General features: G+C 38.9%; 2 protein-coding genes and 1 long non-coding RNA gene across 3 annotated transcripts; all 3 read left to right on the plus strand.

Moving 5' to 3' along the window:
- Positions 1 to 2,985: 2,985 nt before the first annotated feature.
- emp2.S (epithelial membrane protein 2 S homeolog) lies at positions 2,986 to 32,392 on the plus strand. Its single transcript, XM_018239075.2, has 5 exons — positions 2,986 to 3,311; positions 24,952 to 25,067; positions 27,151 to 27,250; positions 29,855 to 30,001; positions 32,109 to 32,392. Exons 2-5 carry the CDS (start codon positions 24,990 to 24,992, stop codon positions 32,279 to 32,281), a joined length of 498 nt encoding a protein of 165 aa, XP_018094564.1. The 5' UTR covers positions 2,986 to 3,311; positions 24,952 to 24,989; the 3' UTR covers positions 32,282 to 32,392.
- A 20,094-nt stretch (positions 32,393 to 52,486) lies between these two features.
- Positions 52,487 to 53,800, plus strand: LOC121399161. The gene is made up of 3 exons (XR_005964786.1): positions 52,487 to 52,618; positions 53,552 to 53,618; positions 53,716 to 53,800. It is a non-coding gene; the product is annotated as an uncharacterized LOC121399161 (long non-coding RNA).
- A 2,486-nt stretch (positions 53,801 to 56,286) lies between these two features.
- LOC121399072 (serine/threonine-protein kinase N2-like) lies at positions 56,287 to 58,276 on the plus strand. Its single transcript, XM_041578898.1, has 3 exons — positions 56,287 to 56,390; positions 57,119 to 57,196; positions 57,434 to 58,276. The coding sequence occupies exons 1-3, from the start codon at positions 56,298 to 56,300 to the stop codon at positions 57,644 to 57,646; spliced, it is 384 nt and encodes a 127-aa protein (XP_041434832.1). The 5' UTR covers positions 56,287 to 56,297; the 3' UTR covers positions 57,647 to 58,276.
- The last annotated feature ends 13,813 nt before the right edge of the window (positions 58,277 to 72,089 follow it).

The raw sequence follows: 72,089 nt of genomic DNA on the forward strand, positions 1-72,089 counted from the left end.
ATGACCCAAAAACTCTAAAATATCAATATTGAAGACCAATTGCAAAGTTGCTATGAATTGGACATTATATAACATGCTAAAAGTTAACTCAAAGGTGAACCACTCCTTTAAGCTGCCGACTCCGTCGCTTCATACCAAGTCTGAGAATTGTCCAAATATCTATTGGGAAGAATTAAAAATCCCATTGGTTGAGAACCAAATCAATGCATTGATGCCTCTCTCTACAGCCTGCAGTGGCATCAAACTAGCAACTCTTAGGTTGTTTGCCCACCTTAAAGGGGTGGTTCACCTTTCAGTTAACCTTTATTTTGTTAGAGTGGCCAATTCTAAGGAATGTTTCAATTGGTCTTCATTATTTTATAGTTTTTTTTTAATTACTTCCTCTCTCTTCTGATTCTTTCCGGCTTTCTAATGGGGGTCACTGACCCCATATAAAAACAAATGCTCTGTAAGACTACAAATGTATTGTTATTGATACTTTTTATTCCTCATCTTTCTATTTAGGTCCTCTCCTATTCATATTCCAGTCTCCAATTTAAATCAGTGTATGGTTGCTAGGATAATATAGACTCTAGCAACCAGATTGCTTAAATTACAAACTGCAGAGCTGCTGAATAAAATGTTAAATAAGGCAAGAACCACAAATGTTGTTCCTGGTATCTTTAAGAGACAAATTTCCAGTAAATTCCATTCTTCTAGGGTAGAGTGCACAATTGTGCTTCTCTGATCTAGCGTGTGGACCAATCCAGTTAAAAAGAAAAGTTAAAACTGAAGGGGGGGGGTGGCAGTAGCAAGCAGTCTCAGTCTTCACCCCCTCGTAGCTTTAATTACATCTACAAGGAGTTTATAGTTCACCCCAAAAGTTTTCTCCCATTCTCCCATATAGAAGTTAATTGGCTCCTGATAAAACTAACCATAGTGTGTATGACCTTTGATAGATGTTAAGACCCAATGGGGTAAGGACTGCTTAACCCGCAGTCCCGGATTGTTACTGAAATGTCCCAGCTTTCTCTTTGATCTTCTGCACTGAACAGCCAGAAAAGGATACAATGTTTCTAAAACCTAATTGGCTTTTGGCAGAGGGCCCAGAATATGTGGCAGATGCACGTAGATACATTTGTTACAATTTAAGATAAACAAAGAAATATTTGTAACCATTTAAGATAAGCAAGTCTCTTGTGGATCTTTGACTTGCAGCTTTAGGCTACGGGCACACATGCATATTTACTGAGCGGTTAACCTGGCCATAGACGCAAAGATCCGATCGTGCGAATCATCGTAGGATCGGACTTTCCCATCTCCTGACCTGCCATCAACCATATTTTACCCGTAGCCGACAGAAATCTTTTAACCTGTCCGATCGACCAAACGAACGATCTCCGCCGGACCAAAAATTTCCGGACTCTCCACACACGGTCCGGAAATCGTACGAATCCTCGATTCGTAATAACACAAATTTTGTAAAATTAACATGGAAATTAGGGGGTGTGGCCATAGTCAAAAATGTTGCCGCGATCTGCGCGTCAAATCTATTTTCAAAATGTTGGGAGGTATGAAATAACCCATGGCAATATGTTATACTCAACTCCTAGACAGTGCCGAAGCCGGGCGGCCATTTCCCGAAGCGGCGAAAAGACCCGAAAACACAAAAAACAGCTGAAATTGAAGTCCTGAAGCGGCGAAAAGACCCGCAGTCACATAAAGAGGCAAAGTTGAAGTCCTGAAGCCATGAGTTCAATTCTACTGAACACCAATTAGTGTTTTTTTATTTTTTAAATCCCCTGGCCACCAATGTATTATTTAAATACTCTAAAGGCCCCTGCCACTAATGTTTTTTAAAAAAATATTCTCTGGGGGCCCAATTTTTTTTAACTTGTTAGGGGGGCCCTGGCGCAATCTTTTTTTTTTTTTTTTTTTAAATATTCTTTGAGGCCCCAACTTTTTTAAACTTGTAAGGGGGGCCCTGTTGCCAATGTTTTTTTTTAAAAAAAATATTTTTTGGGGACCCAATTATTTTTAACTTGTTAGAGGGCCCTGGTGCCAATGGTATTTTTTTAAAAAAACTATTCTATGGGGTCCCAATTTTTTTTTAACTTGTAAGGGGGACCCTGGCGGCAATGTTTTTTTATAAAAATATTTTGCCCACATTTTTTTTAACTTGTAAGGGGGGCCCTGGCTCCAATGTTTGTTTTTTTAACTTATAGGGGGGCCCTGGTCACCAATTATTTAAAAAAACTTTGAAGGGGGGCCCTGGCACCACAGTCATAAGGGGGCCCTGACCATCAAAAGTTTTTATAACTTGTGTGTGTGTGGGGGGGGGTTATTTTTTTTTTAGCACTGATGTCTGTGTGGTCTTTTAACTGTTGTGTGAAGTGGGCGGGATCTGGGGTGGGTGGGGGTCCCGCTGCCACCCGCTGATAATTTTGTTGTTTCTAATGGTGGCCAGAAAAAGTCCCGGTGGGCCCAGGTGTCAGTGGGCCCTCATGCTGCTAAACATTTGGCCTATTTCATGGCCATTCCCTATTTCTGAGAACATAGAGGCTAAATAGATGGAAAAATAGATTATAGTATGTAAAGAATAGAGACGAGGAGAACAGATGTTGAGTGAGGAGAGGGAGAAAATTAGTACTGAGAGTGGGCCCCTGGCCTAAGATTAATTGGTGGGCCCCTGGTCTAGGGTGTTTGGGTGGGCCCCTGGTGTCCCAGTCTGACACTGCAGGTTACAATTTATAATTAAACTAAAAAGGTTTGTGAATGAAAACCTGGGCAGAAGCAACAGCTAACTAAAGACCTAAAGATCATGGGAAGCAAAGGGAAAGTATGGCAACCCTATAATGCAGGAGCAGTTCCCCTTCAGATGAGCATGCCCTTCAATCTCAGCTCCCAAATCCTTACGTTTGTGGACTGTGTGCTGGAATAAAAAGAAAACAGGAGAAGTCAGGAGTTGGAGAGTGGGTGGAGCTTGGCATCAGGGCTGGGTACTAACCCCACATTACACACACTTATAAAAAGTCAGTGCATTTTTCGAATTCGAAAAGTGTTTTGGGGGTGGGAAAGCTCCCCTTTCAAATGTGTGTGTGTTTTTACTTGATTTGTATAGACAGAGTGGATTCTATTTCAGTCCCCACCCAGACTGCTTGTGACTCCTATGAGAGAAGGGGAGGGCACTGGAGTGCTGTGAGACTGCTCCAAAACAAGTGGCAGCTTGATAGCGCGCAGGCACACACACTTGCACCCAAACTGCTACACCTCCCTCTACTCATCTGCTTCTCTGCCCCTCGGCCTGGATCAGACCCTGCCTTCAAAATCATGTAAGTACCGCTTCCCTCATTGCTTTGCCTTGTGAGGGGGGAAAGATGCACTGAGGGCTTCCCACCTTGTGCCACCCACGCTGTGTTACAGGGAAATAGGTAGCGGTGTCGTTGTGGAAAGCAGTTGCTGCACGATGCTGGTGGGATGCAGCAGGCGCGCCTAAAAACTTGGCAATGGGAAAGTTTTGCTGCGCACATGCATATTATCTACTACACAACACACACAGATGTCCCTCCGCTTCTGTACTCTTTTGGTTGGCTGTAGTGCGGCGGCCGTGCCACTGTGAGGTACTTGGGTAGAGCCTGGGTATGAGCTAAAGCGCGCCATTCCACATAAACGATTTCTTTTGGCATCAGGAGTTTGTTTATATGTTTTTTTGGGATTATTCCAGGCATTATTTCCATAGGGATGCTAAAGCTAGTACGTGTGCACGCTTACCTACCTTCTAACCCCCCCCCCCCCTGCTAAGGGAGTGGTGTTTCCCTTGTGCGGAATGTGCCTCGGGATGCTTGGCCACTGCGCCTCAAACCCGGGGAGCCGAACTACATTCTTCCCTCTCATTAACCCATTCAGCCCCGGGCTGCCATCTGAGTCAAGAGTCCAGAGAGTTGTGACTCAGATAATGTACCAGCTGGTGGTCTCTTGTTGGTTTCAGTGATGCGCAACGCCCATTCAGTGCTAAATGCGACATTGTTTATAGAAAACTGCAAATGTTGACAGTAGTCACGCATTGTTTATCTATCAGATCATATGTGTTAGCACGCAGACAAACGTCAAATTCAAGTTTCAGTAAACACTTGCACTTTGTCCTACCTTTGGTTTTTTGCTATATACAGTAGAACCCCCATCTTACATTCCCTCATTTTAAGTTTCCCCTCATTTTACATTGTTGTTTTTTAGTCCCCCCTATACATTATGCATAATACACTTCCTCTGATTTCACATTTTTCCTGGACTTTACGCCAATTCTGGTCCCCTGAAAAAAAGTAAAATGGGGGTTCTACTGTAAATAAAAGGATAATAATAATGGCTGCTGAATACTTAGAGCTGCCATTAGGGGTTCCAAACAACCGTCATAGAACCGTGCAGTGCAAAGCAGCAGTTATTACAATGGTTAGAAACCCCCTAACACTACACAAAGTTGCCAACGGACTGTAGAAGCCGAGCAACAGGAGCTCCAGTAGTAGCACTGGGCTTGTGTGTTCTGTTGAGAAGGACCCACTTTGCCTCTTTCAGTTGTAATCTGTATGTTGCATCTATACATTCTTCTGTTGTACATCCCTGCCGAATATGTCCGTGCTTTATAGATTCGTGTTAGGGCAATAACACACAGTGCTACTTATCAGATGAAATTTTATAGTGGCTACACAATACTGAAAACACTTAAATCACATAATCTCTCACAAATGCTAATGAAGGAAGGCTTTTTTGAGCAATTGTGAGAATGTGAGTGTTTTAGCTGGGGCAATAATCAGTATATAATACACAAAAACCATGAATATCCTGTAAATTTTATCCTTATAAACAGCGACTAGTCATTTTTGTCACATGACGCACTAAAAATTGTGTATTATAATAAATAAAGTACCCCTTGTTGGAAAATATGAGATCATTAGAAGTTCCATGACCTGTATAAAAGCACTTGGCCTATGGCCTCGTTTTCATATGGTCCTGAAACTCCTCTGTGACTTATAATATCCTTATATTTTACAATATGGGGTACTTTATTCACTATATAATAATGGGAATAATAGCACAGCAGTACCTGTAGTATCAGCAGGGATGGTAGCAAAGCCATACCTGTAGTAGTACTGGGGATAATAGCACAGCAGTACCTATAGTAGCAGAAGAGTAGGGACTAGCCTATGGCTTGAAACTGCAAATGTGAGGTAGCAGGTAAAGTTACAGTAGGGCAAAATTGGTAATACAATTTTACCTATTTGAACTTTTCTATAATGTTGGTAAAGCTGTCCCACCCAGTGCTGTATTTCAGTTCAGTGCCACCATAGGTACCAGACTTTTAACAGCCTGCAAGAGCGGTGCATATGCAGTACAGTTTGGATTTAGTCAAGCGTCTTCTGGCTTTCAAGGGAAATAGTGTTATATAGATACTATATTGGCTCTGAGAATCTCATCATGCAGGGGTGGAAAAGTAAATGGAGAAGATAGTAATGAGGTGATAGGATTCAACAGTGTGGAAAAGGGTTGAAAAATAAAGTGGGAGGGTTGCGGGGGCAATTTGGGACACTCCCTCTGATTTATAGTTAAATGTAGCTAGAGTAGATTAGTAGCGTAGGATGTGTTTCAAGTTTAAAACCTATGTGTTATAAACATTTCGCCAGAGTTTTAATTTGTGATTGGAGATATATTGTTGTCATCAAAGGGAGGTTACCAGAGATGCAAGATTTTAGTAAATACAATGTATTATCTTATATACTGTAGCCTCTGCTCATTACAGAGACAGTTCATCACTATGCGCATACTTGTCTGTTGGCTTTCAGGGAATTACAATTTATATATAAAAGTGGCATCTTAAAACGCCACCTGGTACAGTAGCAATATAAAGTATTGTATATAAATGCAAAGACACGCTGGCATATATATATAAAACTAATGAATGAAAAGCCGTATGAGCTGGATTTATTGATGACAAGCAGTTGTAGCTATCCTGGCTCTGCACTGTGTTGGTTGCACTTAGCTTTCTTGTTCAGACAAGTTAAGAAATATTTGGAGGAATGGATCATGTGAATAGTAGTCACAGCTTCACTTTACAGGTATTACTGGAATCCTCAAAAATGCCAAAATGCTTGTATTTCATTTGGGGTTGGCTCATTTCTTAACTGGAGACAGGCTTAGAAAGCCATTAATGAAGCAAATCTTTTATATCCTGTAGCACATTGTTCTTGCATCTAATTAGGCATGCACCAAATCCGGGATTCTTACGTATTCACCTGAACCAAACCTGAACCCTTGAAGCCTCGTGACTCTTTCATTCTGGAATAATGAGCATAACACAATGAATGCAGGTTATGGGGGGGATTTTTTCTTAATTTTTTTCAAATTTGAATGTACAAATTTGGATTCATATTCAGTATTTGTCGAAACCTTTTGTGAACGTTTTTTTTGCATTCGACTGAATCCAAAGCTGGGCATCCCTTCATCTGAAGAATATTTTATTATACTGAAATAGTCTGGCGTCGTTAAGTTTGGAAAGTGTTCCAGTGTCAAATTAGCATGGATGGATGCTTCAAGCTGCAATTCCACAATAGCTGGAGTGCCACATGTTACCTATCCCTGCCCTAGTGACTCTATTAAATATGGGTGGACCCAACTGTAAGCATGATTGTGATCCAAAATAAACAACAGGAATGCAGTATATATGGTCCTGGTATAAAATACGTCGTAAATGGAGATGTGCATGGATTTTTCTCCCTGTGGATCTCATCCAGTGGATTCATTGCAGAAGCATTTTATTTTTGTTTTTCTTTACATTAGCCCCATTTTTTGTTTCCTGGAGTTTTAACATCTGGTTAAAGGAATGCAGGACATACCTTATTTCATGTGAGCCCATGGGAAAGCCTAATAAGACAATAAAAATATAACAAAATAACAAACTGTATTATTCCTGGTCATTTGGGGGTCTACATTTTCAAGATGCGCTTCTCCAAACTGTTAAGGTCACTGATTCTCATTGAACAGTGCAGGATTCATTTTCTAGAAACTTGTTATCCAGAAAGCTCCAACTTCTGGAAGATCATCTCCCATAAAGTCCATGCAAAGGAAATAATTCCCTTTTTTTGTGATTTCAGCAATTTTTGAATGATCCTGAAAACTCTAGGTCTCGTGCATTCTGGGTAATAAGATGAACAGAAAATGTTGCAAACAGAGGTTTGCAATAAAACAAGTAAAGCAATTAGTGAACTTTGCAATGATATAATAAATAATGTCACTGATCTCTTAAGCTCTGTATATTCAATCAGACATGTCTTTATGTATTTCTGTGTACTCGCAAAAATTTCTAGTTTCCTGTGTTTCAAGAATGCATGCTTTCATATATTTGTGCGAATCCATAGACACCAATGATCCTTGTGTTTTATGGCATTCCCGCCCACACAAGGGTTAAGAAAACAACACAGCAAATTGTGTGGTTAAGACACACCCATATTCATAACCCTTTCTATATAGCATAAAGGCCTGTATCACACTTTTCATACACTATAGAGGTACAGAATCTATTATCTGGAATGTTTGGGTCATGGGGTATTTTGCTTAAGAGATCTTTCTGTAATTTGAATATCTCAAGGGATCCCATACCTGTTCTTTAAATTGCTACTGTTTCGCTTATAATGATATTGTATCTATAGGGTAAAATACTGTTTTACTACAACCAATAACAATTAATTTTACACAAAGGGAATTACAATCACAATTACAAGTGTCTTGTCTTGTTGGCCTTGTTTACACTGCCAAAGAACTCCATGGGGATTACACAAGTGACATTATCAATGTGAAGGCAGGATCTCACAATGAAGTTATGAATGGGAGGACAGGATTTTCACTGAAGTTATGAATGAGAAGGAGGCACCTTGCAATGAAGTTATGGATGGGAAGACAGGATTTTCACTAAAGTTATGAATGGGAAGGTAGGACCTTGCAATTCAGTTATAGTTGGATAGGCAGGATTTTCACTAACAATATGAATGGGAAGGTAAGACCTTGCAATGAAGTAATGGATGGGAAGGCAGCACTTTGCAATGAAGTTATGAATGAAAAGGAGGGACCTTGCAATGAAGTTATGAATGGGATGTCAGCATTTTGCACTCAAGTTATGAGTGGGAAGGAAGGACCTTGTAATGAAGTTATGGTTGGGAAGGCAGCACTTTGCAATAAAGTTATGAATGAGAAGGATGGACCTTGCAATGAAGTTATGGATGGGAAGACAGGATTTTTCAGTGAAGTTATGAATGGGAAGGCTGGACGTTGCCCTGGGGTTATGAATGGAAAGGCAAGACAGCTCACTGCATCCCATGCACTCATTAGATGGAATGGAATTTTATCGCAGTATGATTTGGCACACATTCAAATACGAGGATTGATTCCCAGGCTTATTCAGCAAAACATTAGGATTCCCTGAGTCCAGAAAATATTTATCAACTTCAGTATAGGATTTAAACAGAGCTGTCTTTAGGGGTGAATAAACAGGGATGACCAACCTGAGGTCTCTTTTTTTTGTCAGGCGCCGTAGAGTGAAAGTTAGATGAAAATAAAGTTAAGTCCTTGGACCATGCCTCCCTGTGTTTGGAAGGGGCAACCTGAGCATCTAAGTATGTTATATAACCTAGTGGAGGAGTTCAGACTTCAGACCCTAGAGAAGTTTCACAAGGTCATGCAATGGCAGATGGAGAAATGAGAGACGTTACATACAATTCCATCTCAGTTCTTTTCAAATCTCCTGTGCACTTCTGGTGGTGCAGTGCAAATTGCAGGTGCACAATAGTTGCCATATCTGCTACTGGGTGCAGTGCTCAGGAAGAGAGAATTAAAGGGGTTGTTCACCCTCCAAACACGTTTTCAGTTAAGTAGTTTTTCAGATTATTCACCAGAAATAAAGACTTTTTTCAATTGCTTTCCATTTTTTATCTGTTTTTCCAAAATTCAAGTTTTTAAAGGGATCCTGTCATCAGTTAAAAGTGCTACTCTAGCAGAATTCTGCACTGAAATCCATTTCTCAAAAGAGCAAACTGATTTTTTGATATTCAATTTTGAAATCTGACATGGGGCTAGACATTTTGTCAATTTCCCAGCTGCCCCCAGTCATGTGTCTTGTGCCTGCACTTTAGGAGAGAAATGCTTTCTGGCAGGCTGCTGTTTTTCCTTCTCAATGTAACTGAATGTGTCTCAGTGAGACATGGGTTTTTACTATTGAGTGTTGTTCTTAGATCTACCAGACAGCTGTTATCTTGTGTTAGGGAGCTGTTATCTGGTTACCTTCCCATTGTTCTTTTGTTTGGCTGCTGGGGGGGAGGGAGGGGGGTGAAATCACTCTAACTTGCAGTACAGCAGTAAAGAGTGATTGAAGTTTATCAGAGCACAAGTCACATAACTTGGGGCAGCTGGGAAATTGACAATATGTAGGCCCATGTCAGATTTCAAAATTGAATATAAAAAAATCTCTTTGCTCCTTTGAGAAATGGATTAGTAGTAGCACTATTAACTGATTCATTTTGAAAAAAATTTTTTTTCCCATGACAGTATCCCTTTAATGACACTCCGGGATTCTGCTCAGCAGGGATAAAGATAAGGAATGCATCAATGTAGATGCACATTTATTAATGTGTATTTCGCACATAGGCACATATCCACTTACCTCTACTTACATGGTGGGTCCAACTTGCAATTCCCAACTCTGTCAACATATAGTCAATATACTGCTGAGCAGACAAAAGTCTTCAGATGTTTGTCCATCACCTTCACCATCTTTCTTTGCCCTTTTCAGTAATCCATGCCTCACCTTTTTGTGATTTCAGTTATATGCTCTTCAGAAACAGTTCCAATGTTCACTCATTTCAATGACAACTTTGTGTCGCCATGCAATCATTTTACACATTGCTTATTTAGAGCTGAAAGTTATGCAACACACTGAAATAGGTTTTAGCCCTGAATATACTCTGCATGCTATGGTACTACCGTAATTTGAAAGGGAGAGGGAAAATAGATCTGTAATTGCTGCTGTGTAATGTGAAACTGCTTATGTAATTGAATTCAAATTCGAATTGTGAATTATCTAAACTGGATTCAAGTTTTAATTCAAATTCATACTGGAGAGGTCCAGGGATCAATTTGGTGATGTTTGCAGCCTTCCTGACATTCAAATTTTTTCTCCAAAAAAAACTTGAATTCAATTCGAGTTTGTCCTAATCCAAATCAAATTAGATTTGAGTTTTCGGGTCGATTTCATTCGTCCGAGCTGAGAAAATTCAATTTTATTAATACATTACGATTGGTTGAATTTCGAGTATATGGGAGTTTATGCGAGTTTTTAAAAAACTCACATGAATTCAAAATGCGACCCCTTGATAAATGTGCCTCTATCCCACTATGGTTGGTATGTGGGTATCCATTGAACTATATGAGCAAGTTTGAGGCTTTTTTCAAAAATGTGGCCAAAATAATAAGCAAAAAGATAATTAAGTGGGTGTCAAATAAAGAATGTAAGATTCTAAAGTTGGACAAATGATTCTATTGTGGGGCCAATGTTCAGATCCTAATCTGATTCTATGCAGAGAGTTTCTGATTCAATTATGACACATTTCTTCCCATGTATGTTTTGGGCATGTATAGAGAATAATGCAATAGGCAGCAGGACTCCCATTGCATTTATAGTTAATCACACCGGTAGAATTCAGTCCATTTGAAACCATTGTTTTAGCTTCATACAATACCCAGTAAGGGTAGTGGCAGTTTTTGGAGCTTGGTTTCAAGTAGCCCCAGAAAACACAGCTGTCATCAATAGACTTGTACTGCAAAACAAACACTTGTGCCAGTACTTGTAAGGGCAGAGACACATGGTCAGATTCGGGGAGATTATTTGCCTGGCAACAAATCTCCTCTTCTTCGGAGTGACTAATCTCCCCGAACTGCCTTCCCGACGGCTAGAATGTTAATCGCCTTCGTTTTCCGAAGTCGCCCAAATTTCGTGAGGCAACTTCGGGTGACTTCGGAAAATTAAGCACTCCGAGTGCCATCCCACCGGCGATTTACATTCTAGCTGGCGGGAGATTAGTCGCCCTGAAGAAGAGGAGATTTATCACCGGGCGACTAATCTCCCCGGATCTGACCATTTGTCTCTGCCCTAAGGTGATAGAAATTTGCCTGTACCCTTTTCCAGTCAACTATCCCGACAGGTGATTTCATTGCAAGTCACTGGGAGGTGGTTTTGACATCACATTTTTAAACTACAGGTATGGAATCAGTTATCCAGAAACCTGTTATCCAGAAAGCTCCGAATTAATGAAAGGCCATCTCCCATAGACTCCATTTTATCCAAATAATCCAAATATTTTTTTATTGGGTTTATTTAATATTTACATAATTTTCTATAAACCGTAAGGTATGAACATCCAAATTATGGAAAGATCCGTTGAACATCCAAATTATGGAAAGATCCGTTATCCGTAAAACTCCAGGTCCCGAGCATTCTGGATAACAGGTCTATATTTAAGAATTCGGCCCATCTGGAGATCACAGCATCTATGGTCTCATGTGGACCTCACCTGATTTTCTAACTTGTTCTGTAGATATCTGGAGTCTGGCCCCATGCACAGGCCAGTTAGTAGATCTGGGGGCCACCAATATTAATATACATATATATATATTTTGCTACATGGTATTAGGAGTCAGAAATACCAGTGCAGAGAATGAAAACAGACAAGATGACACTACTTTTAATAACAATTACATTTACAAATGATGTCAGAACCACTGAAACATTTTTCTATAATGTAAAATTAGATTAATAGTTTTATTTTAATTATACAAAAAAAAAACAGTTTTAGGCCATCCATCCTATTCAACAGTGTTTTAGTACATTTGTTGTTAAGTCTCGGCTAAATCAAGTCAACAATATACAAATGCTGTCAGAGAATATTAGGAGAGAATAAGTTCATGGCTGGGATCTGCTCAGCCAAGGTCCACAGGGTTTATTTTGTTTCTCTTGACTCAGACTGTTATAAAGGAAAAGATGTCTGATAAACACATGGATCTAATCTGTTTCTCAGATGTTTTTGCATGGGGAAAAGAGGCACAATGAAAAACAATCACAGCTTTTTGTTGTTCCAACTCCTTTAGTTCACAGTTACAGAACTTTCTCAGAGAAGTCATGGTGTGTGGGAATCTTCTGTAAAGTGTTGGCCCAGAGAGCTAAATTAACAAGCTTTACTTGTAATGAGGCCTAGGATGCTAAACATACATCATTAGAAGTGCAAGGGCCATGGCACGTGTTGTGTTTTGTTTGGGTTATTTCTCAAAGAGGGAAAAAATTGACACTATGCCAACGCTCTAAAATTGTTTCCCATTAAAGATAATGGGAAATGCAGAACTCATGGTGCATGTGATCTCCCAAGCATACAGCAGACTAGGATTCCAGAAGATATTTCTTTATACAAAAAAGTGTAGAAACAGTACGAGCGGTGCACTAGAATAGAGCTGACGTGTGTCTAACTGATGTATAAGAGTGAAGACACATGGAGCTACTAGTAGCAGCTACATAATGCCAAAGAAATACCCTGCCATAACAATACTGAGTATTTCCTCTGCTAAAACGTAGTGTCACCTTCTGAACACTTTTTTCAGTTCAGTTGTTTTCAGATTGTTCTCCGGAAATAAAGACTTTTTTCAATTACTTTCCATTATTTATTTTTTACTGTTTTTCCAAAATCTAAGTTTAAAGTTGACTAATCTCCCCGAACGGCTACCCCGTCTTCCGCCGGCTATAATGAAAAAACGCCTGCGGCATGGCACATTCGGCACTTCGTTTTCCGGAAGTTGCCTCACGAGGAAACTTTGGGCGACTTCGGAATACGAAGCGCCGCGAGTGCCATGCCGCAGGCATTTTTTTTTTCATTATAGCCGGCTGAAGACGGGGAAGCTGTTCAGGAGATTAGTCGCCCCGAAGAAGAGGCGATTAGTCACCAGGCGACTAAATTTCCCCGAATCGCCAGGTGTGCCCTTACCCTTAAGCCAATTATCACTGTCTATTTTGTAGCTCTAGTGACTATACAGTAAAACAAACAGCCTTCACTACTCCAGAGATAAGTTATCTGCAGCATTGTATGTCTGGCACAAGGGAGCAAGACCTTTCCTTTCATCAGCCTCAAGCCATAAAACACAAAAAGATTTCTATCAATGCAGTGTTTATCCATGTGTCTGTTTACAACATTGGTCTGTATACAACATTGTCACTCTGTCTGCTCCCATTTAGCCCTGATTGCTGTGTTCAGCTCACTGGGTACCTCTGCCCCGAGACCCTACTAACACAATATTGGATAAACATTTTCTCCCTTTCATAAAAACATCCTTAATTTCCAGGGAAGAACAGAAAGATAAAGAACTAAATGAATACAAATAATACAAAGGTAATTGGATTTTCTGTCTTCAAGGTTCATTTTCAAGTGAACTAAAATGGAAAATAAACCATGCTTGTACAGATAGCTCTGGGATTTAGGGAGTCCACCACCCATGACCTGTATAAAAGAATTTGCCATAATTAGTGAATTATTCAATGATTTATATTCTGCTTACATTGTGCATTATTTCCTATATAAACTCAGTTATAATAAGATCTAACTAACTTTCAATACTGGTTATTTCCATAATTTGAATCACCATACCATACATTTAAATTTGAGGGGAAAAAAAACAAAAACGATAGCATTGTTTTGCCACAAAAATGGATTTATACAGCTTAAAGGAACAGTAACACAAAGAATTCAAAGTGTATTAAAGTAATGAAAATATAATATGCTGATTGTGCTACACTGGTACAAATGGTATGTTTGCTTCAGAAACACTATTATAGTTTATATAACAAGCTGCTGCGTAGCCATGGGGGCAGCCATTCAAAGCTGAAAAAGGCAAGGGATACACAGCAGAAAACAGATAAGCTCTGTAGTATACAATAGGATTGTGCAGTGCTTATCTGTTATCAACTGAGTATCCTGTGCTTGAATGGCTGCCCCCCATGGCTACACAGCAGCTTGTTATATAAACTATAGTTGTGTTTCTGAAGGAAACTTGTCAGTTTTATTACTGCAGGGTAACACTACAATATACTGTCATCCATTTAAAATATTTTCAGTTTTTGGTGTTACTGTTCCTTTAATCACCACCAAGTACAAGTTTAATTATTACAGCAATAAAGGAAAATGTGAAAAATAGACAGAAATGTCATTTCATAATTTCTGAGCATTCTTAATGTTGGGTTTCCAGAAAATATTATATTTCGTATTATCAGTTTTGTTGCATATAATAATGTTCTTTATCTCTGTGTGAGTGCTGTGCAATGTTGTTCTCATAGTGAACAGATTAGGGATGCAACCAATCCACTATTTTGGATTCGGCCGAACCCCCGAATCCTTCACGAAAGATTTGGCCGAATACCGAACTGAATCAAATTGTGATCAAATGGTGGTATTAGATGTCTGTGAAGCTCTTGGCCAGAATTCATTGTCTTAAAAACCCTTGGACAGCCACATCCATCCTAAGGAACCCTTGGCAGAAGATTCCACCGCAACAAAGAAGCTTTTGTTTATATAACTTATTATGTTCTGACGCAAACACACAGTCTTTACAATGCATCATATAGAAAACCCTTATTATTGTTGGTGTTGGCTACCCTGGCTGTGTTTATATTCCAGTTCTTGAGCTTCAGCCTAGGGTATTCTGTGCAGTATTGTGTACAAACAAGAAGAGGGTCTCGTCCTAAATCTCAAGGCGATACAATGAAGACAACAGAATAGTGTGCACATTTGTCAATGGTATTGCCTTTTTTGGCTCAGTATATTATAAGCTATGCTTATCTTTCTTGTTTTCTAAATCTCTCTTGCAAACATGGGGGTACTTGCAAGCAAGTAAAAGGTGATTGAAGATACCTTCCCCTCCAGGTATGGGAAAAGTTTGTCTTTGGAAATTTAGTTCACATTTTTACAACTGACTGCACCAAAATATGTATATATTGTATAAGAAGGGACTTCCAATGTTTGCACTCACTCTGTCAGCAGTCATGTAGTGGTCATTGGTGGAGCCCTTGAGTTTGATTCTGACCAAGAAGGAAATAGAATGGACAGAATGATGGGGATTTGAAGGGTCAAAGAACATAATTGCTCAGTGCTGAACACTGGCATCACTGTAACTCAACCAACTTCTTTTTGGGAAAATGGGAGTTTTAAATGTCAGTGGCACAAATACAAATATCCATACAAAAAGCTCTTTCATGAGGTCTTATCCATAATAAGGATGGCATTTACAGGAGACAGACATATGTACTAGACATGTATTTGGAGAATTCCTTTTTTTGTAGACTAGAATCTTAAAGGTCACAAATAGAGAGTGAAATGCACTGGCATTAAATTAGGATGAGGAAGAGTGGCAAAAGTTCTAGATTCGCTGGCAAATATTTTCGATGCTACGTCTTCTAGATCATGTAAATAATGGTATATACGACATAGTGGTTTTTAGTCTTTTAGATGTCTCACCGAATGGTATCAAACTGTGATGCCTTCTCCACCAGTACTGACTGGGCATATTGAACAACAGATTCATATTTGATATATACATATAATCTACAGTCTGGTCAATTCCCTATGGGACCAGACTGTAAATTATAACCTTATAAACAGCGCGTTCTGGCGTCAGAACGCGCCGTTTATAACTTAATGCGTCAGCAGTGGTCACTGCCGCACGCTACCTGCAGCTTATCTTCCTGCTTGTCTGCCGCACTTGTCACTTCCCCACGTCCTCTCTCTCCCTCTGCTGTTTCCATCGTCAGCGTGTCGCTCACTCTTCTGTCCCCCCTCCACCTCTGATCTCGCTCAGTCTGTGTGACGTCTCTCTCCCTCTTCCGCTCCCCCTCCAACCACTCCCTCTGCCCCTCCCACACACTTGAAAATAAAACCTGGCAAAAATGACAAAACCTGTTCAGGAGATTAGTCGCCCCGAAGAAGAGGCAAAACCTGGCAAAAATGCTGCAGCCCGTGAGCTTAACTCTTACAAAACAGCAACATCCCTTAGTTACATACCTTGTGCTTGTAAGGGCGGGGCAATTATGGATATTTACAGGCAGGTAAGCCAATGGCTAATCACGTGGGTGTGGATTTCGAGCAGCTGGATAAGATCAATTGGTGGATGCCTGTACTGAGGTAAGGTCTTCTAAGTGCAAAACAAGTAGATTGCACGTGCTGCGTGTCTGCTGTGTGTAGTGATGCATTACATGTGCCCCTAAACTGTGTGGCTCATGCGACATGATTTCTGGGGCATATCAACCTTGGATGCAGCTGGGTATAATGTCCCATGTTTTCTTATAACTGTAAGCCTGTTAGTTAATAATTGAATGAGCATTAGATATTGACTAATAGTACAGCAACAGGAACTTGCTTTTAGCAGAAAAGGGCTGCATTAGTTGTTGCTGAACTTCAATTTTCACCACATGGGATTTTCTTTCTATTCTTAAGCGTATAACTATATTGCAATACTAATCAAAATGTACCAGAAACAAGTAAACATCAGAAAAACAGAACAAGCATAAAGAATCCAAAGCCTGGGCCCTGCTCTTAACTGCCTACCCAGTTCCAGTCAGACTGAGCTCCCCATGCACCTCCTTTATGGAAGCTGCCACTACATTCTGGAAAACTCTGTTGTAGAAGGACAGATGAGAAGAAAAAATAGTGTAGGGTAACTTTTATTTTGTACAACAGCTGTTTTCCCTCATGAGGTAAACAAATCTTTTCCTCTGAGGGATGCCACTTTAGTTCAGCCACTGAAACTGAAGACTGAGACACCAGCAAAATAGACTAGTTGGCATTAAGTAAAAAGCAAACACATAAATCTTCAGGAAGTAAAAACTGAACTCCGAAACTTTAGATTATAATGAATAATGTACCCCCTACTTTAAATTTATAAAGATATTAATAGTCACCTCGGAGTTATGTGACCTGTATAAAAGCACTTGGCCTGCGGCCTCGTGCTTTTATATGGTCACATAACTCCTCGGTAACATAATATCTTTATAAATTACAGTAGGGGGTACATTATCCACTATATAATACACAAAAGCCATGAATATCCTGTAAATTATATCCTTATAAACGGTGACTAGTGATGCCATCAGTTATAAATGGTGACTAGTGATGCCATCCGTTATAAATGGTGAGTAGTGATGTCATTTTTGTCACATGACTCACTAAAACTTGTGTATTATTATAAATAAAGTACCCCTTTTTGGAAAATATAAGGATATTAGAAGTAACCTCGGAGTTCCTTGACCTGTTTAAAAGCACTCGGCCTGATCCATGGTCATGGAACTCCTCTGTTACTTATAATATCCTTATATTTTACAATAGGGGGTACTTTATTCACCATATATTTCATTATCACAAATAATAATATCAACTCTGTCTCCATCTCTGCTATTCATCACTGCACTATTACAAAATCTAATTTGGTGAGTATATCTGGGGGCTATAAAACTGGCAATGGGTAAAACAGCCGCTGGCCAGTTATTCATCAACATATTTAATCAAATAGTTCTGACCCCCTGCTTGCTGCAGGTTTATCTGTGTTGTGATAAGAAGACGGGGAAAGATACAACCCTTCACCTTTTGTGAACCAAGTGTAGAAAACCAGTTCCTAGAGACATCGTAAGACTGGTAAATCTGTTCTATCTAGGGTTGCCAGCTGGCTGGTAAAAATGATGGTTGATGCCAATATTATTAGTAGGGAAGAAAGATAAATATATAGGAAGGCCGGTATATTTTTCCAGAACCCTAGTTCTATCCCATCTATTTTCACAGCAGCAATACAACACAACTGCAGTATGGATAAAACTATATGTACTGTATGTATATATATATGTATTGTCTTATTTCAAACATCTTGCTAAAACAATGCATTTCAGTGCTGTGTGGCTGCGTTGTGGTGTACATGCTTATCCTATGGGGTGGTTCCCTTTAATGATATGTTGTATACTTGCCAGACAGGAATAGGTGCGTAATAAAAGGGGTAGTACGCCTTCACAAAACTTGTCGTTCAGGTACTACACCACAAACAATACCTTTTTTTTTTTTCTTTTTTTTTTTTAATTGACATCAATATTTTGTATCTTTTAGCGGTGGGCTGGGCTACTAATATAAAAATGACAGCTTATTGTGCCTGGCATGCATTTGCACCCGCACCCTTGCTACCTGTGTGTGAGTAGAACAGGAGCAGGTATGATATACATGTTTACAGACCATTAGACACCGGAGCTCTTTGTGCAACAGGTTATCCGAGATCCAGCATTTGGATGTGGGCAAGTTTTGGCATCTTTTTTACATGATTTTAGGCTATGACTGAGTCCAAGCTAGCTAAAGGGAAAGTGGGAAGACATTGCTTTAGGCATTCCTACCTACATGATTGCGTGAATGGTGCAAGGGTGGATACAGTGGTATAATTAGCTTGGTTCTTCCTAAAAGTATTCAATTCACACTTGCTACATTATCTTCCCAATAACAGTTTTTGGATGCAGAATTCATGCCCAAAATATATCTGGACAGCCACTTATTCACCTTGGGTGACTGTATTTTGATTGCTCTTGGTATATTGTGTGCAGTACTAATAGATAAAGCAGGCTGCTGAATAAGTGCACAGTTCCAAGGCTTCATGATATGACAGCTTAAAGGGGAACTATCGTGAAAGTGAAAATTTAATATAAGCTTCATCATCTGAAATGAGAAACTTTCTAGATACAATTAATTAAATATTCTGCTTTGTTTCTGAAATAATCTAGTTTATCTTCACTATTCCTCTCTCGGCATCTGCTTCTCTTCATTCTGTCTTTATGCAGCTATTGGGTGTCGGATAATAATTGACAGTTAGAGCCAATATATCTTATAAGGGGAGCTTCATTTTCCTATGTATTAGATCTCACTCAAATAACTGATTCCAGTACAAACAAAATCTAACAAAATAACTGCCTTTTGCACAAATCCCGCATGTAGAGAGACATGATGTCTGGTGATTTTTTAATAGCGTGACCTGTAATACATCTTCTAGGTAAAAAGGCCCCCTATAAGATATATTGGATCATTCATCTGACACCCAACTCCTGAATGAAGACTGAATGAAGAGAAACAGATGCTGAGAGAGGAATAGGGAAGATAAACTTGATCATTTCAGAAACTGTACAATATTTTTAATTGATTATATTTAGAAAACTTCAACTTCAGTATTCAGCTTATATTAAATTTTCATTTCTGCAATAGTTTCCCTTTAATTCTCCGAGCAGACAAGCCTTTACCCTCCCTGCCGAGGTAGAAGAACTGGATCACAGATACCCCCAGGCTTTACTCATGGCAGACGTGCACTCTCATGATTCACTGATGTAATATAATTAGACTTGTGCCCTTCCCTTTTCTCACATTTTCATATTTCGGAGGGGTGGGTTGGGTTATTATAATGCGTTTGACCTATAATAATAATTGACACCCACTGCATCCCATGTAAAAAATGCATATGTAGGTCTGGGTGTGTGATGTTTACATGCAACTCAATATCATTGGTAGATGTATAGTAACAGAGGTTTTGTGACATATAGGGGTTCCATTGGGGCACTGACTGAAAAGCAAATTCAATATATTTATTATGAAAAATGTAGTATGCATGGGTGTTGTGGGACAGCCCTGTGTTTCTCTGCATGCAGGCGCCACCTGCTTTGCTTACATGAATCCAAAAGGGATTGGCCCTGTAAGTAGCCCATAGCTAAAATGTAAAAGCTGATTCACCTGATTTTATCCTTTCCCTTGCCCAACTGGCTTAATGTCACAGCTGCAGGCTAAGTACACTTAAGAACTAGCCAAAGCAGTAAAACAGCTTTTCGTCTTCAACTTCACAAGCTGTTTTAACCTCCTCTTCTCATACCTGTTTATCAGAGCCGTGCCTTCCAGCTCATTGGGAGTAATAAGGGGTTAGTATATTGAAACATATGTGCATGTGTAGGCAGGGAATGTGATTGGTTTGCTTCAATGCCTGGAACCGAAGTTTCTTATTTTGGTGTAAAACTAGACATGTGACCTACCCCCTGATTAAATGGGCATCTTTAAAGTTGGATCATTGCATTATATAGGAGGATGTGTTCTTAAACTATTATGTTATAAACCGCAGAATAATAGAAGCTCATGCCTAACATAATATTTTTCTAAACCTTCTGTTTCTGTACCAAAAATATTACAAAGATTTCTGACATTTGTTTATTTAGTAATGGTAACTCCTTGTAAATCCACCCAGGCGCGTAGACTCAGCCTTGCCTCTGCTAGATACATTATGCCCTTTATGAATGGAAACCTTAGAAAAAGCCACATATTACCGTCAATTTCTGGAAACTTGAAAGTGCGCCAATATGCTGTCTAGAAAAAAAAATTCTGTTATTTTTAGCGTTCTATGCTAAAACTCATTTACCAGAAATGGTGTAATATAGAAAGTGCTACAAACAGAAATCTTTGCTTTACTGCTGCTTTGCCTCAGTCTATATACAGGACTGCCTCGCGAATTGGCACATTCTGCCAAAGCGACCCCCCCCAGCAATCAACCGGACTTCTTTGCAAAGTTGATGGTGACAGAGAATTGCCAAACGAATTACTGTGTGCATTGTCCCACTGTCCCACTACCATGTGCAGAGGGCGCTGTGTGATATTGCCATCACTGTTAATCCTTCATATAACCAACAGAGGGCGCTGTGTGATATTGCAGTCACTGTTAATCTTTCATATAACCAACAGAGGGCGCACTGTTATTCTTTCATATAACCAACAGATGGCACTGTGTGATATTGCAGTCACTGTTAATCTTTCATATAACCAACAGAGGGTGCACTGTTATTCTTTCATATAACCAAGAGATGGCACTGTGTGATTTTGCAGTCACTGTTATTCTTTCATATAACCAACAGAGGCCGCTGTGTGATATTGCAGTCACTGTTATTCTTTCATATAACCAACAGATGGCGCTGTGTGATATTGCAGTCAATGTTATTCTTTCATATAACCAACAGATGGCGCTGTGTGATATTGCAGTCACTGTTATTCTTTCATATAACCAACAGAGGGCATTGTGGGATATTGCAGTCTCTCCCCAAGTGAACTGTTGGTATAGGAATGATTAAAAGTGACTGCAATCTCAGCTATTGCCCGCTGACCCGAGTATAAGCCGAGGTAAGATAAATAGAGAAGAGCGATTCCGCACACCAGGCCGTTTTAGTTAAAATAGAAAATCTTTATTCGACCATGTTTAAAAATACACGCTATAGTTTCAGCTTGACGCGTTTCGGGCTCAGCTGCCCTTAATCATGCTTATGATTAAGGGCAGCTGAGCCCGAAACGCGTCAAGCTGAAACTATAGCGTGTATTTTTAAACATGGTCGAATAAAGATTTTCTATTTTAACTAAAACGGCCTGGTGTGCGGAATCGCTCTTCTCTATTTATCTTCACTCTCTACGGCGTGGGACGCCGAAGTTCCAGCACCCAGATCCGGATTCATTGTGCCCGGCTACCTTTGATCAACTTGCGGTGAGTCGGAGCGGTTTTGCTCTCTCTATAAGCCGAGGTAGACTTTTTCAGCACATTTTGGATGCTGAAAAACTCGGCTTATACTCGAGTACTATCTTTTCTGGAAAAGAACTTTCCAAGAAAGATCGTTCATTTCAATACACACATGTAGAACTGAATCGTCTGATATACAGACAGAAACAATCGAATTCTGTGTATCTGACGATTCAGCACTAACAATGGCCAATGTTCTGGTGCCTTCAATCAAATCCAAATTTTCCTGCCGGGGCCAATAGACAAGCCGACTGATATCCAATTCTTCTACTGATATCAGTCTACTAGTCTCCCACCAATACACGCACCGAAAATTCACTTTGTACGATATTATCTGTGAGTCTATGACCACCTTTAGTTTCAAATGAGTCCAAAAAATATGGGTTTTTAAAATTAAAACAATAGGCAGAATGTAACTTCATCACAAGTCGTATTTATTGTGCTAATTATTTACAGATGTGTTTTTAGGTGTGCATACTGTCCCTTTAAAAAAATAAATCTCTTGTAGAGACTTGTAGAAGGTGGGGCCGATTGCATGAATCTGATAGAAAGTCTGAGTGGCACAGACAAAGCAGGGTTCATAGTCTGTAACAGGGAGGCGCCAATGTGGTCAGTTATCACATCAAAAAAGCAACTCACAATCTTACTCCAACAAGAAAAAACCTCAGCAAGGATACGGTTAACCTTTTTACTAATGCTCATTGTGAGCCAAACAGCAAAACAACCTTGGCTTCTTTATCTTTTTTATTAAATACTTATCTATTTGGAATCAATGGAATTATTTGTGCAAGTCCACATAGCAACTAAAAAGGAATTTTATTACTTGTCACAAGATGTTGTTCTGCTGCATACCAAATCCAGAAGTAGAGCTCTGCTGCCACCTATTGGTGTTATGTGTTAATTCACATGTAGTAACATTACAAATCCAAATGTATCCGTACTAGTGATGTGCAATCCGTACTAGCGATGTGCAGTCCGTACTAGTGATGTGCAGTCTTTCCGTACTAGCGATGAGCAAGCCGTACTAGTGATGTTCAATCCGTACTAGTGATGTTCAAATCCGTACTAGCGATGTGCAGTCCGTACTAGTGATGTGCAGTCTGTCCGTACTAGCGATGAGCAAGCCGTACTAGTGATGTTCAATCCGTACTAGTGATGTTCAATCCATACTAGCAGTCCGTACTAGCGATGTGCAGTCCGTACTAGCGATGTGCAGTCCGTACTAGCGATGTGCAGTCCGTACTAGCGATGAGCAAGCCGTACTAGTGATGTTCAATCCGTACTAGTGATGTTCAATCCGTACTAGTGATGTTCAATCCGTACTAGTGATGTTCAATCCGTACTAGTGATGTTCAATCCGTACTAGTGATGTTCAATCCGTACTAGCGATGTGCAGTCTGTCCGTACTAGCGATGAGCAAGCCATACTAGTGATGTTCAATCCGTACTAGTGATGTTCAATCCGTACTAGTGATGTGCAGTCCGTACTAGCGATGTGCAGTCTGTCCGTACTAGCAATGAGCAAGCCGTACTAGTGATGTTCAATCCGTACTAGTGATGTTCAATCCGTACTAGCGATGTGCAGTCCGTACTAGCGATGTGCAGTCTGTCCGTTCTAGCGACGAGCAATCCGTACTAGTGATGTGCAATCCGTACTAGTGATGTGCAATCCGTACTAGTGATGTGCCATCCGTACTAGTGTTGTGCCATCCGTACTAGTGATGTGCAATCCGTACTAGTGATGTGCAATCCGTACTAGTGATGTGCAATCCGTACTAGTGGTGTGCAAACCGTACTAGTGATGTGCAATCCGTAGTAGTGATGTGCAATCCGTACTAGTGATGTGCAAGCCGTAATCCGGTTACAGAATAACATGGGATCAGAGGGCCCGGTTTACAAAAGATGACATACTAAAGGTGTAACTATATTTATAAAGCACTGCAAGGTTACATGGCACTCCACAAAGTTAAAATCATCTTATTCTATTTATAATAAACCATATCATCACAAATGTTTCTTTTCAAAAGAGACTCACCACGTGAACGAGGAGGCCCAGGTGCTCTGCCCCAGGCCTTCAGCATAAGGGAGCGAACATCAACGTATTGTTTGTAGGGGAGGCACTCAAAGAGCAGTCCTCCAGGCAGTAGTAGTAAAAAAAGGTCTTTATTAGAGTACAAGTGTGGATAACAGCCTTACGCGTTTCGTGTTCTCACAACACTTAATGATAGGCTATGATTAAGTGTTCTGAGAACACGAAACGTGTAAGGTTGTTATCCACACTTGTACTCTAATAAAGACCTTTTTTTTACTACTACTGCCTTGAGTGCCTACCTTATAATAAACCATGTCAAAGAGATTATAGATCGATCTCTTATTTCAGTATGTACTCTGATGTCAGTTACATGTTATTTCATATAAGAAGTTACATTGGGCACCAGCTGTCCTGCCAGAACCTGGGGGGCTCAGGGATGTCACAATGCTGCAAAATATGTTGGCGATATATAAATACACGTTAATAATAATAATGGGCCAGTGTTTCCTTGCCCAGTCATGTTTCACAGCTTGCAGATTGTATTTAGATGCATATGAAACACTTTCATTTTTTATGGTAATACTGTTCCTTTAATGCTTATACTACAAAGTCTGCTTAGTAGGTGCTACCTGTAGTGGTAAATGATGAGTTTTACTTGCTAGAATAATAGACTAGGTACTCATAGAGAACATGCAGTAGCAACTATTGTTATGACATTAAAGGACAAGGAAAGGCAAAACAATAAAATCCCATTTTTACATTCTTTAATGAAAAATAAACCTTTCTCCAATATACTTTAATTAAAAAATGTGTACTGTTTGTATAAGAAACCTGACTGTATGCAGTGAAATTCTCCCTTCATTAACTGCTGTGGATAGGAATTGTCAGATGGTCCCTAACTGCTGAGCAGAGAAACAATCATACTTATGAACAGCAGGGGGAGCCCCCGCCTTACTTCCCAGCCATGCAGAATTCAAGCAGCTTTGTTTATGACGACCCCTAAGCAGCCCAGACCACACTGAGCATGTGCAGGGTCAGGCCGAGATGTTTAACAAAGTTACAAGATGACAGCCCCCTTTGGCCAACTTTGAAAGCATAAATCATTTGTTTGATTAGGCTTGTGGTGCAGTAACTTCATGCTTATGTTTAGTATACAAAATACAGCATTTCTAGCCTTATTCTATTTTAGACTTTCCTTGTCCTTTAAATGTACCATATTGATTGTGTTCTGAGTAAATTGAATATTTCCCTTTTGTTTTGCAGTTGCAGCTTAAGCTAGTAGTGAAGAAAAAGGTGCAAAGATGCTGGTCGTCCTGGCTTTCATTATCATCTTTCACATAACATCCATAGCACTGCTCTTCATCTCCACCATAGACAATGTGAGTCACCCATTAGCTGGAATTGTGTTCTGTGCTCCTTTTATCTGCTGCTCTTTCTTTCCTTTCCGCTGGTGTGTTGGCATTTCTCTAATGCTCGTATCTCATGTTTTCTTTTAATGAGCGGCTGCACCCATGAGATTGCTGAGCTGTGACAATAACGGCATTCATGTGGTGTGATGATAATGCTTTGCATAGCAATTACACGGACAAGCAAATTCTGTAGAAAAAGAGCAGCGCCTCAGCCTGTATTTCTGCTCTAGGCCACAGATATAGCCTGCCCCTTTTGTGTCCTTCACACTTTACTTTAAAATAAAGGGACCATCAACTCTTAGGGGCAGATTTATCAACGGTCGAGGTGAATTTTCGAATGTTGGGCTATTTTTTTCTGTACTTCAACTAGGAAACAGTCCAAATTCGATTCGAATTTGCAGAAAATTTGAATATCAAAATTTATCGGGTACTGTCTCTTTAAAAATTTGACGTCGACCATTGGCCATCTAAAACCTGCCAAATTGCTGTTTTAGCCTATGGGGGACCTCCTAGAACCTATTTGGAGTCAATTGGTGGACTTTGAAAAATCAAATTTGATCGAATGCGCTATTCTTTGACCTAATTTTTTGGATTCGAATTTCGACCCTTGATAAATATGCCCCTTAAACTTACATGCATGTGTTTCCACCACCCCCCCCCCCACACACACACACACACACACACACACCTGATGCAGTATTCTGCACCCCTGAAAAATGAATGCTAAAATACTTGTAATCCCTGTCCAGTCCAGCTGTTTAAAGTTTATTTTTCACATTGTTATGTCTTTCTGAAGCAGCTCTGGGGGTGGTGTCGCTGACTCTGTAAACTGTACTAAACTGATACATTAGTTGATCATTTCAATTAGAATTGATACAATTCTGGTCTAAGGTTTTTTTGTGGGCCCCTGGTCTAAGGTTTTTGAGTGGGCCCCTGGAGTCCCAGTCCAACACTGTTACCCACTTCCCTTCTCCCCACAACAGCCCATCAGCAGAACAATGGAAAGGTAACCAGATTACAGCTCCCTGGTAGATATAAGAACAACATTCAATAGTAAAATCCATGTCCCACTGCAACACATTCAGTTACATTGAGTAGGAGAAACAACAGCCTGTCAGAAAGCAGTTCCATCCTCAAGTTCTGGCTCTTTCTGAAAGCACATGGCCAGGCAAAATTACTAAAAAAATACACTTGTATTATTATTTGCAGTGTAAACAGTGTGATTTAGAAATAAAAACTACACCATAAAAAATCATAACAGAATCCCTTTAAATTAACTTTTAGTATGTTATAAAATGGCCAGTTCTAAACAAAGTTTCAGTTGGTCTTCATTGTTTATTTTTATATCTAATTTATAATCATTCTTCGTCTTCCTTGACTCTTCCCAGTCCAGTTTTGTGGAACTGTTTTCATGCTGGTGTTGCTTGCCAGCTCTTTTACATTTGAATGTGGCTCAAGGGTAAAAAAGGTTTGGGGGCCCCTGCCCAGAACATCAGTTACAGAAATGGAACCACTGCAGGGCACAGGGATGTTTTATCATTGATATTTTATTGTCACTTTGTAAATGCCTCAGTCTAGCAGAGCAAGCTCACTGTTCAGGTTTGTTATTGCCATTATAACATTGATACGATGGATGACACATCTGTATTTGGCAAAAAAACGTTGTTGTCCGACATACTTGCTTTACGAATTCCGGGAGAGACCACTGCAGTATTGAAAACAAAGTTCCTTGGAAGAAAAGGCAGGCGATTGATCATTGCATGAGTAATGTGATACAAGTGCATATAGTTTCAAAAATGGGGGTTTGTAGTTTGAGTTACATAAACACGACAAGCCACTACTTTTCTACTTTTGCCAATAAATGCAACCATGCAGGGAGCTATTAAAATGACTAGAGCTAAATAGTTACTAGTAGGGCCATCATATGGGGTTTGCCTTGGCATAGTATGGTGGCTTGTCAATTTTACATTCTAGGATTTATTTTTTTTAAAAATATGTCACTTTCCCTTTCAGATTTATTTCTTCATTAACATTTTGCATGATTGTTTTTCAGGTCTGGTGGGTAGGAGATAACTTCTCTGTTGACATTTGGAGATCCTGTTTAACCAACGGCACCAACACAGTGTGCAATGACATTGCAAGCAGTAACCCATGTAAGTACTGGAAATAGATTGTAGCAACAGCAGCACTTATTTAGCAAGATGTTGCATTAATCATTTTAGAATACACAAAAAAAAAAAGCCATGACTTCTATCCTTATAAATGGTGAGTTCTGATGTCATCAGTTATAAACGGTGAGTTCTGATGTCACATGACTCACTGAAACTTGTGTATTATAATAAATAAAGTACCCCCAATTGCAAAATATGAGGATATTAGAAGTTACCTCGGAGTTCCATGACCTGTATAATATGGTCATGAAACTCCACGGTAACTTTTAATATCCTTATCATTTACAAGAGGGGGTACTTTATTCACTATATTATGTTCTTTAAATGAGCAACGTGAAAAATCAATCATACACATGACGCCATCTTTGTTTGCGCTATCACAGCCTGCTTATATGTCTTACATAGAAATGCTTGATGTAATGGTGTAAGACTAGGCTGTCACATGACACTTGCAGCAATCTTTAAAGGGGAACTATCGCGAAAATTAAAATTTAATATAAGATTCAGCATACTGAAATAAGAAACGTTGTCAATTAAAAATTCTGTACCGTTTCTGAAATAATCAAGTTTATCTTCAATATCCCTCTCTCAGCATCTTTTTCTTTTCCTTCTGTCTTCTTGCAGCAGTTGGGTGTCAGATAGTCATTGACAGTTAGATCCAATATATCTTATAGGGAGGACCATGCTGGACAGGCCCGGCAGTCGCAGCGCCTATTTAGTGCCGCGCGTGCGCGAATTTGCGCTCGTGTGCAAATTTGCGCGTGCGCAGAAGCACACAACTCGCGAAAACTACATTGAGTCAGCCAGAGAGGGGAATCAGACTTGGGGTAGGCGACAGAGGAGGTACGTGCCTGGCGCCCTCCCAGCTAGGCACGTGCCTACTCTGCCTACCCCTAGTTCCGGCCCTGGGGAGGACTTATTTTCCTAGCAGATGTATTAGAGCTCACTCAATTAACTGATTCCAGTACAAACAAAAGCTAACAAAATAACTGCCTTTTGCACAAATTCTGCATGTAGAGAGACAGGATTTATTGGATGTAACCATAATAGTGTTAAACACAGCCCTATTTATTTATTTTTTTATTTCTGAATTTTTCATATAATAGCTCCAATGTACATAGTAAAATAGCATTTATGTATTCACATTCATTTAAGTGATTACTAAATACCAAGTAGCTTTAAAAACAATATTGAATACAAAAAGAAAAAACTTAGAGGCAGATTTATCAAAGGTCGAGGTGAATTTTCGATTGAAAAAAATTCGAATTTCAAGCTATTTTATGAGTACTTCGACTAGGGAATAGTCCAAATTCGATTCGAATTTGAAAAAAAATTGAATATCAATTTATCATGTACTGTCTCTTTAAAAATTCGACTTTGACCATTGGCCATCTAAAACCTGCCGAATTGCTGTTTTAGCCTATGGGGGACCTCCTAGAACCTACTTGGAGTCAATCGGTGGACTTTGAAAAATCAAAGTCTTTTTGGGGAAAAACTTTGAATCGAATTCAATCAAATTTGCTATTCCTTCGATTTGTACGATTCGAATTTGGCCGCATACGTACCAATTCAAACGAAAAAGTACCTATTCGACCAAAAAAAAAAAAACAACTTAATTTCGGTTGGTCTTCTTGAATACGGATTTCAAAGTTTTTTCAATTCGAAATTCGATCCGTGATAAATATGCCCCATACAGTAAAGCTGCAGGGGTCGGTAAGTGTTCAGTCAGTTGCTTTGGTTGTTTTTTTTACTGTTTTATTTTCAATAAAATTGGTGTTATTTCTAATTAATATAATATTAGACAGTAAACAATTATAGTAACCATCATATAAACATTTATTTTTAGAGAGACTCACCATGTGAATGAGGGGGCTCAGGGGCTCAAAGAGGAGTCCTCCAGGCAGTAGTAGTAAAAACAGGTCTTTATTGAGGTACAAGTGTGGATAACCGCCTAACCCGTTTCGTGTTCTCACAATACCTAACCAAAGTCTATGATTAAGTATTGTGAGAACATGAAACACGTAAGGCGGTTATCCACACTCAATAAAGACCTGTTTTTACTACTACTGCCTGGAGGACTGCTCTTTGAGTGCCTACCCTCAAACAATACGGTATTATAGTAGCCACTTGTAACTCAATACTAAAGCTGGCCATAGACGCACAGATCCTATCATATGATTCGGGGATTCGTACGATTTTCGGATCGTGTAGAGAGTGCCGACATCTTTCGTCCGACAGAGATCGTCGTTTGGTCAATCGGACAGGTTTGATTTTGACCAATCCCGCCGGAGCCCATTGCGCATCGTAATCTGATCATTCGGCCATACGGCAGAACGGCCATACGTTCAGATTACCCCAGATATAGCCATGCTCGTTTATGGCATATCGGGGAAAGATCCGCTCATTTGGCGATGTCGCCAAACGAGCAGATCTTTGCGTCTATGGCCACCTTTACTGAAGTGAGAGAATGCAGAGCCTGAGATTCTAGGAAAATGAAATAATTTCAGCCTTATAGTGCTATGGTAGAACAGTCTGTGCCATATTGCTATATCTCTAATAACATTTCTATTCATGTTTCCCCTACAGCATATCAAGCCATTCAGACCATCCAGGCAACAATGATCCTAGCTACTATCTTGTGCTGCATTGGGTTTTTCAGTTTCATCCTTCAGCTCTTCCGCCTCAAACAAGGAGAGAGATTTGTGCTAACTGCCACCATTCAGATATTGTCATGTGAGTAATGACTACATGTTTATACAGCAGTAGACACATTAGCATTTGATTAAATACCAGTAGGCATGAAACGCATAGGGCATTTGCTATTGCACCCATTATATTTACTGCTGTTTTATTTATAGCTACATACATTTACGCACATCGCCTGATGAGGTTTATTTGTCATAAATAATAATTGTACAACTGGCCACATGTACAGTAGTTATCCAGACTGCATTATCCTGAATAGCAGGGGCTCCTGAAGTCTCAGGCTGAAAATTTACCGTATTCTATAAAATATGGGTCTTGATTTGAGTCGCAGATGTCAGCTTTACATGTGGAAGCTCTAAGAATTAATACTCACTTATACATTATATTCAGATGTGACCACAGGTAAGCTCACTCTCGGTTCACATCCATTCACTTTACAGTTGCTGCATGAGTGTAAATATGGGCAAGTCACTGGGGTATATTTATCACAGTAAAGTTAAAGTTCACCACAGTCCACTAGAGTGAAATTCCACCACTTGCAATTCATTTCTATGGCATTCGGAAAGGCATATTTATCAATGGATGAACTTTCATTTTCACCCATTGATAAATACTCTTTTAAAAATCCCGTAGAAATGATCGGAGAGTGGTGAAATTTCACTCTAGTGGACTGTGGTGACCTCTAACTTCACTCTTTGATAAATATACCCCATAGAATGTGATCTTTGAAGGACCTTCATCAGCTGGTCTCATTACAAAATTCCTCCATCCTCAGCCCTCCCTCCTCAGCCCTCATTACAAAAGCCCTCCGTCCTCAGACCTCCCTCCTCAGCCCTCATTACAAAAGCCCTCCGTCCTCAGACCTCCCTCCTCAGCCCTCATTACAAAATCCCTCCGTCCTCAGACCTCCCTCCTCAGCCCTCATTACAAAATCCCTCCGTCCTCAGACCTCCCTCCTCAGCCCTCATTACAAAAGCCCTCCGTCCTCAGACCTCCCTCCTCAGCCCTCATTACAAAATCCCTCCGTCCTCAGACCTCCCTCCTCAGCCCTCATTACAAAAGCCCTCCGTCCTCAGACCTCCCTCCTCAGCCCTCATTACAAAAGCCCTCCGTGCTCAGACCTTAGCTCGTAAGCCAAGTTGATAGCTGAGGATGGAGGGCTTTTGTAATGAGGGCTGAGGACGAGGAGGAAGGTCTGAGGAGCCATGAGGGGGGAGATTGCAACAGCAAATGTGGGCAGCACAGAATTGTGACTGCAGTTTCTTCAGATAAGTGAGTAGAATAAGAGACGAGTCTGCATACTTCTTCTTTACGAGAGCGTATGCAGGAGCGTGTGTTCGCCTGATGTTGTCCTAAAATGCGTTCTGTACACCAGATCACCTCCTTACCTCCAAAAACACCTGTCCCCCCAAAATTGTTTCCCTCACCAGAGGTCCTCACAAGTGCTAGGCCACCTGCACCATTTTTACCGCAGCTTTTGCTCATTATGCATGTGCAGTTGATGTTACAATGGGAGAAGCGCTCATAATACTATACAACTGTTCACCCAAACACCTTCCCTGTGTGGGCAGATTAGATCTCAAGGGTGGGCTCTATTAGCCCATAACACTGAACAATTTGGGGATAATCATTAATCATTAAAGGAGAAGGAAAGGCTAACATTCAGTAAGTTCTATTAGAAAGGTCTATATAAATACACCCGTAAACCCTCAAAGTAGTGCTGTTCTGAGTCCTCTGTCAAATGAAACACAGCATGTCTTTCCTTCTATTATGTACACATGGGCTTCTGTATTTGACTTCCTGTTTTCAGCTTAAACCTCCAGGGCTAGGGCTTGAGCATGCTCAGTTTGCTCCTCTCTCCCTCCTCCCTTCCCTGCTGTAATCTGAGCCCAGAGCTGTGAGTGAGCAGGGAGAGACTCAGGCAGGAAGTGATGTCACACCAAGCTAATATGGCAGCCACTATCCTGTGCAAACATAGAGCTTCTAGAGCTTTTTACTCAGGTATAGTAAAACATTCTACAGAATAAATATAGTGTTATAATATGTGGCTAATCTATTGGCAAAAAAATGCTTTGGTAACTTTCCTTATCCTTTAACATCCAGTAATATATTACCTTGATTTTGTTTCCCACAGGCCTCTGTGTCATGATTGGTGCCTCTATTTACACTTCCATGCACGACCAGTTCCACCCAGAGCTTAAACCCGACGCCGGCAAATTTGGCTACTCATTTGTCATCGCCTGGATCGCCTTTGCCTTCACACTAACGAACAGCATCATGTACCTTATACTAAGAAAGCGCAAATAATGACCACGGCAGCTAGTCCATTTCTTATCACTACAGAAACCAAATCCAGATAATCGTTTTGTATATAACCATTTATTGTGGTTTTGTAGTAAAGGTATTGTTTCTTAAAAACCAAATGTACTGTTTTCTTTGCTTAAAGACTCTGATACATTGTACATGCATCCTGGAACCTTTGCCTTGTTTAGGGCTAATGGGAAGGACGAAGAATTATTACAACACATGTATAATGTTTTATAACTTGAATTTATTTTTATTTTGTAGAAATATATTTTTATTTCAGATTTAGGCGTAACGAAATATAGTTCGTGGGTTTTTACGTGAAAAAAATGTGAGCGGACATTTTCTGTGCTATGAGAGCCGACTGCATATCTTTCCTACTTTACTAGTTAATTCTACATACGTAGATATGGAGTAAAATTTTCTTTGGACTACAGTATATACTTGTCTTTCTATAGAGTATTTTCTAGGGATCCAGGATTCAGTTCGGGATTCTGCCTTTTTCAGCTGGATTCAGATTTGGCTGAATCCTTGTACCTGGCCGAACCGAATCTGAATCCTAATTTGCATATGTAAATTAGGGGTGGGTAGGGAAATCACGCAACTTTTTTCCACGGTTTTCTTTCCTGCCCCTAATTTGCATATGCAAATTAGGATTCGGTTCGTTGTTCGACCAAATCTTTCACCAAGGATTTTTGGGATTCAGCCAATCCCAAATAGTGGATTTGGTGCATCCCTAGTATTTTCACATTAATAAAGCTGTGGCTTGCCATACATTGCAGGGTTACTTCCATCCACTAAGGTTAGAAAGTGTGGCCTGGTAACGTCCACTTTTGGGTGAAGTCTTCTATATCAGGGGTCCCCAACCGCCAAGCCGAGGCCCAGAACCGAGCCGCAGACAGTTCTGAAGTGGGGCCCCAAACAATTAACGTGGCACCAGAATTGGACTCCAACCCCCTCCCGACCCCTCTCCGATCCCTCCCTGACGCTATCCCCCCCCCCCGTCCTTGCAAAAAAAAAATTGCCTTTTCTATATATAGTCCATAAACACATTGCTTTAGAGTTATTTTTAAAATGTAATTGCTATTGGCAGCAGTATGTCTGTTTTATGCTACAGAAACTTTCTATTCACGGATCCGCACACACACAAATTTTCTGCAGTGGGGAAAGTGCCCCTTCTTTTTATTTGTTTACACCACCAATATCAACGTTTCAGGGGGTACAACCTCCCTTCATCCTGATTTATTAAAGGACGAATTTCGAATTCATGTCAATGTTTTTTTTTTTATTTGAATATACTCACAATTGGACTGGGAGGTTATTTAAGAAAAAATTAGAATGTCTAATGTTCGATCGAATGGTTCCGACCCCGAAAATTCTAATTGTATTTGATTTGTATGAAAAAAAAACTCGAATGTCAGGAAGGCTATTCCCTAGGTGCATCCCTAGTGATAAATCTCACATTCAAATTTACAGTACATTCAAAAATCCCATAGGAATGAATAGAAAGTGAGTTTCTCTGTGGTGAGTTATAAATTCATGCTATGATAAAACTGCCCCATAATGACAGTAACCAATTTAACAGTGCACAATATTACACTGAAGTACAGATATTGGCGGGTTAAGGACCAATTTAATATTAAAGGGATGTCATGGGAAAACATGTTTTTTCAAAACGCAAAAGAGCAAACAGATTTTTTATATTCAATTTTCAAATCTGACATGGGGCTAGACATAGTTAGTTTCCCAGCTGCCCCCAGTCTTGTGACTTGTGCCTGCACTTTAAGATGGAATTACTTTCTGGCAGGCTGTTATGTCTCCTACTTAATGTAACTGAATGTGTCTCAGTGGGACTTGGCTTTTACTATTGAGTGTTGTTCTTAGATCTACCAGGCAGCTGTTATCTTGTGTTATGGAGCTGCTATCTGGTTACCTTCCCATTGTTCTTTTGTTAGGCTGCTGGGGGGGGTGATATCACTCCAACTTGCAGTGCAGCAGTAAAGAGAGACTGAAGTTTATCAGAGCACGAGACACATGACTGGGACAGCTGTGAAACTGACAATATGTCTAGCCCCATATCAGATTTCAAAATTGACCCTGACAATCTGAGTGCATTTTCAGTTGCAGGCTGGAAAGTTGAATAAAAACCATAGAGAATAAATATTCAGCGAAAGGCTGCTTAGAATAGGTCCAGTGATAGGAAAGGTTATTATAAAGGAGAACGTCCCATTCTCTGAAAGCAATACATGCATAATGGAGTTTCATTTGTGGTGAAGATTATGTTGGCTCCCTGCGCAGCCCACTCTGAGCTGTATTACATATGTAAGTTGTTCATAGATGTGTCTTTTGCATATAGTGTTAGCATTTAAGTCATACCTAGAATTCTGTTACTTATAATCAAGTAGATTAAACAGCTGCTTTCGTTAGTAAACATATTTGCTTGTTCTGTCGCTCAGTTTGCCATGGAATTCTGTCCAGAGGTGGGGTTACGCACAAAAATGGGGATTGTACTGTATGTCTGTATCTAGAACATTAAAATCCTGCAAAGTAAACATGTATTTTGTAATGAAGCCTTATATATATTACAATTTTCACAACATTTCCCATTATCTAAAGCAAAGTAATCATTCTGCAATCGAGTCTGACACACGGTGTAGCTGGGATAACAGATGTTTTTTCTTTTTTCTTTTTTTTTTACATTGAACGTCCCTTGCCAGTTGATGCCCAGTCCCCCAGTTCATTTCCTTTACTTGGCAAAGTTGAAACATCCTGTTCGGAAGCGGTCGTTTTGCACCTTTAGTTTAAGCAGCAAATACAGAGACAATTGTTACAATGCCAACCTTGAGGTGCTTAGAAAAGAAATGAAAAAGCAACGGCCCAAGGGCAGACCCCTGAGGTACAACACTAATATCTACGGTTTCTGTAATCTGTCTTTTAGCCAGTTCTTTATCTCCAAGTACAAACAGTACAGTTGTAAAGAAGGTCATGCGCCGTTTGTTATTACCTGTGGTTTTTTTCCAATGCCAAACTTACAGTTTAAAGGGGAAACTGAAAAAAAATTAAAATGTAACATGAGCTTCATCACATGGAAATAATAAATTTTTTGAATATAATCAATTAAAATACTGTACTGTTTCTGATTTAATCAAGGCAGTAATTTGTCCTTCTTCAGGAGTCGGAGCCAGATTTTAATTGGTAGTTAGGTCAAATACATTGCAGTGTGTTCCCTTTACCAAGACAATGTAACAGAGCAAATGGACACAGCATACAGGTTTGCAGGGGTGCAGCATTTACTTGATACTGACACATTCCTATGATTTTTATAGGAGCGTGTCGGTGTCGCTTTAACTGACTCAGAGCTGCATGTTCAGAGGCAGTTTTCTTTTGAGCCAGATGCTCAGGTTAAGGGGCAGATTTATCAAGGGTTGAATTTTCGAGTTTTTCTTGCTGTATAAGTCAATGGGAGACGTCCAGGGATCAATTTGGTGATGTTAGCAGCCTTCCTGACATTTGAGTTTTTTTCAGAGAAAAAACTCAAATCGAGGTTTTAAAACTCTAATCGAATTTGATTCAAGTTTTCGGGTTGATCCTATTTACTCGAGTTTAAAAAAAAATCGATTTTTATAATAAATTTCGATTTGTGTGAATTTTGAGTACATGGGAGTTTTTTAAAAAAAAAAACTCACATGAATATGAAATTTGACCCTTGATAAATCTGCCCCTAAATGTTGCCCCAGGTAAATGGCACACACTTTTCAAAATAATACACACTTTTACACTTAAACATATGCTGTTTTGGGGGCGTTTGTTTACTCACTGCACAAATGCTTTGCTTTTTCAGACATCAAACTGTCCTGAAGCAGTTTGTTTTTTTGTAACGTCGGGTATCCCAAACCCAGAACAGACTCCAAAGTTCCGATCCAGATATGCCCACCTAAAGTGGATGCGATTGGACTTTAATCCTTTAAAGGGGACCCGTCACCCAAAAAAAATATTCAAAATCCTATTTTATCACATTAGTCAAGCAAAATGAACTTTAATTGCACTATATAAATTATTTGAATCGTGTTTCCTTCAGTCTGGGAATTCAGTCGTTGGCCTGCATTTTAACTAGCAGATGAGCTCCCTGATTCCATGGTAAAGTGAAAACTGCCAGATATTGGCCACAATTGGCTGATAATTATTGATATTTAGCGAAATCCATTCTTTCTGGCTGTCACACAACCCTCAAAAGAATTGTACTACCCTCCTCTGTTCATTTATAAAAAAAAAAAAAACACATTCAATTAAAAAAAAACTTTTAATGAAGAGAATAAAATACAACACTGTGGAAACATTTATACAAAACAAGTAGCAGTAGCAGAACCATTTTATCAAATAATACAATCGTTTCAGTATAGACAACCCATATATTTAAATAGCTGAAACGTAAGATAGAAACAAAAAGGTGCAATGCAAAAGCACTGGATTTGTTTCTGTACATTCAGAAAGTAGCTTCAATACATGGTTCCTCCTAACTCATTTTTTTTAAAGCTATAGTGAATTAAAAAAGTGAACTAAATTTTTTTTTAAAAAAAAATCAGTGTTTCCTGAAAGACTTCTATGTAAAGTAGAGTACTGTATAAAAACAGGGCAAGAGGGAATAGCAAGGGTGTGTGTATCATACTTGATGTGGCAGTGTGTTTTTATACAGTTGTAGGAAGCACCTACAAGCAGCAGTTTAGGTCTTTTGATTGACTCCAACTAGAGTCCTGCGCGGGTCCATTTTTTTGGAACCCGTACCCACAACCTGCAATCCGCAACCCGGACCCTCAACTCGCATTCTTACCCGCTTGGACCCGCTACTTGACCTGACCCACAAGTACCTTATCCGCAACCTGGACCCGCGACCATCAAAAATCAGGAAGTGCTGTCATTGTAAACCAGAAGTGACCCAAACTGACTACCCACCACCCACAGAGTACCTCAGGTTTTTGCAGGTAACCCGCGAGTACCCGAACTGCTGCAGGACTCTAACTCAGATCTAGTCAAGTCTAGCTGTCACGGTCAGCACCCAACACCAGAACAAACACCAGGCACCCTGGTCTCGGCTCGTGCTTCACCAGTAGTGTGACCGCCTATGGCCTCGGGGGGAGCCCTCGGCTTACTTGGATGCCACCTGGACTTAAACGAGAGGTGCAAGATGAGGGTTCTGGATAGGCAGAGGGGCACGACTGTAAAGCAAAGTCTTTGGACAGAAGATCGTAGTACAAGGCGTTATGCAAAAGAGTAGTCCGATCAGGCCGGGTCGAGGCAGGCAGAGAATAAACGTAGTCAGGCAGGCAAGGGTCAAACCAGGAAGTCAATCAGAGGGTTAGTCAGAAGAGTTAGTCGGTAATCAGGCAAGGGTCAGGATCCAGAAGTCAGAATAGTCAAAATAGCCAGGCAGGGGTCAAAACAGGAATCAAACAGGTTCAGGATATAGCAACTAATAGCACATGGCTCAGGAGCACCAGGAAACACAATCCTATCACGGGCAGTTTGTAAAAAGAAAATGTACCTTTAAATACATTTAAAATTTGCGCCATTGCGCGCTGACGTCATACTTCAGCGCGCCTTTAAGACGCAGGAAGACGCGGCGCACACGCCCTAGAACTGCGCAGAAGATCATGGCGGGCGTCCCCGCTTGGAGTGCGGCAGGCGTCCCTGCCGACCCCCACGACCCCTACCGGGGTAAGTTGTTACACTAGCTTAGCCCTTTTAACCAAGCTAGATAGGAAAAATGTTATTGGTGTTGTTGTTTTCTTTGTCTTATGCTGGTACAGTTATGGGACCGGTTATTCAGAATTTTCTGGATAACGGATCTTACTGTAATTTAGAGCTTCATACATTAAGGGGCATATTTATTGAAGGTCGAAGTTAAAAAAACTTCGAACTTCGAATTCAAAAAGACCAATCGAATGGAGGTTGAAGTTTTTTTGGGGTCGAAGCTTTGATTCAAAGTTTTTTTAACTTCGAACTTTGATCTCCCAAACTCCCCCAATTCCCTTCATACAGGTTGTAGAAGGTCCCCCATAGGCTAAAACAGGACTTCGGCAGCTTTTAGGTGGCGAATGGTCGAAACTTTTAAAGAGACAGTACTTCAAAAAAATTCGACCTTCGAATTTCGAAGTTTTTTCAAATTCGAATCGAAGTATGACTATTCCCTAGTCGAAGTACACAAAAAATAGCAAAATAGCTCGAAATTCGAAGTTTTTCACTTCGAAACTTCACCTCGACCTTTGATAAATCTGCCCCTAAGTCTACTAGAAAATCATTAAATAAACCCAATAGGCTGGTTTTGCTTCCAATAAGGATTAATTATATCTTAGTTTGTATCAAGTACAATATACTGTTTTATTATTACAGAAAAAAAAAGAAAATACATTTTTAAAAAATTGATTATTTGGTTAAAATGGAGTCTATGGGATATGGCCATTCCGTAATTTGGAGCTTTCTGCATAACAGGTTTCCGGATAATGGATCCCATACATGTACACTGAAAAGCATAAACTCCAAAAAGCACAGCTTCAATTATTAAAGAGAAAAGCATATTTCTTGATTTAAATTATCAGGTACAGCAGAAGCAATCAGGCAGGCTCCATATATACATGAATATGTTTAGCCAGCTCAATACATAGATCAGGAAGATTGATGAAACCACTGTGATACTTCACAGCACAACCATTGTACTAGCACCATTGAGGATGTCAGGGGAACTTAACGCGGGCTTTCTAACATGTTCCAGCAACCAATCACCGTGAACCTAACCATGATATCAGAAACTTCCTCACGGAGTGTTTAGTTAAAGGGATACTGTCATGAGAAAACATGTTTTTTCCAAAACGCATCCGTTAATAATGCTGCTCCAGCAGATTTCTGCACTGAAATCCAATTCTCAAAAGAGCAAACAGATTTTTTTTATAATCAATTTTGAAATCTGACATGGGGCTAGACATATTGTCAGTTTCCCAGCTGCCCTCAGTCATGTCACTTGTGCCTGCACTTTAGGATGAAACTACTTTCTGCCAGGCTGTTATCTCTCTCCTACTTAATGTAACTGAATCAGTCTCAGTTGGACTTGGCTTTTACTATTAGGGTCATGATGAGAAGCGTTCATCATCTCTTACAGGTCTCTCCTCACATTTTTTGAAAAGTGCACGGATTCATTTGTGTCAGGAGGGCTAATACAAAATCAGATCATGTGTGATTTAAAGGGGAACTATCACAAAAATCAAAGTTTAATATAAGCTTCAGTAAATAAGAAACGTAAATACAATCAATTAAATATTCTGCATCGTTTTCTGAAATAATCAAGTTAATGTTCACTAGCCCTATCTCAGCATCTGTTTCTTTTCATTCTCTCTTCATGCAGGAGTTGGTGTCAGATAATCATTGACAGTTAAATCCAATACATCTTATAGGGGGGCTCCCTTTCCTAGCAGATGTATTCGAGCTCATTCAAATAACTAATTCCAGTACAAAAAACAAAATAACTGCCTTTTGTACAAATTCTGCATGTATAGAGAAATGGTGTCTGATGATTTTAATAGAGTGAGTTCTAATACAAACAAAAGGTGCCCCCCTATAAGATATATGGATCATTCATCCAACGCCCAACTCCTGCAAGATAACAGAATGAACAGATGCTGAGAGAGGAATAGTGAAGATAAACTTAATTATTTCAGAAACAGTACCGAATTTTTAATTGTATTTAAAAAGTTTCAGTTTCTCAGTAAGATGAAGCTTATATTAAATTTAAATTTTTGGTGATAGTTCCCCTTTAACAAATTCCAAGCAGCAGAAAATACCTTGGGGTACATAACATAAAGCTCTAAAGTAAAAGGGTGTGGAGTCTGTGCTTTGAGGAAGTACAGAGTGATCTGGGCATTTCATAAACACTCCAAGAATGTGACAATTTTAAAAAAAATTACCAAATAAATATGATTTACAACTGATTAAAACAAATAGTCTGTCAATATTATCGATTCCTTATTAAAAGGTATTATATCTCCCTGAAAAAGAAAAGGCTTCATTCTAATTAGCTGCTAAACAGCATACCTCCCAACTGTCCCATTTTTAGAGGGACAGTCCTCTTTTGACAGCTCAACCCGCAGTCCCTCATTTGTACTGGAAAGTCCCGTTTTTTCTCTGCACTGAACAGCCAGAAAAAGAAACAAAGTTTCTAACCTAATTGGCTTTTGGCAGGGAGACCAGAACAGCCACAGCAGCACTACGCGCCCTCTTTTTATTTCCAAAATGTTGGGAGGTATTTAACAGTTCTATTCTACCTTTTTTCTTACAAACCGTATACTATTGCTATAATGCAACGGTCCCTAACCAGTGGCTCGTGAGCAACACATTGCTCACTAACACCTTGGATATTGCTCTCAAAAGCAGGTGCTTATTTTTGAATTTTCAAGCACTTTTATGTCAGAATCTGGGCACCCCCTCAGTGTTCCTATGACACCATTACTGGGCCAACATTGCTGCCAGTTACTGTGTGAATATTACCCCCCCTGGCACTTTGCTCAGCAAGAGGGGCCCAACAGATAAGAACTTCCCCAGCCAATACAGTGACTGATACAGGAGGGAACAAGGGCCCTGCTCATAAGAGCTTACAATCTAAAGCCATAAGCGGGCGGTACCCAGTACTGGGAGGGAGGGGGCACAACAGACCATTAGCTGTACGGGCAGCTCCCTAATTATATGGATATTTGTGTTTAAGTAGATCAGGGGAAGCTCCACAATTCGGGGTACAGTTGGGGATCTGGTGAGGGGTCCCATGGGAGTAAGTGAGATTGACAGTAAGTGGGGGGATGGGCATGTTTAGTTATAATGGATCTAACCAGTTGAGTTAATACTGCCCCCTGTTGGGCAGGACCAGTGATACAGTATTAGGCTATAGGAATTCTGGGGCAGGATTGGGTGGGGCAACTAACCAGCCCAATAAATAGTGTCACTTGTTGCCAGTCAGGCCTGACCCATTACTGGGAAATTTTCCCCTGGACAGGGGCTCCTCCCCCAGATATACCCTGACACTGGGTGTATTACCACCATACTCACAACTGGTCTTTACCCACCCCAGCTTTACCCACCCTCCCCCACCCAGCGCCCAATGGAGGTAACAAAGTGCAAATGAAACAGGTTATTGTCCTACCTGGAGGGGTACAGGGCTCAGTAGATCTGAAACAGAGACCCCAAAAATCACCTTCTCCTTTCAGCCCAAAAACCAGAGCTCCCCCCCCACACCACTATATATGGATCAGGGGCCAATCAGCAGTTACCCAAATTAACTCATTCCTTCCCAGTGCCAGATCTGCTGTAAACAGGCTTATCCCTTTAAGTGTCGGCAGCTATAAACTTCCCATGATGCAGGGCTGATCTCATGCAAGCCAACCTATAGATTTAATTGGGGAAAACTATAATACCCCCATGATGCAGGGCTGATTATAGATGAGATACATCTGCCCAATCATCCAGTACCAGTGCAATACAGTATATATAGTTTATAGTACATGACACAGTATACAGTATATATAGTTTATAGTATGTGGCACAGTATACAGTATATATAGTTTATAGTATATAGCACAGTATACAGTATATATAGTTTATAGCACAGTATACAGCATATATAGATGATGGCACAGTATACAGTATTTATAATTTATAGTACATGGCACAGTATGCATTATATATGGTTTATAGTACATGGCACAGTAAACAGTATATATAGTTTATAGTACATAGCACAGTTTGCAGTATATATGGTTTATAGTATATGGCACAGTAATATCACAGTAATATGACAGTGGGCCACCAGTAGTTATTATAGATCCTATAGAAAGAGCAAGTCATAAAGTTGCTGGGTCGGATTGGACATTGGGCTCTGCAGCAAAAAGATCAGTTCTTGAACTACAACTCCCAGCATCCCATGAGAGCTACATATGACAGATACAGGCCACACACCAGGAGGTGGATCATTTTTATAAGAAAAGGAACTAACCCTGCATTTGACTGACCCAATATCTTGCAGGGTAACTGTGGAATTTGGTCACCCCCCCCCCCCCCGACCTTCTACAAACAACACTTGGGCTACATGGAGAAAGAAAAACCAGACAGTTAATAACATGGAATTAGTCAACAAGTCACAGCCCAGAATATCTGCAGAGAGATGCGGTTAAACCCATAAAGGTTCTTTATGCGGAACTAAACGATCACCGAGCAGAGCCTTAATATTGACTCATTCCATGACCCCAAAGGGAACTACCAAAATTCAGAAGAGAGGGACCCTGGTGCTTTTATCATATTTTATATGAATTATCTCCAGCATCTGATATTATGGTTAGAAACCTATTTCTGTAGGGAAATGAGAGCAGGCAGTAACCCTTCCAACAAGTTGTGATTGGTTACACTGGAGAAGAGACAGTTAAGGGGATATGATCACTATATATAAATATATAAGGGGATATGATCAATATATATATATATATATATATATATATATATATATATATACAATATCAAAACAGGGGGGTTGTGGAGCACTCTAAAGGCTTTAAAGTATATATAAGTATAATAAATGCTATTGCATATGTACCCAAAACAGGGGTTATTTTGTTACAAAGTTATGATCATAAAATTGATAAGCCACCATACCACGTCAAGGTAAAATGCACATAAAATATAAAACAAGTTAGGGACCGCCATTCGGGGTTTACCTTGACGTGGTATGGTGGCTTATCAATTTTATGATCATAACTTTGTAACAAAATAACCCCTGTTTTGGGTACATATGCAATAGCATTTATTATACTTATATATATACTTTAAAGCCTTTAGAGTGCTCCCACAACCCCCCTGTTTGATATTGTATATTTAGCCAGGAGCTGTGGCATAGCTTCAGTGGTTGTAGCACCCCATACCCCCCCTTTAAACTAGTGGTGATCCTATGCTTTTAAAATTGGGCGTTTGTTTTGGGAATATCTCTCCTTTAAAAGCCTGATTGCTGGCTGGGGAGGATTTAGCCTTCAGTGAAAAAACAGCGTTCAACGGACATTGATTACAGGTATTGCTAAAATGCACATAAAATATAAAACAAGTTAGGGACCGCCATTCGGGGTTTACCTTGACGTGGTATGGTGGCTTATCAATTTTATGATCATAACTTTGTAACAAAATAACCCCTGTTTTGGGTACATATGCAATAGCATTTATTATACTTATATATATACTTTAAAGCCTTTAGAGTGCTCCCACAACCCCCCTGTTTTGATATTATATATATATATATATATATATGGGGATATGATCACTATATATAAATACATAAAGGGGATATGATCACTATATATAAATATACAATGGTAGGGGGAATAAATCATGTCAGTTTAATAAAAAAAGACATAAGGTGAAAAATAAACTTTAAACGTCAATATTAGAATAATGGTCACAAATAGAAATGGCGATGAGCAAATTTTTTTTTACTGATTTTTGCCACGAAAATGACGGCCATAGACTCGCATGACCTAAAGAATGTGACTTTTTGCAGAATTTTTGCCATTTTGAGAATTTTTGGTGAAGCAAACAGGTCAGATTTGCCCATCACTAAATAGAGAGTAACTGGAAAAAGTGTTAATTTCTGAACTGTCTGAAACCTGAAAAAAATGCTGGAAGGTGAATGTCACCTTTAACTAGGAAGCATAGGCCCAAATGATACCCTCTCTTTATCCCATATTAATGTATAGAGCCCAGCAGGAGAGCCTCCTCCATACATAACAACATAAGGAAAAGCAGTGGCCTATAAATTGGGCTTATTTTTTTACCACCTATAGAAAACATGGTTAGAATTGTATTTAAATGGGTTGTTCACCTTTGAGATAACTTTTAGTATGATGTAGAGAGTAATATTCTGAGACAATTTGCAATTTGTTTTAATTTTTTATTATTGAAGGTATTTGAGTAATTTAGATTTTTATTTAGAAACTCTTCAATTTGCATTTTAAGCAATCTGGTAGCTAGGGCCCAAATAACCCTAGCAACCATGCATTGATTTCAATAAGAGACTGGAATATGAAAAGGAGAGGCCTGAATAGAAAGATGAGTAATAAAAAGTAACAATAACAATACATTTGTAGCCTTACAGAGCATTTGTTTTTTTAGAAAGGGACAGCGACGCCCATTTGAAAGCTGCAAAGAGTCAGAAGAAAAAGACAAAACTATAAAAAATTAATGAATAAAACCAATTGAAAAGTTGCTTAGAATTGGTCGTTCTGTTGTTTATTTATATATTTATATACTGACACTAGAGATGGCTGACATTTAGTTCCACAACACTAGCCCACCAGGAATATATCAGGCCATTCTCTACAATGAATGTTGGCTTTAGCTTTTTTCTTAGAATTTACGGATTTGTGCATCTTCATTACCATCAGTCAGAATGTTTCATATTACAGAATATGAAAAACTCAATAGCAAATGCATTCCCATGTGGGAATATTAGGTTTCTGGTTAATAGATGGGATACGTGATGGATAGAGAGAGATCAATAGACATGTCTGTGTATCATATGATCATCCATGAATAAAGTGCTGAGATGAATTAATTTGCTAAATCCATTAAATAAAAATTCAGGAGCTCATTGTTTGACTCAATTCTACTGATGAGCAAATTTTTTCGCCAGCCATTGATTTGCGGTGAAATTTCGCCATGTGCGAATTTTTTCACGAAACTGCGGTGAAAATTCACAAAATACGCACATAAGAAAAAACACCCATTGACTTTAATGCATTTGGAGAAAAAAGTCGCCATAATAAAAAACACCCATTGACTTTGCATTTGGAAAAAAAGTCGCCATAAGAAGAAACGCCCATTGACTTTAATGCATTAAGAGCAAGAAGATTTAAAAATTGTCACACATAAAAATGCCCATTGACTTCAGTGCATTTTGCAAAACTTTATGTTTTATTGAGCAGTGCTTAATAGTCTGTTTCATTTCTTTGTTATTTGACTTCAGTTATTTTATTCATGGCACAGCCAGAAAAACTGATTGGCTTTTATATTAAATCTATTCACATTAGAAATAAATCTGTTTACAAGACTGAATCTTATCACATGTCATTAGAGCCCAGGACAACAATGTTTTTCCATTTCAATCCCAGGCATCAGCCAAGCCAAGCAGGAAGTGATGTCATAATGATCAAAAGCAGATATGGCATAATGGTCAAAAAGCAGGAAGTGATGTCATAATGGTCAAAAAGCAGGAAGTGATGTCATAATGGTCAAAATCAGTGATGTCATAATGGTCAAAAAGCAGGAAATGATGTCATAATGGTCATAAGCAGCGATGTCATAATGGTCAAAAAGCAGGAAATGATGTCATAATGGTCAAAAGCAGCGATGTCATAATGGTACAAAAATAGCGAGTGATGTCATAATGGTGAAAAAGCAAGCTTAGATTCTTCAGTCCCACTCTTGCCTCATTTGCTATTTAGCTTCTGCACGGATTGCATCTAGCATCTGAGCAGAACTAATAGCATTTTAGTTTTTTTTACATCTGAGAACAGATTTCCATCTTGTTCCATTATTTACAATAATATGTAAGTATAGAGTTTTATTTAGCAAAAATATTTTCTTTCCTGAAATGTCTCTTTATGCCTCCTATTCCTACTATTACAATCCAGACCTACTATATTTATGCTAAATTTGCCAACATCAGCACTGATTTACCAAACAAAAGCATTTCTCTCTCTAGAGATAAAACAGTGTTGCTAAATTCAAAATAAACACACTGGGGCTTATTTATCAACACTGGACAAATTTGCCCGTGGGCAGTAACCCATAGCAACCAACAGTGATTGTCTTTTTTTCAGCCAGCTGCAAGTGGAACAATGAATGCAACAATTTGGTTGGTTGCCCTAGGTTACTGCCCATGGATAATATTGCCCCGTGTTAATAAATGAGCCCCAGTTGTGTTTGGCTTTAGGCTTGGGCTCACTTCTGGTTTAGGGGATTAAAATAAGATATGGGAATAAAAAAGTAAGTTGTACATCAGTAAGACTTTCATTTCAATCAGCTAGGGATGCACCAAATCCATTTTGGATTTGGCCGAACCCACGAATCATTCGCGAAGGATTCGGCCGAAGTACCGAACCGAATCCAAGCCCTAATTTGCATATGCAAATTAGGAGTGGGAAGCGGAAAGCATTTTTTACTTCCTTGTTTTCTGACAAAAAGTCACACAATTTTCATATGCAAATTAGGATTTGGATTTGGTTTGGCCCGGGCTGAAGGATTCGAAATTTTAAATTTGAATTTTGAGTTTATTTTTGTGTAATTCAAATAGGAAATAGTCCAAATTAGATTTGAGTTTAAAAAAGATTTTCATGTACTGAATCCAAATTTAAATTCTATTTGCCATCTAAAACCTGCCGAATTTGTGTTTTAGCCTATGGGGGACCTCCTGCAATCAATTTTGAGTAATTTGGTGAACTTTTAAAAATCGAATCTAATCAAATTTGGTCAAATTCGATTCAAATTCGATTTGAGTTTGCGGGTCGATCCTATTCACCTAAATTTAAGAAATCTCATTTTTTTTAATACATTTCAATTGGCGCAGTTTTTTGCCCAAATTTTGAGTTTATGGGAGTTTTTATAAACTCCCATAAACTCTAAATTCTAACCTTGATAAATATGCCCCTAAATGTACATTATTTCCAAAGTAAAATAAAGTCTCACGTTATATAAACTCTGTGATATATTTCTATATATATATTATATATTTTTATATTTTATGTTACAGAAAATGTTTAGAAGACTTCGCAGAGCATTGAACTTCTGCAAAGGCCGCACAACGGTAAGGTTACTAATACCTTGTTAAGTCTAATAACTGAAGGAGAAAATGCATCAGGGACACATTGTTTGTAACAGAAAATAATCTTTTGTTGCTTATTTTGCTCTTTCACTGTAATCAGGACCCAATTTTGGGCTTGGCCACCCCTAGGCCCGCTGGGTCCTAGCGCCCGCATCCTCACAAGCACATAAATCCGGACTGATTGTAAAGTCTTCCAAACACTCCACTGGGAAAATATAACACAACTTTAATTGCTTCTATATAAAAAGCACTATATTTTAAAATAAAGATAAATCCTTCATTTTCTCTGAATATAAGTTTATCAGATATTATTATATAAAAGTCATTTTGATGTTCATAGGATTCCAGTAGCAGCAGTGACGCTGATCCAATCACATCTTGTGAAAGCCACGAGGAGAAACCTGAAAGTAAGGAAGCTTATAGTGTAGAAAATAACAACTGTAAGAAAGAAGAAAACAAAACAGAAGAGAAAATAGTCAACGCTAAGGAATTAGTAAACGAAGAAGCAGAAAACAAGGAAAATGTCAGAGAGGAAACCACTAAAACACAACTTAGTGAATCATATAGTGGAATAAATCAGGAATACGAGAGAAGCCCAATCAGAGAAGCTGAAATTCTTCCAGGTACAGTTTTTGATGAGTAATTATTCAATTTATATATTAGTCTGAAAAGGACCAATGTAATATAGATATGGTACCTGTTATGCAGAATGCTTGGAACCTGGGGTTTTCCAGATAATGGATCTCTCTGTAATTTGGATGTTCATACCTTAAGTCTACTAGATATATATACATTAAATAAACCCAATAGGCTGGTTTTGCTTCCAATAAGGATTAATTATATCTTAGTTGGGATCAAGTACAAGCTACTGTTTTATTATTACAGAAAAAAAGGAAATCAGTTTTAAGATGTGGATTATTTGGATAAAATAAAGTCTAGAGGAGTTGGCCATTCCGTAATTCCGAGCTTTCTGAATAATGGATCCCATACCTGTAGTTATTAACTTGTATCGAGTGGGCCAATGTACTGGGAATATATATATATATATATGTATATATATATATATATATATATATATATATATATATATATATATATATATATATATATACATATATATATATATATATATATATATATAGCTGCCACTGTATAATATGTAGGGTTGCCACTAGTGATGTGCGGGCCGCCCGATACCCGCGGGACCCGTGAATTTCCCCGTGGGTCAGGTGGGTTCGGGCCAACCTCACACTCTTCCTCACAGGTGCGGATCAAGCTCTTCTCCTGCTCTCCCTGCCCGCCACCGGGCAAATGACGGCTTCCGACTTCTGGGTTCATCTTTTATAGACGCTACATCTGCTCACCCCGCCCCTTTTGTGACATCATTGGTGGGGTAGGTCTATAAAAGCAACACGGAAGTCGGATGTGGACGGCCAAGGCCAAGGGCGGGTTGATTAGGGTCAGGGAAATCCTGATCTGCACATCACTAGTTACCACCTTCTGTCCTGTGGAACTCTGGGCAGGGGGTGGAGCTGCAATGTAATGGGGGTGGGTTCATGACACAGTAGGGGCTGGTCATGACATCAGGGTTGGGCTATGATATATCAGCAATTGCCCGATCACCACGTCAATCATAAGAAATCCTGTAGTTTTCCTAATTTGGAAAACTGGGTAGGCAGCTTTGACCCAGACAGTCCTTCATAAAACTGGGCTGTTGGGGTCAAAACCGCACAGGTGACAACCCTAATAATGTGTCCTTAGAATGGCGCCATTCCTGTCTGTTTCACACTTATGGATTGTACTTGTTAAAAGCTGTTTAACAATAAACTCTGTTTTTCTTTTCAGAAAATGGGGAGAATTCAGTTACACCAATTAGACCTCGACCTGTAAGTAGACATTGTTACAATTCTTTTTAGTGATATAATGTATGTGCTCTCTTACTGAATGCTTACATAGAGGAATTCAGAGATATCATTTAAATATATCATTTTCTATCAACATATGAATTCAATAGCTTTAGTGCTAGAGCCCAGGAGTCAGATATAAATACTATCTTATGTAGCTTCTACACACTGTCCATATAGATTCTCAGCTTGATATGAGATATATATATATATATATAATACACAAAAGCCATGAATATCTTGTAAATGATATCCTTATAAACGGTGAGTTCTGATGTCATCAGTTATAAACGGTGAGTTCTGATGTCATTTCTGTCACATGACTCACTGAAACTTGTTTATTATAATAAATAAAGTACCCCCAGTTGTAAAATATGAGGATATTATAAGTTACCGAGGAGTTCCATGACCTGTATAAAAACACTCGGCCTTCGGCCTCGTGTTTTTATATGGCCATGAAACTCCTCGGTAACTTATAATATCCTTATATTTTACAAGAGGGGGTACTTTATTCACTACATACAGTAGGTATTACATATCATGACAGCACCCCAAATACTGAATGGAATTTAGAGATAGATTTTACCTCTCAGTATTCTCTTTTATAAGGCCTGTAAACATAAATAGAAATAGTTTCTAATATGAATATCTAATCCCAGTTTGATAACAACAATTGTGTAGCCACTATACTACACTAGAAGTATAATAAAAGTCATTGAGGAATATATTAAAATTGAGTCTATGATTTCATCTTGTATCACACTGACCCTGAGCTATGAGCTGACAGTGTAAAGGCATGACCTGAGTATCGTCAAGTCTTGGACCCTCTTCCCAAACTACTTCCCCCCCTAATATTAAATAAACAACAGGACTCTTCTTTATTGGATTGGAAAGGCCCCAGCCACTTTTATTTATCCACAAGTTAATAACATATATTTAACGTTAACATTATAACCAATGTCCAGTGGGATCCCCACCCCAGCCGCTGAAGGCTGCTCCTATGGAGATCCCCTTGCTCCTGGACCTATCTACATCCTGAGACTTGGCCCCTTGTTTTGACCTTCCCCTCTTAACCATGGCCAATGACCACACCCCCTAGCCTCAGACCTACCAAAATTCCGCCATACTCCCTTCTCCCATTCCAACACCTACCCTCCTGAGCGGCTGCGACTTGTTCTCCTTAACGCTCTCATCTCCCCGACAAAAAATGGGCGGGTGGGGGGGGTCAGTTTCTTCCAAAATGGCGCAGACTCCTTTCCCGCTCCTGCCTTTGACTACACTAATGTCCCGCCGCCTCCCTGAAACTACATTTCCCAGAATCCCTTGCGCTGCCTTCCGGGTTTCCTCTTCCTCACCCGGTCATGGCCCTATCCCTCCAGTTTCTTCCGGTCTTCCCGGGCCTGCTAATCCAGTAAATGATCAGCGTCAAGGATATTTATCCCTTTTGCACTTAATGAAGCACAACTTACAGTTCTGCTTCTCTGTTGTAGTTCAGCAGCTGTATGAGGGCCCAATACTGCTGACACATTTATGCAAATTAGGGGTTGGGAGGGAAATTGTGTGAACTTTTTGTCACAGAACAAGGAAGTAAAAATGTTTATTGGGCTCTGTCATTGGTGCAGTGGAACTTCCATATTAAATGTACATTATTTCCAAAGCACAATGAACATAAAATTTGTGTGAAAAAGCGAGATTTATTTTGTACACCCTAATTAAATTACAACGTCACTTTAACGAAAGAGAGAGATATAATTACCTGATTATGTATTTACTGAAGTTATAAAAGAGTAAAACCCCTCTATGTCTAGTTGCCGACAAATTGTTAATACCAATTTAATTGCCAATATCTATATTGTTCAGTTCCTAAGTTTCTAATAATTAAGAATATTTATTGAAATTATTCTTAATTATCAGAAACTTAGGAACTGAACAATATAGATATTGGCAATTAAAGTGGTATTAACAATTGGTCGGCAACTAGACAGAGAGGGGTTTTACTCTTTTTTAACTTCAGTAAATAAACATAAAATTCTCATGTTACAATAAACTCTGTTATATTTCTATATATATATTATATATTTCTATACTTTATGTTACAGAAAATGTTTAGAAGACTTCGCAGAGCATTGAACTTCTGCAAAGGCCGCACAACGGTAAGGTTACTAATACCTTGTTTAGTCTAATAACTGAAGGAGAAAATGTATCAGGGACACATTGTTTGTAACAGAAAATAATCTTTTGTTGGTTATTTTGCCCTTTTACTGTAATCAGGCCCCGATTTTGGGCTTGGCCACCCCTAGGCCCGCTGGGTCCTAGCGCCCGCATCCTCACAAGCACATAAATCCGGAATGACTGTAATGTCTTCCAAACACTCCACTGGGAAAATATAACACAACTTTAATTGCTTCGATATAAAAAGCACTATATTAATTATACAAGAAATAAACATATAAATAACTTATACAAATCAGTCCTATGTGCATGGATCTGGGATATGGACAACCCTGGCAGCAAATGGGCAGAACCCCTTGATTTTTTTACTTACTCCCCTGTTTTAATAGGAAAGCAGTTTCTTGATTAAAATAAATCCTTCCCTAGTCTGGAATTTTCTCTGAATATAAGTTTAGCAGATATTATTACATAAAAGTCATTTTGATGTTCATAGGATTCCAGTAGCAGCAGTGACGCTGATCTCATCAAATCTCGTGGAAGCCACGAGGAGAAACCTGAAAGTAAAGAAGCTTATAGTGTAGAAAATAACAACTGTAAGAAAGAAGGAAACAACAAAACTAAGGAATTATTAAACAAAGAAGCAGAAAACAAGGAAAATGTCAGAGAGGAAACCACTAAAACACAACTTAGTGAATCATATAGTGGAATAAATCAGGAATATGTGAGAAGCCCAATCAGAGAAGCTGAAATTCTTCCAGGTACAGTTTTTGATGAGTAATTATTCAATTTATATTTTAGTCTGAAAAGAACCAGTGTAATGGTTATTACCTTGTAACCATTTATTCTTCATACAGCAATCTTCCATATTTCTGAACAGCAGCTACAAATGTGACAAAAGTAGCACATTGTATAATATGTAGGGTTGCCACCTTCTGTCCCATTGAACTCCCGTTGGTAGGGGTTGGAGCCACAATATAATAGGGGTGGGTCCATGATGCAGCAGGGGTGGGTCATGACATCTGGGGTGGAGCTATGAGATGGCAATTAGCAATTGGCCAATTGCCACATCAATCATAAGAAATCCTGCCCAGTTTTCCTAATTTAGAAAACCGGGTAGGCAGCTTTGACCTTGACAGTCCTTCATAAAACTGGGCTGTTGGGGTCAAAAGCACACAGATGGCAATCCTAATAATGTGTCCTTAGAATGGCCCCATTCCTGTCTGTTTCACAACTATGGATTGTACTTCTTAAAAGCTGTGTAACAATAACACTATTTTTATTTTCAGACTCTCAAGAGCCTTGTGAGAATGGGTTGGATTCAACTAATGTTCAAGCAACTCCTGTAGCAGATCAGGGACAGGAGAAGACTAGGTACGTTCCACGGTGACTTTAGCTTTTCTGCTAGAAATCCTGCCTGGATTTTGGTTGCAAAACACATATTTTGGGATTGTAGCTTTAATATATTATTTATATAAGGGAGGCACCCCCAAAAATGGTTCTGTTTGTCATCCCTGGCCTCTCTGCACATTCCCACTATTTGTTACCCAGGAGACTGCTGGGATCAGAGGGGCCAAGTGATAGAACTAAGTTACATAAAGTTTATCACTAGATGCTCGGGATGATTTCACATTAAAGGCCAGGCAGTGATTTCAGAAGGCATCATGTTTTGGATAAACACATAGGTTGTACTGGAACATACACGTTCCATGAGTAATAACATATATTCTGTTCATATAGTGAATAACTTGCCCCCTATCATAAACTGTAAGGATAAGTTATCAAATAGTTCCACAACCAGATAAATTGTCCAAGTGATTTCATACAAGTCATTACAAGATGATTTCTAATATCCTCATTCGAACAGGGGTGACATTATTTATTATGATACAAGTGTCAGTGAGTCACGTGACAAATGACATAACTGGTGACATCACTAAGCAGCATTTATATAGTGAATAAAGTACCCCCTCTTGTAAATTATAAGGATATTATAAGTTACCAAGAAGTTTCATGACCATATATATATATTTTATGGTCATGGAACGCCGAGGTAACTTATAATATCGTCATATTTTGCAACTGGGGGTACTTCTTTTATTATAATACACACGTTTCAGTGAGTCATGTGACAGAAATGACATCAGAACTCACCGTTTATAACTGATAAGATCAGAACTCACCATTTATAAGGACATCATTTACAAGATATTCATGGCTTTTGTGTATTATAAGGATATAATGTACAGAATTTCTCTGGCTGTTGTATATTTTATATGTATTTAACACTTCTCAATGTGCTTTCAGAGTGTCTAAGACATCCATCAATGACTACGACCTGCAGAGTGTACTGGGTAAAGGAAGCTTTGGAAAAGTGAGTTGATCAGTCCTTAAATAAGATTAAAAAAACTACAAATAAGCAAATCTCTGGTTACTGACTGCACTTTTCCTCACTGTTTCTATCACTCCAGGTATATCTTGCACAACACAAACCTTCTGGAAAAGACGTTGCCATCAAGACAATAAAAAGGGATTTGATAACAACCATTTTTGACATTACGAGGTGAGTTAAATGGGAATGAATATGGAGATTTTGTATCTGTTTCAAATATCCTTAGATTTAAGGCAATTAAGCACAGGCCAACTTGACAGTGATCAAAACAATTAGTATGTGGGCCAAGCAGTTGGACATTATGCAGTTTAAATGGAGGGCCAATTATTTAGCCAATGAGTAGAAAGTTAATGGCACATTTTTGTTTTTGTTTAATATTCAGGTTGAAACTGGAGAAGGCCATTCTTGAAGAGGCTAAAAGAGAGCACAACCCTTTCCTTGTTGGCCTATATGCCTCATTTAAGAGCAAAGACCATTATTGCTTGGCAATGGATTACTGTCCCGGCGGTGATTTGGCAAGTTATATGAATCACCGTTCCTTTCCAAAGGAGACAGCAGTGTAAGTAGCATTCTACTGTTAGGGACGTTCTAAGGGTAAGATTTTTGCAGCACCCTAAGTCCTATACCCATGCATGGGACGTGCTGAACATTTAATGCTGTGCTGCGTATAGGAGCTTCTGTTTGCACCCATGGAAACTTTAAGAGATGGATTTCCATTTGTCATTGGAAATCTGCTCTTTATGTTTAATAGGGTGACCCTGTGCCCATTTGAGTGAATGAAAAGTAATTGGAAGGAAAGTATCAGGTCTGTCCCCTCTGGTGCTAAAAAAGTTAACTGTGCCCTGGAAACAGAGAGCCTGGCTCAGTGAATATGGATATAATATATATAATATTATGTTTAGGAAATAACTCAGTCTTTTTGTTTTTTCTTTGTAGATTTTATTCAGGTTGTATAGTTTTAGGCTTACAGTTCCTGCATGAAAGACATATTATTCACCGGTAAGTATGAATCAAATATTAATAACCACGTGCCCTTAAGGCAAACATTTATTCCCATGTGTTGATCAAGTGCTGCGAGTCCCATAGACTTTCCTATTGGGAAGGGCTCAATCTGCCCCAGGGCTGCTCCTGCCATGAAGGAGGGTGAGAACTTTGCTTCAGGCAGAAGTGAGTGGCCAGTTACAAGGGGCAGTAAAAAGCCACTTCTTATAACTTAAAGAGCTAAATTTCTGGGTTTTAACCCAGAAATTCAGCTCTGCTAGTGCAGAGAGTGCTATTGTGCTCATTACACTAGTGATGTTGCCCCCCCTTTGACCCACAACAATGCTAATATTTAATCACAGCTGCCACAGAATCACCCCTGATCTGCCCTTGTTTCAACTGGAAGCTTCCAAATATAATGGACTTTCCCCAGTGGCTCCTATTTCCATCCACTTTAAAGGCACCCGCTCCTTTGCCCGGGAATGTCACTGACTTCATGATGAGGCAGGAATATAAAACCACCACCCTCTTCTTTTTATACATGTATATAGAATAGAATAGTGTCCCTGTACTAAAGTAATAATGTTCTTTTGCATTGCAGAGATATAAAGCCACAGAATATCTTGCTGAACTGGGATGGTTATGCCAGAATCGCTGATTTTGGCATCTCAAAGAAAAGTAAGATTTTGTTTTTTCTAGGAGGGGGGGGGGGGGTCAAGCAAATACATCTGTCTAGGGCCTATAATTTATGAGGCTCACACAGCAGGGCTTACTCTTGGTACAACTCACTGTTTAGTTTTATATGTACCAATTAATTTATGTGTCAGACCTTCATTAACTAGTACTCACCGTTCTAGGAGATAAAAAGACAACAGGGGGCTATGGCAGTAAGCAAGTAACATTGGGACTACTGCCAAGGTAAAATGGCAACCATAGCCCATAACAAGACTAAATAAGTGGAAAATACATAAATATTCATATTTATTCATCACTTAATATTTCTAGTAGACAAGAACATTCTGAACATGAATTACACAGAGGTAGAAATGTCATATAGAAATGATGCTGATTTGTAGCTAAAACCTACGTTTTGTCTCTGTTTCAGCTGCAGAATATGATGGCAAAGCTCGTACCACATGTGGATCTTTTCCCTATATGGCCCCTGAAATTTTCAGTTCCAATAACTACGGAAAATCTGTAGACTGGTGGGCACTAGGGGTATTGATATATAAAATGCTTCTCAACAAGGTGAGTGTCTGTTTGCAACAGAATTTTTAGTTTTGCATGGATAGTGCTGGAGCATTGGAACTGAATGACCAGCTTCATGTAGTATTAAACTGAATAACCCTGAAATAGAGTTGCCACCTGGACATGGGCTTCCTGGGTCAAGACAATCTGCCTGGTTTTCCAAGTAAGGAAAACTGGGCAGGATCTTCCTTGATTGACAGAGTGATCAGCCAATTACTGATCGCCATGTCATAGCCCCACCCCATGATGTCTCTTGTCCCACCCTCAACATCACTGATCCACCCCTCTAACATCATGACTCCTCCTCCTGCCCAGAGCCTGGGCCACAGAAAGGTGGCAACCCTACCCTAAAACTGAATTACTTAACGTGTCAATGCATTCTTTCCTTTGTAATCGAATTCCATTGTTCCTTTTCAGTTGCCATTCAATGCAATGCTTGTGGAAACCCTTTTTAAGAGGATCAAAGAAAATGAGCCAAACTATCCAAAAAATCTGGATGAAGACGCCACTAGTATCATACAAAATGTAAGTTGTCAGCAATTTGGATACTGGGTCTTTGTGTTTAGGGATAATCCCACAGACAGGGTATGAGCCCACTAATGGAAGCCAAATTTAAAGCCAAACATTAGCAATTGGATGATAGTACAGCTATGAGATCCCTTATCTGGGAACCCATTATCCAGAAAGATACAAATTACCGGAAGGCCATTTCCATAGATTCAGTTTTATGCAAATAACCCCTTATAGGGTTAGTCATTTTTTTATTATTTCAATAGAATCTTTTACTTGATGGTAAGGAACTGTATGAATCCATATTGGTGGCTAAACAGTCCTACTGGGTGGTCTAATGTTTAAATGTAAGCACACTTAATATACAGTGAATGAAATTATGGAAAGATCCCCTATCTGGAAAACCCCAGACCCCAAGCTTTCTGGATAACAGATTCCTACCTGTCCAACTTTGTAGCATTTCCATAAGCTAGCATGCTAGAAAGGGTTAACTCTGCCTTCAAACTGTTTGCTTTATTTCTCATAACATTCATTTTAAAAAATACAATAGTTTTAAATGAATATGCCAATGTAATTGCTATATAAAGTGTTTTCTGACCAATGAAACCATGTAGCAGGTTGGCTAAATACAAAGCAAACACATGGGCAGATCCTGCTTTTGATTTACTGTTAACTGAAAAATGTTGATGATATAAATATAACAGGCTGTGTGTATAACGATATATACTTATATATATTTATAGCTCTTGAGGAAAAATCCACAGGAACGACTAGGAAGTAAATGTGATGCAGAGGAACTGAAGGAAAGTTCATTCTTTAAGGTAAAGTTTATATATTACACATCTTTACAACAGTCATCATAAAAGAAATCATTGTATAGAAGTGATAAGAGAAAATTGTATTCATTGGCATTCAATGAGAACTCTATATCCCAACCCATCATGGAACTTGTGGAACATTTGGCTAATGTCGTGTCTGCTTCCTATTAATATTACTTATAGCTGGGAATTATCATTTAACAGGCTCAGAAGAGCAACTTTTTTTACCCTGTTTTACAGGAACTGGACTTTGATGCCCTTTCTAAAAAACAGATAAAGGCCCCGATCATTCCCCAAGAGAAAACACCAGGATGTTGCTGGTATTGTTGTTTGTGTTATTTATGTGAAAGACAGATTGTGATGTCACAACGAAAATACAGAAGAGAAGCCACCTTTGTAAAAGAGTTATTGAAAAACTTCGATTGTTCTGAACGTTTACAAGACCTTGACTGAAGAAGACCGAGAAGACCAAACGAGCAGGGCCAAACGATTGCATTACAACAATGGCAAAGGGCACTGATGGGACAAAGATCACATCCACTAGCCAGTTTTACTAAGGTAAAATCAAACCTGCTGATCAATATATGGCTTATTTTTGGCCAGATATTGATCGGGGAGGCCCGTCTCAACACCCCATATGGACAGATAAGCTGCCGAATCAGTCTAAAGGCCACCTTAACCCTTACCCCACCAACCTTCACTGCAATCATGACAAAGAAAATATATATCGTAAAGGTAAAGAGTGGAACCTTGATGTGTTCAAGATCAGCCTAGAAGAAGACCTTAGAAGGGGACTAGACCTAGAAGACAGACTTGGACATAGGAAGAGAAAGATCAAACTAATTTGACTTACGATAATCCCCAACAGTGTATTTGTTTAAGAAACCCTCCCTAACCCCCCTCAGCCTACTGTTACCTCTAATGATTGGCACTATCACTGCCCAGTTGCCTCTCAAACAGTCGGCTGTGGGGAGGTTGGTGCAATAAATCAATAGGTTCTCCAGCCTATTGATTCATTGCAATGGCCCCCAAACCCAGTCCAAAACTGGCCATAGAGCCAAAGCAACTGGGCAACATTCAAACTCCTGCTGGGTGAGGGGGCGGGTGTGTGGGTGGGGGGAGGGTATTAACCCTTTGGCCAAGCTTTTGCTTTTCAGCAAGGGTTAAGCAAAGAAAATACTTTTGGGGATGACTAAGTTATATTAAACATTCTTATCTATGAAAGCATAGTTTTGTTAGTAAAATTGTATGTATTGTTTTTATTATACTCAACATTCAATAAAGATCATTTCCTTTGCAATAACCATGTATTGTATCATTTTATGATTCATCAATTTAGTAAGCATTTTAGTTGGGGGGGAAGCTATGCCACCAATATATAGTGATGTGTATAGCGATACAGTTCTGATAATCTTATTTCAGTAGCAAGGGGCAGGGCAACAGAATTTCACACTTGATTTGGGCTCAGATAATTTAAAATTTTGTGTTCTCTCTATAGGAAGTATTTCCTATGGGGGAGGGGTTTTAGTTTGTATAATCCATTTTTCAGGCTTGGATTTAGGGAGAGGCCCCCAAAGCCCAGGCCTAGGTGCTCCTAACATCTATATAACTGTGTCAGTATAAGCCCCAAAAAGAAAAAGCAGGTCAAATGTAGCAGAGTTGTAATAGATCAATGTATTAACAATGCCAAGATGCCAATGTACTTTGCTCGCCGTCGTCCCACTTGCCCCTGGGCCCCGAGAAGACTCAGAAGAGAGAGTAGAGGAAACCGGCTGGCCCCATAAGAACATCTTCTTCCTGGTCACGCTGCATCCGCAATGATGTCATCACGTGCAGCCCACAACTTAAACTCTACATGTGGCCGTGCTGGTCGCTCCTGTGTGAGTGGTGGAGTGTGAGCACAGTTCTGGAAAAACATTCTTTGGACAGATGAAACCAAGATCCACCTCTACCATAATGATGGCAAGAAAAAAGTATGAGAAGGTGTGGAACAGCTCATGATCCAAAGCATACCACATCATGTATAAAACATTTGGGAGGCAGTGTGATGGCTTGGGCTTGCGTGGCTGCCAGTGGCACTGGGACACTAGTGTTTATCCATGATGTGACCCAGGACAGAAGCAGCCGAATTAATTCTGAGCTGTTCAGAGACACTGTCTGCTTAAATCCAGCTAAATGCAGTCACATTGATTGGGAGGTGTTTCATAATGACCCAAAACATACAGCCAAAGCAACCCAGGAGTTTATTAAAGCAAAAGAAGTGGAATATTCTTGAATGGCCAAGTCCGTCACCTGATCTGAACCCAATTGAGCTGCATTTCACTTGTTGAAGACTAAACTTCGGGCAGTAAGGCCCACAAACAAACAGCAACTAAAAGCTACTGCAGTAAAGTCTTGGCAGAACATTAAAAAGGAGGAAACCCAGAATCTGGTGATGTCCATGAGTTCAAGACTTCAGGCTGTCATTGCCAGCAAAGGGGTTTCATCCAAGTATTAGAAATGAATATTTTATTTTCAGTTTTTTAATTTGTCCAATCACTTTTGAGCCCCTGAAATGAAGTGATTGTGTTAAAAAATGGCTTTAGTTCCTGATATTTTTATCCAATCTTTTTGTTCAACCCACTGAATTAAAGCTGAAAGTCTGCAGTTCAACAGCATCTGGGTTGTTTCATTTAAAATTCATTTTGGTAATGTACAGAACAAAAATTACAAAAAAGTTGTGTCTGTCCAAATATTTATGGACCTAACTGTACGTGGGCAATATATATATATATATATATATATATATATATATATATATATATATATATATATATATATATATATATATATATATACATGGTGACGGTAACATAGTAAAAAAACCCATCTGAAGCCTCTCCAATTTGCATCAGAGGGGGAAAAATTCCTACCTGACTCCAAAATGGCAATCAGACTAGTCCCTGGATCAACTTAGTATAGGTATGGGTATATAGAATTTTTATTAAAAGTAGGGAGGGGTGTGTGTATGGATGCTGGGTTTTCATTTGGAGGGGTTGAACTTGATGGACTTTGTCTTTTTTCAACCCAATTTAACTATGTAACTATGTAACTTGTACTATGAGCAATCTTCCATATCCCTGTATTCCCTCACTTGCTAAACACCATCCAACCCCTTAGAGCTATTGAGGTGCCGACTATCTGCGTGGATTCAGTTAAAGAGGGTGAAGTAAAAAAACACTAAGCCCCGTCCATATCCAGGATTGGGCCCCAGGGCAATCAGCCAAAGCCTCTATTAAGGGTTCAGTTATCCACCAACCTCACAGCACAATTATTGTTGTACTATAAATATACACAAAACACTGCACCTGACACTTTGTAATGAGGAATTGTACATTTGTACACTGGGGACACAATTGTGCTGAAACAGGAAAACTTTTCCATTAAATTTGATGTTCGGAGCAGAAAATTGTCAAGAATATCATTGTAGCAATAAGGGGGGACTATCCAAAATATAATATACTATTAACTCAAATAGATCATTTGTCCTTAGTCCCATGGGAATATGAAGAATAACTTCAGTGACCCCCCCCCCCCCACACACACAAACACACACACACACATCTGAATACTGGAAAGCATCAGAAGAAAAAGGCAAATAAAAAATAAAGATCAATTGACATAATAAATTTTAACGCAAAGGTAAAACGCGCCATTTGATCCATTGGGCAACACATTGAACAGTGAAATAGTTTAGATGATCACTCAGCAATTATTTATTTTGTGGCATTTTGGAAACACATGAATATTATTTGGTGCAAACACACAGTATTTAACAAATAAAACAAATATATAAAATGAAGCTTTAGGGCTCCATAATGGACGTGGAGTTAGGGTCTATTGGGTGGGTGCATCGCCCAGGGGATTTCCCATGATGCCTGGCATATCTGTATCTCTGCTCTGGCCCCACGTCACAGACATAGCTCCATTTTGTGTGTTAAAGCCAGAAGGAGTATGTGTTGTGTTTGTTAAAGCACACAGTTCTATTAGAGTAAATATAAATTATTTTAGTGGGGGAGGGGGATTTGCAGGCACATTTTTATTTATTTTTCCCCTCAACCGACCATTTTTTTTCTCGCCCAGCATTTTTTTGTGGTGGGGGGGAGACACTGCTGTTGTGTTGCAGGTAGTTGGGTGACATGGGATTGCAGCTGAGTCACTTTCTGACATTAAAGACATTTCATTCATTTTTGATTGTTTGCAAGACATGAAATATCCTGTGTAATGTCCTTTATATACACACTGTACTATTGTAATTACAAGTCTTGGCAAATAAACGTGTAACCCTATGGACACCCCTTCTGTTGGCGTTACACTCCCGGGTGGCATTTATCTGATGGCACAGGACATACCTGAGTCACTGGCAGTGGTACTGGGAGGGACTGGCTACCTGGTACTTATTAGCACCGTGTCTTCCCCTAGTGGGACCCGGGAATGCACCTACAGGGGTCCCACTAGGAACAGTAATAATCACACACAGTATTTGTTAAATAACTTTTTATCTAAAAGTAAATGTGCAACTAATACAAACAACTCTCCTAACGAGGTGGCAATAGGATCTCACTATCTAGGGCCAGTGCAATGTCTCTAACTAAAGAAGGAAAACTCCTTTAATGTAATTTCAACAAACCGACTCTGAAATCTTCCAGCGTTCTTTAGGATACGGTCACTTTCATAGGTATTGGAACTGCCCCCCCAGCCCCAAATGTACAAAGCAGCATGTAGAAAAGGTGGAGGCCTTGGTATTTTACTTGATTAATTGAATCAGTCGTAAATACTGGTGTCCTGCTCCAAATTAAACCATGTGTGCTCATTATTAAGGACAGACACTGTTTCTATGGATTATCAATCAGCAAGGAAACAAATGGGATTATTCTTTATTAGGAAATGTTATCAGAAGGGTTTCCTTGTAAACTGCCTGGTGTCTATAGTTATGGGCTGTAGCAGAACATCTAACTAAGGGCATGGACAAACGTGGTTTTTGGTGCAGAAACGCAACGCTGCTTTTAAAAAAGCCGACCACCGTGTAAATACGCAGGCTCTTTGCTAGGGATGGGGGCACCTCAATGATGATGGTGCAGCTGTTTTGGGGGACAAGATGGTCAGAGGGTTGCAGGAGATTTCAGTAAAAGATTCAGTGGAAGACAGGTTAGATGAGATAGTGGGCAAAGGAATGGAAAATGGAGGAGAGATTTGGTTAGGGGTACTGTTAAGGATAGGGAGGACCACATGTCATTTGTATAACCCTTGAAGTGCCAGCAGAATTGAACATTTTGGTTACGCGAAATGCCAGACGTTTTTGAAACATTTTCTGCTCTCTCACTTTAGGGGCATTTTCTGAGGGGAAACCTATAGTTTACCTATGAAAACTATATATTGCTTTTTCGGGAGAAACTGAACTTTCTAAATCTGCCTGAGTTTTCATGTATTTCCACCTCTGCAAAAAGATTTATAGTGCTAAATACAAAAAAAAAATGAAAAATTCATATTTTTCACAAAATATGAATTAATACCAGAAAAATATTTCATTTTACGCATGAAAATCCAACTGATTTGGAAAGCCTCATGTCTCTCGAATGTGCCAATACCAGATATGTATAGTTTTAGGCAGATGTACGGCATCTGTATAGCAAAAACTCCCGGCAGTATATTACCGGATTTTGAAAGCAGAAAACTACATATTTTAGATTCCAAGGCCACAAAATCCTGAAACAATATGTTTAACCCAGAAAACCATATATTTTTGGAAAGTACACATTCTGCTGATTCCAAAATGGGTAACTATATCTCTCTACTCCTAACTACCAAACATCAAAGCTTGTCTGTTGCCGTTTTTATAAAAATTTATCAAAACTTTATAAAAATAACTTCAAAGGTTTTATTTTGCTGCTCTGCATATCTCACACTGTATTAGGTACCAAGCACCTTGAATATGATTGCCAGGAGGCCACTAAACAGTTTGATGCCCATTGTGCATAGGTTTACCAAAGTACCTGGCATTTAGAGACCCCAATATGTAAGTTAGCACATTCAAAAATCAACACATTTACGGCATTTTCTGTGGGGTAAAAACACAGAAATGTATGTTTACCCCACAAAACCATATATTTTTGGAAAGTACACATTCTACCAAATCTAAAATAGGTACCCATACCTTTCTGCTCCAAACGACTGATTCGCACGGCTTTCCGAAAATTGATGGTTTTGGTGAAATATCTGAAAATTGCCTCAAAGCTTCAACTTCCCAACACCATATCACCCATGTATCATTAAATACCAAGAAAAAGCACCCTAAATATGATTGCCAGGGTTCCTCCAAACAGTTTGGTGCCCATTGTGCATATGTTTACTACCAAAGTATCTGGCATTTAGAGGTCCCAAAATGAAGTTAGCGCATACAAATAGTCCCATGGGTAAATTCAGCTAATGTAAAATCAACACATTTACGGCATTTTCTGTTGGGTAAAAACACAAAAATGTATGTTTACCCCACAAAACCATATATTTTTGGAAAGTACACATTCTACCAAATCTAAAATTGGTACCCATGCCTTTCTGCTCAAAACTACCGAGTCGCAAGGCTTTCCCAAATTTGTTGGTTTTGGTGAAATATCTGAAAATTACTTCAACTTCCCAGCACAATATCACCCATGTATCATTACGTACCAAGAAAAAGCACCCTAAATATGATTACCAGGGTTCATCCAAACAGTTTGGTGCCCATTGTGCATAGATTTACCAAAGTATCTGGCATTTAGAGGCCCCAAAATAAATGAAACCATATATTTTTGGAAAGTACACATTCTACCGAATCTAAAATGGGTACCCATGCCTTTCTGCTCCAAACTACTGAGTTTGGCTTTCCCAAATATGGCAGTTTTGGTGAAATACCTGAAAATTGCCTCAAAACTTCAACTTTCCAGCATTGTATCGTCCATGTATCATTACCAGCATAAAGCATCCTAAATATGAATGCCGGGGGTCTACTAAACAGTTTGATACCCAATATACATAGATTTACCAAACTATGTGGCATACAGAAACCCCCAAATCCAAATAGGGCATATGAATTTTCATGTATGACACTCTGGCTACTACAACATAAGCACCCAATAAGACCCCCTAACAGTATGGAGACCCTAGAAAACCATATATTTTCCGAAAGTACACATTTCAGACAAATCTAAAGCAGGTAATGACATCTTTCTACTGCAAACTACCAAATCGCAAAGCTATGCTAAACATAACGTTTTTTACGGAATTTCTGAAAATAGGCACAAAGCTTGCATTTTACCCCATCATATAACGTACCAGCAAAAGTCATCCTTAATATGAACGCCGCGGGTGTACTGAACAGTTTGATGCCTAATATGAAAAGATTAACCAAACTAGGTGGCATACAGAGATGCACAAATGAAAATAGTACATATGAATTTTCACGTATGACACTCTTGGGGTCATTTATCAACACTGGGCAAATTTGCCCATGGGCAGTAACCCATGGCAACCAATCAGATTGCTGCATTCATCGTTCTACATGCTGCTGACTTTTAAAAGCTAATCGCTGATTGGTTGCTATAGGTAACTGCCCATGGGCAAATTTGCCCAGTGTTGATAAATGAGCCCCTCTGACTGCTACAATACAAGCATCTGGTATGTGCATTATGCACCATAAGACCCCCCTAACAGTATGGAGACCCTAGAAAATCATATATTTTCCGAACGTACACATTCAGACGAATCTAAACTGCCAAACTGCAAAGCTATGCTAAACATAACGCTTTTTATGAAATTTCTGAAAATAGTCACAAAGCTTGCATTTTACCCCATTATATACCCCACATTTTGTAACGTACCAGCAAAAGTCATCCTAAATGTGAACACCAGGGGTTGATGCCCAATATGCATAGATTTACCAAACTATTTTGCACACAGAGACCCCCAAATGGATATATAGCCGACAAAATGGTATAAAATAACTAAAATCCAACAAAACCACAAAAACCAATGCTTTTTTTTTCGGTTAGTGTAATCAGCAGTCAGAATCAACATTTGAATATTTTAGTATAGCCAAATAGGTTTTATGGACCAGAAATAAGGGAACAACACCTTCGCAAAGCTGAAAATGTAATAAAATGGCTAAACATGCAATAAAATGGCTTAAAATGCACCAAAATCACCGAAATTGCAGTATAGTTAAAGGGATACAAAGGCATTTTGTATCAACATAAATCCATAAAGCATCAGGATATTAGCGCAAGTAGAATTACATATAAAGAAAGTCAAATTGATAAAGAAAAATAGCAAAAAATTAGCATTTCGATTAGTAATAATACAAGTTACATCTAACAAAAATTAGATACAAAATGCCTTTGATATTTATCCCTAGTAAGAAAATTAATTTTTCTATGTTTTCATTTGTTTTTCTATGGATTATGGACTATACATGAGGCTTATGAACGTTTTTTGGACTTCATATGTGGACCAGTGACACCAGTGGGATCACCTGACTATAGTTGGGAAGGGTGGGGGCTACAACATGGAGCTGGCCACTGCTCCTGTATAACTATAACAAACAAGGAAAGGTTGTGCTCACCACTAATTTTTAAAACGAGGTGATCAGGTGATCCCACTGGTGTCTAATAAAAGGGCAGCCAACTTTGGGAGTTTTACTTTGAAAGCAGCTAGTAAGTCGCAGGTAAAACTTAATCCCTTTGTAAAATGCATAATGAAGTAATAGAATTCTTAATGAATCAGCTGAAAATTGAGTGTAGGACTGGCCAGATATGGGATGACTTTGACGTAGTTGGCCAGCTTAAATATATTGCAATATATGGACAAACAATCACTGTTATATTTAAAGGGTAAGGCATTTTTCAGTAGCAGTATGCACAAAATGTCTATGTCTTAAATATATTGGAAATGGGTTGAGTGCAAAGGATTTCTTGTAAGTGTTCTATGAACAATAACTCAGATCATAAATACATTATACAATGGTGGAGGAGGAATAAAAACATGTCAGTGTAATAAAAAAATGGCATAAGGTGAAAAATTAACTTTAAACGTCAATATTACAGTAATGGTCACAAATAGAAATGCCGATGAGCAATATTTTTACTGATTTTTGCTGCAAAAATGACGGCCATAGACTTCAATGCATTTTGCAGAATTTTCACCATTTTGAGCATGGTCAGATTTGCCCATCACTAAATAGAGAGTAACTGGAAAAAGTGTTAATTTCTGAACTGTCTGAAACCTGAAAAAAATGCTGAACTTCCCCTTTAACTAGGAAGCATAGGCCCAAATGATACCCTCTCTTTATCCCATATTAATGTATAGAGCCCAGCAGGAGAGCCTCCTCCATACATAACAACATAAGGAAAAGCAGTGGCCTATAAATTGGCCTTATTTTTTTACCACCTATAGAAAACATGGTTAGAATTGTATTTAAATGGGTTGTTCACCTTTGAGATAACTTTTAGTATGATGTAGAGAGTAATATTCTGAGACAATTTGCAATTGGTTTTAATTTTTTATTATTGAAGGTATTTGAGTTATTTAGATTTCTATTTAGAAACTCTTCAATTTGCATTTTAAGCAATCTGGTAGCTAGGGCCCAAATTACCCTAGCAACCATGCATTGATTTCAATAAGAGACTGGAATATGAAAAGGAGAGGCCTGAATAGAAAGATGAGTAATAAAAAGTAACAATAACAATACATTTGTAGCCTTACAGAGGATTGTTTTTTAGAAGGGACAGCGACGCCCATTTGAAAGCTGCAAAGAGTCAGAAGAAAAAGACAAAACTATAAAAAATTAATGAAGAAAACCAATTGAAAAGTTGCTTAAAATTGGTCGTTCTATAACGTACTAAAAGTAACTTTAAAGGTGAATCACCCCTTTAACTGTAGCGATGTCTATAAATCCTTGTTTTTGTTACAATTTACAGGGCTCCCACTACTGTTATTTCTGTTGGACATTTCCATAACTGAAACATGAGAGGATTCTGTGGTTTATTTATATATTTATATACTGACACTAGAGATGGCTGACATTTAGTTCCACAACACTAGCCCACCAGGAATATATCAGGCCATTCTCTACAATGAATGTTGGCTTTAGCTTTTTTCTTAAAATTTACGGATTTGTGCATCTTCATTACCATCAGTCAGAATGTTTCATATTACAGAATATGAAAAACTCAATAGCAAATGCATTCCCATGTGGGAATATTAGGTTTCTGGTTAATAGATGGGATACGTGATGGATAGAGAGAGATCAATAGACATGTATGTGTATCATATGATCATCCATGAATAAAGTGCTGAGATGAATTAATTTGCTAAATCCATTAAATAAAAATTCAGGAGCTCATTGTTTGACTCAATTCTAGCGATGAGCGAATTTTTTCGCCAGCCATTGATTTGCTTTGAAATTTCGCCATGTGCGAATTTTTTCACGAAACTGCGGTGAAAATTCACAAAAAACGCACATAAAAAAAACACCCATTGACTTTAATGCATTTGGAGAAAAAAGTCGCCATAATAAAAAACACCCATTGACTTTGCATTTGGAAAAAAAGTCGCCATAAGAAGAAACGCCCATTGACTTTAATGCATTTAGAGCAAGAAGATTTAAAAATTGTCACGCATAAAAATGCCCATTGACTTCAGTGCGTTTTGCAAAACGTTATGTTTTATTGAGCAGTTATTTTATTCATGGCACAGCCAGAAAAACTGATTGGCTTTTATATTAAATCTATTCACATTAGAAATAAATCTGTTTACAAGACTGAATCTTATCACATGTCATTAGAGCCCAGGACAACAATGTATTTCCATTTCAATCCCAGGCATCAGCCAAGCCAAGCAGGGAGTGATGTCATAATGGTCAAAAGCAGCTATGGCATAATGGTCAAAAAGCAGGAAGTGATGTCATAATGGTCAAAAAGCAGGAAGTGATGTCATAATGGTCAAAATCGGTGATGTCATAATGGTCAAAAAGCAGGAAATGATGTCATAATGGTCATAAGCAGCGATGTCATAATGGTCAAAAAGCAGGAAATGATGTCATAATGGTCAAAAGCAGTGATGTCATAATGGTACAAAAATAGCGAGTGATGTCATAAGGGTGAAAAAGCAAGCTTAGATTCTTCAGTCCCACTCTTGCCTCATTTGCTATTTAGCTTCTGCACGGGTTGCATCTAGCATCTGAGCAGAACTAATAGCATTTTAGTTTTTTTTACATCTGAGAACAGATTTCCATCTTGTTCCATTATTTACAATAATCTGTAAGTATAGAGTTTTATCTAGCAAAAATATTTTCTTCCCTGAAATGTCTCTTTATGACTCCTATTCCTACTATTACAATCCAGACCTACTATATTTAAACTAAATTTGCCAACATCAGCATGATTTACCAAACAAAAGCATTTCTCTCTCTAGAGATAAAACAGTGTTGCTAAATGCAAAATAAACACACTGGGGCTTATTTATCAACACTGGACAAATTTGCCTGTGGGCAGTAACCCATAGCAACCAACAGTGATTGTCTTTTTTTCAGCCAGCTGCAAGTGGAACAATGAATGCAACAATTTGGTTGGTTGCCCTAGGTTACTGCCCATGGATAATATTGCCCCGTGTTAATAAATGAGCCCCAGTGTGTTTGGCTTTAGACTTGGGCTCACTTCTGGTTTAGGGGATTAAAATAAGATATGGGAATAAAAAAGCAAGTTGTACATCAGTAAGACTTTCATTTCAATCAGCTAGGGATGCACCGGATCCACTATTTTGGATTCGGCCGAACCCACAAATTCGCGAAGGATTCGGCCCCGAATCCAAGCCCTAATTTGCATGTGCAAATTAGGAGTGGGAAGCGGAAAGCATTTTTTACTTCCTTGTTTTCTGACAAAAAGTCACACAATTTTCATATGCAAATTAGGATTTGGATTCGGTTCGGCCCGGGCGGAAGGATTCGAAATTTTAAATTTGAATTTTGAGTTTATTTTTGTGTAATTCAACTAGGAAATAGTCCAAATTAGATTTGAGTTTGAAAAAGATTTTCATGTACTGAATTCAAATTTAAATTCTATTTGCCATCTAAAACCTGCCGAATTTGTGTATTAGCCTATGGGGGACCTCCTGCAATCAATTTTGAGTAATTTGGTGAACTTTTAAAAATCGAATCTAATCAAATTTGGTCAAATTCGATTCAAATTCGATTTGAGTTTGCGGGTCGATCCTATTCACCTAAATTTAAGATATCTCATTTTTTTTAATACATTTCAATTGGCCGTTTTTTGCCCAAATTTTGGGTTTATGGGAGTTTTTATAAACTATCATAAACTCTAAATTCTACCCTTGATAAATATGCCCAAAGTAAAATAAAGTCTCACGTTACATAAACTCTGTAATATATTTATATATTTATATTATTTATTTTTATATTTTATGTTACAGAAAATGTTTAGAAGACTTCGCAGAGCATTGAACTGCTGCAAAGGCCGCACAACGGTAAGGTTACGAATACCTTGTTTAGTCTAATAACTGAAGGAGAAAAAGCATCAGGGACACATTGTTTGTAACAGAAAATAATCTTTTGTTGCTTATTTTGCTCTTTCACTGTAATCAGGCCCCAATTTTGGGCTTGGCCACCCCTAGGCCCACACCCTCACAAGCACATAAATCCGGACTGACTATAATGTCTTCCAAACACTCCATTGGGAAAATATAACACAACTTTAATTGCCTCTATATAAAAAGCACTATATTAATTATACAAGAAATAAACATATAAATAACTTATACAAATCAGTCCTATGTGCATGGATCTGGGATACGGACAAACCTGGCAGCAAATGGGCAGAACCCCTTGAATTGTTTACTTACTCCCCTGTTTTAATAGGAAAGCAGGTTCTTCATTAAAATAAAGATAAATCCTTAGTCTTGAATTTTGTCTGAATATAAGTTTATCAGATATTATTATATAAAAGTCATTTTGATGTTCATAGGATTCCAGTAGCAGCAGTGACGCTGATCCAATTAAATCTCATGGAAGCCACGAGGAGAAACCTGAAAGTAAGGAAGCTTATAGTGTAGAAATTAACAACTGTAAGAAAGAAGGAAACAAAACAGAAGAGAAAATAGTCAACGTTAAGGAATTAGTGAATGAAGAAGCAGAAAACAAGGATAATATCAGAGAGGAAAAAGAAACCACTAAAACACAACATAGTGAATCATATAGTGGAATAAATCAGGAATACGAGAGAAGCCCAATCAGAGAAGCTGAAATTCTTCCAGGTACAGTTTTTGATGAGTAATTATTCAATTTATATATTAGTCTGAAAAGGACCAATGTAATATAGATATGGGACCTGTTATGCAGAATGCTTGGAACCTGGGGTTTTCCAGATAATGGATCTCTCTGTAATTTGGATGTTCATACCTTAAGTCTACTAGATATATATACATTAAATAAACCCAATAGGCTGGTTTTGCTTCCAATAAGGATTAATTATATCTTAGTTGGGATCAAGTACAAGCTACTGTTTTATTATTACAGAGAAAAAGGAAATCAGTTTTAAGATGTGGATTATTTAGATAAAATAAAGTCTAGAGGAGTTGGCCATTCCATAATTCCGAGCTTTCTGAATAACGGATCCCATACCTGTAGTTATTAACTTGTATCGAGTGGCCCAATGTACTGGGAATGTATATATATATATATATATAGATCTGCCACTGTATAATATGTAGGGTTGCCACTAGTGATGTGCGGGCCGCCCGATACCCGCAGGACCCGTGAATTTCCCCGTGGGTCGGTGGGTTCGGGCCAACCTCACACTCTTCCTCACAGGTGCGGATCAAGCTCTTCTCCTGCTCTCCCTGCCCGCCACCGGGCAAATGATGGCTTCCGACTTCTGGGTTCATCTTTTATAGACGCTACACCTGCTCACCCCGCCCCTTTTGTGACATCATTGGTGGGGTAGGTCTATAAAAGCAACACGGAAGTCGGATGTGGAAGGCCGAGGCCAAGGGAGGGTTGATTAGGGTCAGGGAAATCCTGATCTGCACATCACTAGTTACCACCTTCTGTCCCGTGGAACTCTGGGCAGGGGGTGGAGCTGCAATGTAATGGGGGTGGGTTCATGACACAGTAGGGGCTGGTCATGACATCAGGGTTGGGCTATGATATATCAGCAATTGCCCGATCACCACGTCAATCATAAGAAATCCTGTAGTTTTCCTAATTTGGAAAACTGGGTAGGCAGCTTTGACCCAGACAGTCCTTCATAAAACTGGGCTGTTGGGGTCAAAACCGCACAGGTGACAACCCTAATAATGTGTCCTTAGAATGGCGCCATTCCTTTCTGTTTCACACTTATGGATTGTACTTGTTAAAAGCTGTTTAACAATAAACTCTGTTTTTCTTTTCAGAAAATGGGGAGAATTCAGTTACACCAATTAGACCTCTACCTGTAAGTAGACATTGTTACAATTCTTTTTAGTGATATAATGTATGTGCTCTCTTACTGAATGATTACATAGAGGAATTCAGAGATATCATTTAAATATATCATTTTCTATCAACATATGAATTCAATAGCTTTAGTGCTAGAGCCCAGGAGTCAGATATAAATACTATCCTGTGTAGCTTTTACACACTGTCCATATAAATTCTCAGCTTGATATGAGATATATATACATACAGTAGGTATTACATATCATGACAGCACCCCAAATACTGAATGGAATTTAGAGATAGATTTTACCTTTCAGTATTCAAGCTCTTTAAACATAAATAGAAATAGTTTCTAATATGAATATCTAATCCCAGTTTGATAACAACAATTGTGTA

The sequence above is a fragment of the Xenopus laevis genome, chromosome 9_10S (genome assembly GCF_017654675.1).
Source record: "Xenopus laevis strain J_2021 chromosome 9_10S, Xenopus_laevis_v10.1, whole genome shotgun sequence".
NCBI classification, from domain to species: Eukaryota; Metazoa; Chordata; class Amphibia; order Anura; family Pipidae; genus Xenopus; species Xenopus laevis.

Excerpts from the sequence above, each read along its gene's own strand:
- LOC121399072 (XM_041578898.1), top strand. The coding sequence starts at position 56,298 with ATGCTTGTGGAAACCCTTTTTAAGAGGATCAAAGAAAATGAGCCAAAC. Across the intron at positions 56,391-57,118 it reads CCACTAGTATCATACAAAAT|CTCTTGAGGAAAAATCCACA; the intron begins GTAAGTTGTCAG and ends ATATATTTATAG. Across the intron at positions 57,197-57,433 it reads AGGAAAGTTCATTCTTTAAG|GAACTGGACTTTGATGCCCT; the intron begins GTAAAGTTTATA and ends CCTGTTTTACAG.
- emp2.S (XM_018239075.2), top strand. The coding sequence starts at position 24,990 with ATGCTGGTCGTCCTGGCTTTCATTATCATCTTTCACATAACATCCATA. Across the intron at positions 27,251-29,854 it reads CATTGCAAGCAGTAACCCAT|CATATCAAGCCATTCAGACC; the intron begins GTAAGTACTGGA and ends TTTCCCCTACAG. Across the intron at positions 30,002-32,108 it reads CACCATTCAGATATTGTCAT|GCCTCTGTGTCATGATTGGT; the intron begins GTGAGTAATGAC and ends TGTTTCCCACAG.